Source organism: Pongo abelii, chromosome 1, assembly GCF_028885655.2.
Source record: "Pongo abelii isolate AG06213 chromosome 1, NHGRI_mPonAbe1-v2.0_pri, whole genome shotgun sequence".
NCBI classification, from domain to species: Eukaryota; Metazoa; Chordata; class Mammalia; order Primates; family Hominidae; genus Pongo; species Pongo abelii.
Window position 1 is genome coordinate 331,309 of NC_071985.2, and position 52,633 is coordinate 383,941.

Below are 52,633 nucleotides of genomic sequence, written 5' to 3' on the forward strand. Positions count from 1 at the left end.
AAAAAGTGTCAATGGATTTGGAAACAAAAAGGGTCAAACATAAATATTGTGGTTGAAAAATACATGTAAATGATTAGAATGACTCCCATGGAGTCTCGCTGATTGCTAGCACAGCAGTCTGAGATCAAACTGCAAGGTGGCAGCCAGGCTGGGGGAAGAGGGGTGCCCGCCACTGCCCAGGCTCGCTTAGGTAAACAAAGCAGCCGGGAAGCTCGAACTGGGTGTGAGCCCACCACAGCTCAAGGAGGCCTGCCTGCCTCTGTAGGCTCCACCTCTGGGGGCAGGGCACAGACAAAAAGACAGCAGTAACCTCTACAGACTTAAATGTCCCTGTCTGACAGCTTTGAAGAGAGCAGTGGTTCTCCCAGCATGCAGCTGGAGATCTGAGAATGGGCAGACTGCCTCCTCAAGTGGGTCCCTGACCCTGGAGCAGTGTAACTGGGAGGCACCTCCCAGTTGGGGCAGACTGACACCTCACACGGCCGGGTACTCCTCTGAGACAAAACTTCCAGAGAAACGATCAGACAGCAGCATTTGCGGTTCACGAAAATCTGCTGTTCTGCAGCCACCACTGCTGGTACCCAGGCAAACAGGGTCTGGAGTGGACCTCTAGCAAACTCCAACAGACCTGCAGCTGAGGGTTCTGTCTGTTAGAAGGAAAACTCACAAACAGAAAGGACATCTCCACCAAAAATCCATCTGTACATCACCATCATCAAAGACCAAAAGTAGATAAAACCACAAAGATGGGGAAAAAACAGAGCAGAAAAACTGGAAACTCTAAAAAGCAGAGTGCCTCTCCTCCTCCAAAGGAACACAGCTCCTCACAAGCAACGGAACCAAGCTGGATGGAGAATGACTTTGACGAGTTGAGAGAAGGCTTCAGACGTTCAAACTACTCCGAGCTACAGGAGGGAATTCAAACCAAAGGCAAAGAAATTGAAAACTTTGAAAAAAATTTAGAAGAATGTATAACTAGAATAACCAATACAGAGAAGTGCTTAAAGGAGCTGAAAGCCAAGTCTCGAGAACTACGTGAAGAATGCAGAAGCCTCAGGAGCCGATGCGATCAAATGGAAGAAAGGGTATCAGTGATGGAAGATGAAATGAATGAAATGAAGTGAGAAGGGAAGTTTAGAGAAAAAAGAATAAGAAACGAACAAAGCCTCCAAGAAATATGGGACTATGTGAAAAGACCAAATCTACGTGTGATTGGTGTACCTGAAAGTGACGGGGAGAATGGAACCAAGTTGGAAAACACTCTACAGGATATTATCCAGGAGAACGTCCCCAATCTAGCAAGGCGCAGGCCAACATTCAGATTCAGGAAATACAGAGAATGCCACAAAGATACTCCTCGAGAAGAGCAACTCCGAGACACATAATTGTGAGATTCACCAAAGTTGAAATGAAGGAAAAAATGTTAAGGGCAGCCAGAAAGGTCGGGTTACCCACAAAGGGAAGCCCATCAGACTAACAGCTCATCTCTCAGCAGAAACTCTACAAGCCAGAAGAGAGTGGGGGCCAATATTCAACATTCTTAAAGAAAAGAATTTTCAACCCAGAATTTCATATCCAGCCAAACTAAGCTTCATAAGTGAAGGAGAAATAAAATACTTTATAGACAAGCAAATGCTGAGAGATTTTTGTCACCACCAGGCCTGCCCTAAAATAGCTCCTGAAGGAAGCACTAAACATGGAAAGGAATAACTGGTACCAGCCGCTGCAAAATCATGCCAAAATGTAAAGACCATCGAGGCTAGGAAGAAACTGCATCAGCTAACGAGCAAAATAACCAGCTAACATCATAATGACAGGATCAAATTCACACATAACAATATTAACTTTAAATGTAAATGGACTAAATGCTCCAATTAAAAGACAGACTGGCAAATTGGATAAAGAGTCAAGACCCATCAGTGTGCTGTATTCAGGAAACCCATCTCATGTGCAGACACACATAGGCTCAAAAGGATGGAGGAAGATCTACCAAGAAAATGGAAAACAAAGGCAGGAGTTGCAATCCTAGTCTCTGATAAAACAGGCTTTAAACCAACAAAGATCAAAAGAGACAAAGAAGGCCAGTACATAATGGTAAAGGGATCAATTCAACAAGAAGAGCTAACTATCCTAAATATATATGCACCCAATACAGAAGCACCCAGATTCATGAAGCAAGTCCTGGGTGACCTACAAAGAGACTTAGACTCCCACACAATAATAATGGGAGACTTTAACACCCCCACTGTCAACATTAGACAGATCCACAAGACAAAGTTAATAAGTATACCCAGGAATTGAACTCAGGTCTGCTTGGTGCAGAGCTAATAGACATCTACAGAACTCTCCACCCCAAATCAACAGAATATACATTTTTTTCAGCACCACACCACACCTATTCCAAAACTGACCACATATAGTTGGAAAATGTACATGCAGACATGTTTTCAAAATGTGATATAGTATTTTCTATATCTAGATATGTCCCACAAAAATATGGTACTGTGTGTGTCTAAGTTAGAATTACTAGGAAATCTAGGCAAAAATATCACAATATATAGTGGTATTAGGCTGATCTTTGAATTTTATTTATATGAAATGATAAATAGAGCAATACTTAACAATATTTTAGTGGAATATCTTTTAAAGAGCAAAGCCATTCTTTAAGATTTAAGAGAAAGGAAAAGTAGAATAGCCATATATGTTACAAGAAAACAGGTTGAGGACAAACCTTAACCCACCAAGGGATGCCTGGAGAAACTATAATGAAAAGGTTCCTGATAATATGTAAAAGCATTTAATAAAAACACATGAGAAAATGACTCTATGAATAAATGAAGGTATGACTAACAGAAATGTAACAAACTGAGACAATATAGACTGTGATAACAACATAAATCTAGAAATTGGGGAGATGGATGTGGAAATGACTAATAAAGATGTCTCCTTTTACCAGTATTTACATGTCTTTAATTTTCTCTTATATCTTCACAAAATCCATACCTTCCTTGGTAGACCAACCGCTTTACAATTTATACTTGATGCATCAGTTAATACAGATATATGATTAAAGTATAGGGATATGCTAAAAGGTTTTAAGAGGAATAATGTAACTGAAAAACTAAATTTGAGTGCATGGTGCAGAGAGTGGCAAAAGTGTAAATGTACTTAAAATAGTAATTAGATATTGTGGAAAAACTTGAAATTGACATTTGAGCACATTATTTGAAATAGAACAGTAATCCAAAGATCTAAAAGAAAAATGTGCTCTTCTTAAGTAGGAAAAAAAGGATAAAATGAAAAAGTAAAAAATTTTAAATTTTAAAAACCAAGCTCTCAAACACAAACACATAATTAACTATACATGAGGAGAAATAAAAAGGAAGTTAAAGGAAGCATAGCAAAAATAAGGTGTCAAAAGAGACCAACCATTTCTAATTTGCATAAATCGAAATTGCGTAATTTGCATAAATTGAATGGACAGACCTATTGAAAGAAAGGGTTTTGAAGTAAAGGCAAAACCTAAATGTGTGTTGCAGAAGCCGAGGATACTGTAGTTGGCTTGCTTGTTTTCATCCCAACTTCTTCAAATGTGTCTTCTTTTGACTGGTAAAGCTGGAAAACTAAAATCCATGTATACAAACTCCCTGGTATCTGAGATTCACCTGTAATTTAGGTTCTATTGATGAGGTGCACGTGAGGAGATTTAGATGGTAGAAGTGTGGAGGCCGCCTTGTTCTTTGGCTTTTTTCTTTTAGCACGGAGACGCTTTACTTCTTGTACAGCGGCTCACAGAATTGGGAGGTATGAACAATAGAACCAGCATAACAAGAACAATAAATCAACAAAGCTTGATAAAGTTCATATGGGGTTTTTTTTTTCACTATTTTAAGTGACATCTACATGTGTACCATGTAGAGACTTCCATCCAGCTGTCTTTGTCCAATTTGAAGAGTGTGGTAATGTTTCACCACAGATATTGCACATGTTGTGAACCGTTAATTATAGGCCTTTATTTCTATGCTCGCTTTCTGGAGTAGGTTTCTTCTCACTCTGTTTTAGAATTGGTTTTTCCTGGCTTAGGGGAAACGTACTGATTAATTAGTAGCCTACTCACTGAAATCTTACTATGTTGCTTTTTATGGGTTGTGTAGTTCCTGCTATGATTTATGGGAGATTTTGCATCTAAATGTTTTAACAACACTGTGTGGTAGAAATGATTATTGTCCCTACCAAGCCCTCTAGGGTCTGCCTTAGCCCACCTCTCCAGAAATCTTTGGCATTCTCCATCTCACTCTCCAGGTGGAGCATATTGCACTTTCTCCCATTTTGGGACCACATCAAGATTATTATACTCTAGGGCTACAGTAACCAAACAGCGTGGCACTCGTCCAAAAAACAGACACACAGAGCAACAGAATAGAGAACTCGGAAACAAGGCCACAAACCAACAACCATCTGATCTTTGACAAAGCTTAAAACATAAGCAATGGGGAGAGGACTCCCTATTTAATAAATGGTACTGGGATAACTGGCTACTCACATGCAAAAGATTAGAACTGGACCCCTTCCTCCCACCATTTACAAAAATCAAGATGAATTAAAGACTTAAATGCAAAACCCAAACCTATAGAAACCCCGGAAGACAACCTAGGCAATACCTTTCAGCATATAAGAATGGGCAAAGATTTCATGATGAAGATGGCAAAAGCAATGGTAACAAAAGCAGGAACTGACAGATGGAATCTAACTAAAGAGCTTCTGCACAGCAAAATAAACTATCAACAGAATAAACAGACAACTTACAGAATGGGAGAAAATATTTACAAACTATATGTCTGACAAAGGTCTAATTTCCAGTATCTACAGGAAACTTTACAAGGAAAAAATTAAAAAGTAGGCAAAGGACATGAAAAGACACTTTTCAAAAGAAGACAGGCTTGTGGCCAACAAGCATACGAGAAAAATCTCAACATCTGTAATCATTAGAGAAATGAAAATCAAACCCACAATGAGAAGCCATCTTATACCAGTCAGCATGGCTATTATTAAAAAGTCAAAAAGTAACATGTTGATGAGACTGCAGAGAAAAGGGAACACATACACTGGTGATGGGAGTGTAAATTAGTTCAATCATTGTGAATAACACTATGGCAATTCCTCAAAGAGATAAAGACAGAACTACCATTCGACTCAGCAGTCTCATTACTTGGTATATACCCAAAGGAACATAAATTGTTCTATCATAAGGACACATACTTGCATGTGTTCGTAACAGCACTATTCATAATAGCAAAAACATAGAGTCAACCTAAATGCCCATCAATGGTAGACTGGATAAAGAAAATGTGATACATATATATCATGCAATACTATGCAGTCATAAAAAGAATGAGATCATGTCGTTTGCAGAAACATGGACGAAGCTGGAGGCTATCATTCTTGGCAAACTAACACAAGAACAGAAAACCAAATATTGCATGTTCTCACTTGTAAGTGGGAGCTAAATCATGAGGATACAAAGGGGGGGAACAACACACGCTGGAGCCCACCAGAGGATGGAGGGTGGGAGGAAAGAGAGAAGCAGAAAAAAACTACTATTGGCCAGGCATGGTGGCTCACACCTGTAATCCCAGCACTTTGGGAGGCCAAGGCGGGTGGATGGGTTGAGGTCAGGAATTCAAGAGCCTGGCCAACATAGTGAAACCTTGTTTCTACTAAAATACAAAAATTAGCTGGACGTGGTGGCACAGCCTGTAATCCTAGCTACTTCAGAGGCTGAGGCAGGATAATCGCTTAAACCCAGGAGGCAGAGGTTGCAGTGAGATCGTGCCACTGCACTCCATCCTGAGTGACAGAGCAAGACTGTCTCAAAGAAAAAGTAATAATAATAAAACAAAAATGTTGTGTTCATTTACCCAGTTTAGTATCTATACCATCCCTTTGGATTTGAGACAGGTGTCATTTCTCACCTCAGGAATTTATTCCTGTTTTGTCCTGTTAACCCTCCTTATTTTCTCCTCCTGGAAGTATTCTCTGTTCTAACAACTCTGCAGTGTTGTGCTGGGGCCAGGTTGCACTACCTGGTGAGATACGATTATCCATATCCTTTCCCAACTGTGTGGTCAGTGACATCCTGTTAGCAACCTGAATTTACCCACCGTGGGAGTATGAACACTAGAGAAAGTTGCAAACACCAAATCATACATATTAGTATTTTTAAATTTTGTTTAGTATCATTTTTGTTTAGAGATATGGTTTACCACCACACAAAGACTCTATAACTTTTTTTTTTTTAGTGTAAGTTCTGGGATACATGTGTAGAATGTGCAGGTTTGTTACATAGGTATAATATAGGTATAATGTGCTATAGTGAAATTAACCCATCATCCAGGTTTCAAGCCCCACATGCATTAGGTATTTGTCCTAATGCTATCCCTCCCCTTGCCCCCCCACCACCCAACAGGCCCCAGTGTGTGATGTTCCCCTCCCTGTGTCCATGTGTTCTCACTGTTCAACTCCCACTTATGGGTGAGAACATGTGGTGTTTAGTTTTCTGTTCCTGTGTTAGTTTGCTGAGAATGATGGCTTCCAGCTTCATCCGTGTCCCTGCAAAGGACATGAATTCATGGCTGCATAGTATTCCAGGGTGTGTATGTGCCACATTTTCTTTATCCAACCCATCATTGATGGGCATTTTGGTTGGTCCCAAGTCTTTGCTGTTGTAAACAGTGCTGCAATAAACATACGTGTGAATGTGTCTCTATAGTAGAATGATTTCTAATCCTTTGGGTATATACCTAGTAATTAGATTGCTGGGTCAAATGGCATTTCTGGTTCTAGATCCTTGAGGAATCGCCACACTATCTTCCACAATGACTGAACTAATTTACACTCCCACCAACAGTGTAAAAGCGTTTCTGTTTTTCCACAGCCTTGCCAGCATCTGCTGCTTCCTGACTTGTTAATGATCGCCATTCCAACTGGCGTGAGATGGTATCTCACTGTGGTTTTGATTTGGATTTCTCTAATGACCAGTGATGAGATTTTTTTCATGTTTGTTAGCCACATAAATGTCTTTTGAGAAGCGTCTGTTCATATCCTTCACCCACTTTTTGATGGGATTTTTTTTTTCTTGTAAATCTGTGTAACTTTCTTGTAGATTCTCGATATTAGACCTTTGTCAGATGGGTAGCTTGCAAAAATTTTCTCCCATTCTGTAGGTCTCTTGTTCACTCTGGTGATAGTTTCTTTTGCTGTGCAGAAGCTCTTTAGTTTAATTAAATCCCATTTGTTGATTTTGGCTTTGTTGCAATTGCTTTTGGTGTTTTAGTCATGAAGTCTTTGTCCATCCCTATGTCCTGAATGGTATTGCTAGGTTTTTTTCTAGGGTTTTTATGGTTTTGGGTTCTACATGTAAATCTTTAACTTATCTTGAGTTAATTTTTGTATAATGTGTAAAGAAGGGGCCCAGTTTGTTTTCTGCATATGGCTAGCCAGTTTTCCCAGCACCACTTACTAAATAGGGAATCCTTGTCCTATTGCTTGCTTGTATCAGGTTTATTGAAGAACAGATGGTAGTAGATATGTGGTATTATTGCTGAGGTCTCTGTTTTTTTCCATTGCTCTGTATACCTGTTTTGGTACAAGTACCATGCTGTTTTGGTTACTGTAGCCTTGTAGTATAGTTTGAATTTAGGTAGTGTGATGCCTCCAGCTTCTTTTTGCTTAGGATTGTCTTGGCTATACTAGCTCTTTTTTGGTTCTATATGAAATTTCAAATAGCTTTTCTAATTCTGTGAAAAAAGTCATTAGTAGCTTGATGGGAATAGCATTAGATCTATAAATTATTTTGGGTAGTATGACCATTTTCATGATATTGATTGTTCCTATCCGTGAGCATGGAATGTTTTTCCATTTGTTTGTGTTGTCTCTTATTTCCTTAAGGTAGTGGTTTGTAGTTCTCCTTGAAGAGGACCTTCACAGCCCTTGTAAATTGTATTGCTAGGTATTTTATTCTTTGTAGCAATTGTGAACGGGGTTCACTCATGATTTTGTTCTTGGCTGGTCTATTGTTGGTGTACAGGATTGCTTGTGATTTTTGCACATTGATTTTGTATCCTGAGACTTTGCTGAAGTTGCTTATCAGCTTAAGGAGTTCTGGAGCTGAGTCGATGGGGTTTTCTAAATACACAATCAGGTCCTCTGCAAACAGACAATTTGACTTTCTGTCTTCCTATTTGAAAACCTTTTATTTCTCTTGCCTGATTGCCCTGGCCAGAACATCCAATACTATGTTGAATAGGAGTGGTAAGAGGGGCTGGACCAAGCAGACTGAACAGATACCTACAGGACTCTCCACTCCAAATGAACAGAATATACATTCTCAGTGCCACATAGCCCGTATGCTAGAATCGACCACGTAACTGGATGTAAAACACTCCTCAGCGATTCCAAAAGAATGGAAACCATAACAGTCTCTCAAATCGCAGTACAATCAAATTAGAACTCAGGATTAAGAAACTCACTCAAAACCGCACAGCTACATGGAAACTGAACAACCTGCTCCTGAATGACTAATGAAATTAAGGCAGAAATAATTTATTTGAAACCAGTGAGTACAAAACATACCAGAATCTCTAGGACACGCAGCTCAAGCCATGGGTTAAGAGGGAAATTTATAGCACTAAAGGCCCACAACAGAAAGCTGGAAAGATCTAAAATTGACACCCTAACATCACAATTAATAGAACTAGAGGAGCAAGAGCAAACAAATTCAAAAGCTAGCAGAAGGCAAGAAATGACTAAGATGAGAGCAAGACTGAATGAAAAAGAAACACGAAAATCCCTTCAAAAAATCAATGAATCCAGGAGCTGGGTTTTTTTTTTTTTAAAAAGATTAACAAAATAGATGGATCACTAGCTAGACTAATAAAGAAGAGAGGAGAGTCAAATAGACACAATGAAAAGTGGTAAAGAGGATATCACCACTGAACCCACAGAAATACAAACTATCATTAGCACTTAGAAACGAAGATCTAGGCACTCCATGTGCTCATTCATTGCTACTTGGGATGTCACTGCTTTTAGAACATTCACTCCTTTATGTGAACAATTGAATATGACTGGTGCTGCACTAACTCTAGACTCAGCCTTGCACAGTTCATTAAAAGCGAAACCCTAAAGTTCATGACTATGAATAAATTTTCAAGTTCTGGAGAATCCAAACCTTCAAATTCAACCACTGACTCCTTCACAAAGCACACTTTAATTTCCATATTAATAACACTTTTGGAAAAATCACATGAAACAATAAAGACAACTTTATCTTCATAACAAAGACTTCCATTATATTAATAGTCTTCATGCCTCTTATAAGTTTTCCAGGTTCATGAATCAATATCACTCTCTTCCATCTGAGGCATTTATTCTTCAAAATATGAAGTATGAATTTTCCTTGGAGGTTTCAGTAAATTTTAGAATAAAAAATGGAAGAGTCAGCCAAGTTAGTGTTCCCACTGGTGGACATTAACACATTATTTCCAGCCATTCTTTGTACTCTTCTAAATTAGCACTCTCAAATAAAGCCCTGGGAGTTATTCTTCAAATGCCAACTCCTCACAGATACCAGCATTCCTTGCTGGTGGCAGCCAATTCCCATTTGCTTTAAAACTATACCAATTTATATGAGATGGTATCTGTGCAAATTGTGAAATGAACAGATGGAACAGAAAATAAAGCCTAGAAATGGATCAACACCTATATGTACATTGGATTTATGACAAGGGCAACCACTCAGAGTGGGAAATGCAGTATGCTTTTAATAGTTCTGACTCCACTGTACATCCATGTGGAAAAAATTAATATTGATCCCTACATTACAGGATAAGAAAATATATTTCAGATGGGCTGTAGATTGAAATATAAAAGGTAAAATAATCTCTTAGAAGAAAATATAGAATAACACATTATAGTGATGTAAGCAAGTATTTCTTAAACAGAAAACAAAAGTGCTAACCCTAAAGGAAAACATAGTAAGTTGGACTTCATTAAATTAAAATTTTATTTTAAAAAATATTGTAAAAAAGTAACCCATAGAAAACAAGGAAATATTTACTATAGATATATCTATGAAGGATTCATATAGAACATATAGAAGAAATTCCTACAAATCAATGAAGCAGAAAATCCACTTAAAAATGACAAAAGCCTAGCACAGGAATTTGTAAATATGATAGCCATGATTCCAATAAATGTACAAAATGTACATTCCAATAAATGTATGAAAAGGTGCTCAACTTGGCTACTTGTCAAAAAATGACACTTTAAAACCACAACGAAATAGCACATCTGTCAGCGTGGTTATGATGATGAAAATAACTGCTAATGAGAATATAAATTGATAAAACCTCTGGAAAACAGTTTGATAGTATCTGATAGAGCTGAATATGTGCCCATCTATGACCCAGATATCCCACTCCTGGTTATATATGCAACAGAAATGTCAACGTGTGTTTACCAAAATACATGTTTTAAAATGTAGGTGAAATATTTTACTGAATAAATGTTTTGTAGTGGTTAATATGTATTTTTAAAAGTATATAGTTTTATAAAATTTAAATGATTGCAATAAATTTCTCCAATTAATAAGAATCAAAGTAGTCAATTTAGCTGCTGTATTTTTTTTTGCATTATCCTTTTAGCTTGTACTATGCAATTTGTGTGTTATTAGTGGATGTAAAGGTGTGCTGATTATCTTATGAATTTCAACTTAAAAATGATCACATGGTAGTATTTATAATAGCCATAGATAGAAAACAAGTTGCCATGAACAACAAAATAAACAAATTGGTCTTTATTCTTATAATAGCATACAATACAGAGTAAGAATGAACAAACCACCAACATAACTATCTGTAAATCTGCTTGAATCTTACATAATGTTTAGTAAAAGAAGCTAGGCATGAAGGAGTGCATGCTTTGTGACTTTATTTACATAAATTTCAAATCCAGGCAAAATTACTTTATAGGAAGGCAGAGTCAGTTTCTTTGGGGAGGGTATTGGGATGCAGGCTGGGGTCTACCTGGGGGCTAACTCCACTTCTGATTGTGTATCTTTGGGAAGGCTGTGGTGAGTTCAGTTTGCAAAAACTACTTGAGCTGTACACTAATGACTTTTGCATTTTGCATCTGTTTATTTTCTAAAAAGTTTAGTAAACACAGACTACAACAATATAATCAGAGAAGATCCTTCAGCTGTTACCAGGAATTGCAATTAGGGAGTTCGTGCAGCATGGTGGTTTTAGGGGATGTTCTTGAGTCCAGCTGTCCTGTTATCTCCCTGTCTTGAGTCCAGCTGCCCTGTTATTCATCTGTCTGTCTTGAGTCTAGCTTCCCTGTTATTCATCTGTCTGACTTGGGGAAATTCCCCTATGCCCTTTGCATCTCCGTGTCTGCGTCCTCACTTGGGGTAGTGTTTATTAGCACCTACTCTGCATGACTACCGATTGGATCAATCACTGAACACATTCCGTGTGCTTGGAATGTATCTGCATGTGACATGCACACACTTTTTGGAGGTGGATTTATGTTAATAACACTGACATGGTAAGGTACGTTTGATATACTTTTCAGTATAAAACACTAGAATACTCAATGGCACATTCAGTTTCTGTAGATTATTCCTTGAAGTTTGCATTTGTAAATTTTTTATAACGAATGTGTTGTTTTGGGACCATAAATAACTATGAAAGTTTTTTTTTTTTTCCCCCAGACAGAGTCTTGCTCTGTCGCTCAGGCTGGAGTGCAGTGGCGCGATCTCGGCTCATTGCAAGCTTCGCTTCCCGGGTTGACACCATACTCCTGCCTCAGCCTCCCAAGTAGTTGGGACCACAGGCGCCCACCACCATGCCCGGCTAACTTTTAATTTTTTTGTATTTTTAGTAGAGACGGGGTTTCACCGTGTTAGCCAGGATGGTCTCGATCTCCTGACCTCGTGATCTGCCTGCCTCGGCCTCCCAAAGTGCTGGGATTACAGGCTTGAGCCACTGCGCCCGGCCATAACTATAAAACTTTTAATCAGTGGTTACATTTTGGAAAGTCATTTAGTGGAATGTTCTAAGAGGTGTAGATCCTGTGACCATCACACTTGGAATTTCAAATTTGTAACTCCACCAAAATAAACACATTGAACAGAAAACTGTTTATTGAAATATCACTCATTTTACAAAATGTGAAAAACTCTGAAGACTCAAGACACGGGGAGGTCATTTAATTTGTTTACTCAGCCAATGTTCTACATTAATTATTTCAAAGTCATATGCTACAGTGTAAAGACCATTCTATAACCTTCTGTTTGAAATGCAAAAACCAAATTTTTGGATAGGATATATCAGTTGTCTCCAAACACATCCAGGAGGGAAATGTTACATTATTCCTAAATTGGTGCCTCTAAGGGTTAAAAGTAAAAAATGTTGTTTTTGTATTATTTACATAATTCTATGCTTTTCAAATTTTCAGCGATAATCCTATCTTCTGATGAAAATTTCAGTTAAAAGTGTTTATACGTTTAACAAATAGTTTCTTATGTACAATTGTTTGGGATATAAATAAGGAAAATTAGAAATAACACAAATATCTAATAGTTACATTTAATGGACACACAAATACAAACACACTTTGGTTTAAAATGTCATAGTATTTTCAAAGACAAATGAAATTGGATACAAAATTCTATAAAGAAAATCATATTAATTATGAAAATGCCTAGAAGCAAGGAAAACTCAAACTAGTTTTCTTTGGCTTTCTAGAGTATGTATTGTTATTTCTCCTTTATAATAATACTTAGTTGTTAAATTTTATACAGTTATTACTAAGAAAACCAATAAACATATGGAAGAATATAGTCTATTAAATGTGTTATCAATTGTCTAATTCGGGTTTATTTCACTCTTTCCCTCATGGCAAGATGATGCAATGGTTTGACCTGTGAGCAAAGTGGTCTTCAAGGAAACAGTCTGGTGAAGTCTGTTTGCCATTAGTAGATGGTTATTTTCCTTTGGAGGGTTATAGGAGTTAGGCAATTAGAATCAGGCCCTACAATTCAACAAAGGCCAAAGAGAGACTCCTCTAGGACTGCTCCCATGGAGGCCACCACAGCCTGTGAGGGGTCCCTGCGGAGAGCATCATTCTTCGAGTTTGTCGTCACAGGACCACACATGTTAGACTTGGCAGCATCAGCTACTCTTCAGGGACAGACATCAAGTTCGTAAGTGTTTAATCATCTGAAACCCTTTCGCAGAAAAGCAGGCTGGTGTTTCACTGATCACAGAGCAGATTGATCACAACGAAAATGACAAGGCTGTCATTCATGGAGACGAGTATACTGGAAGTATCTTATTGGAAATAAAATTCCTCAGGGTATCACATTTCTTCCTTTACTCAAGTACGAAAGGAATAATTTATTAAATGGTTATTTTAACTTTTAATTCATAAATATATGCATTATAGAATTATTAATATCAATTGATATTAATCACCAATATAACATAGTTAATATAACAGCAAATATAATTGGTAAAATATACTACTATTGTGTTATATATTATAGATCACATAAAATAACTTGTATTAGTTATAAGCATATTTAACCTAATATTACACATAAAGCTATAATTTAGAAAATACTTGCTGTGCATATTATATCTGAAACTCTCTGCAATCCTATTAATTAGGCTGTAGAAATAAGTAGTGTGTATCCTCACAGGTATAAATGGAAAAAAGACACTCAAAAGTTCTAGGTGACTTGTAACATACCTCAGAAAAGAGCTAAACCCAAAAATAACTGATTTCAGATCTTGAGGCTTTTCCTCCTGGTGATATATTACTCCAGGCAAATCTGACTTAAATTATAAACATTTTTTCTCTGAAAATTGGAGCAATGTTGAATATTAGTTTTCTTTTCCTCTTTTCCTTCCTCCTTCCTTTCTTCCTTTTTTCCCTTTATTTTAAATAACTGATCTCCCAGACCCTAAAAGAGGAAGATGTGGATGAGTGAGAGATGGTTGATAGAGGTTTCAGCCTCATGGTGAGCAACATAATTCTACTTCTTGGGTGAAGCATGACACATCGCTTTGGAGTATAAATGCCCACTCAAGAAGGAGGGGTGCTCTCCTTCCTACAGTGCAGATGTTACTACTGTGAAGCCTGTCACAGTGGTTTGCTTGCTTTGTCATGAAGGTTTCATTTTGGAAATAGCAGTTCATCTTTAAAATATTTTATTGCTTTTGAATGAACCTAATTGCTGTTCTTTTGCCTTGCATGGCCAACTGTGCTGTGTCATTTGTTTCCTAGAAGTGGACAAATTGATATGGTTAAGGACAGTTTTGCTCTGCAGCCTTATGGACTGAGTCACCTTGTTTCAGTGTCTGGAAGAACAGTAGATTGAACTACATGGCCAAGAAATGCAATATCCATTTTCACTTTTGTTCTCCTGAATAAACCTGAGATAGGCTCACCCTGACTAGCTCATGTCCATCTCACTACTGATTTACATAATTATACTCATTGTAAACCACCTGTTCAATTTGGGAAAGGGCCTCCTTATGTAGACCTAGAGTTAATTAGCTCTGACAGGCACCAGTCTTATCCTGGACACTGTCCCTAAATGGACTCCATTTTTGGGAGCGGACATTAAATATACGTTACTTATTTCACTGAGAAGCTGGGCAACAAGTGAAAATGCTTATCTCCTATAAATTGTGGAAATTCCGTTGAGTCTACTTTTCCTTACCCCTTTTCCGTCTACTTCCTGATTTTTCTTTGAGACATTATGTGATACAGATGGATGATGATCATTTAATTTGGCACATGTGTGTTTTGTCTCAGGTTTTTGCCTTCAGTCCAGGTGTACCATGACTCTCACGTTTTGCGGTTGTTTTGTCTTATTTGATGGGACAGACATTGACTGATATTGGCTGGAACAGGGCTGATGGTGAATTTCTGAAATGGTTTACCTGATTCTCTGCTTTCTAAATTCTTGGATATCTGAGAGACAGGGCCTCTATGCTGTTTCACTGCTCGATATATGCTTCATTCTTGGACCATAATTTTTTTTTCAAATTTTTCTAGATAATGTTGCTTCATTTGTCTTTTTTGGAATCTACTAAATGATTCCACTGAAGTTTTGAAGTTTATTGGGAATTCTTTATTTTGCCTTTATACTTAAACTATTTTTTCCTGGAGCGGTAATTTTCCATTAGTCTAGTAATTTATTAATTGACTAAAATCTACCATTTGTTATGGCCAGTGATATGTTTATTTACTGAAAATACATTCGGTCCCCTTTGATTTTAAGTCTCTTAACATACAGCAATTTGTTAAAAACTGACATTACTTTATTCTTATGCTTTCTGTGTCCTTTGTGCTAAGCATCTCTAAAACAAAATGAAAAGCCCACGAGATTAGTCTTGGCCAGGGCAAGCTATTTGAAATAAAAAAGGAAATAATATGACCAATTGCAATAATTCTTATTTATAAATTTTAAGTTAATGATACAGAATGATACAACGTGTACGTTGCAATGTAAAAAAAGGTTACATAAGAGAAGTTGCAACATAATAAAGGATGAATATGTGTTTGATTTAAATATTTGACACATGTTATTAAGATACTGAACATTAATGCTATCTAAAACTGTTCATTTTGTAAAGGATACATATGCATTTTCTTTAAGAAGAGAATAATAATGAGCATCCATATGTAAATCACAGAATTCTGAACAAGAGAAAGATAGTGCTATCAGCGGGAAAGGGCTAACCAGCACCACCGATTCCCCAAAATAACCAGGTAGAAGAAGAGTTCTACAGTCTATTACAAGGTGATTAATTGACTAGATGCTCTGAGAAGAAATTGGAACTTGGATTATCTGAAGATACAGTGAGTTATCTCAATTGATTGATCACAGCCAGTTACAGGTAGAATTTCTTGTTCTACATTTTCCTCCCCTCTCACTAGTGCACTTGAGTAGTCTTAAAAAAAAAAAAAAAATGTAACGTCAGAGACCCCTATGCTTGAACCACTGGGAGAAGAAACCTTAGGATGACCTACCCGCACACAATAAATATGTTGGATGTCACGATAAGATAAGTATAAATTGAGGCAAACTTTCTCTCACCAAGATTTTACGGGCAAAATGGGAAGATTGGAAGAAAAGATGTGGGCTTGTAAAACCCAATTACATTTTAATGTTGTTAAAGAAGGTTCAGACCAAGAAATTCCAAGTGAGGTTCAGACCAATCACCTCAGAATAAACTGATTGGATAATGCTGATTCCTAAAGCATCATTGATCTGAGATAGCCATAATTTTTTTTGATATCTTGAAAGACTGGCAGAAACATAACGGATTTAGAACATCTTGATGGAAATCATGAAAATACGAATAAATAACTCACAAGATTAATGTCTTTGTAATAGGTTAAGTGGAAGTATAAAAATACATTTTATAAATCACATATGTGTAAAAGTACTTAAATCATTTTAGAGAAATTTACAAGTTGTACTAGTATCTTTAATACATTTAAAGAAATTTGACTAAATTTATAACTGTTATATAAAGGTTTGGAATTTTATGTTTTTAAAATGTTTACAATTACTGGTTGCTTAATAGATTGCTTTTAAGTATTGAAAAATTGTATGTTCGTAGATTTGTAACGAGATTTAATATTAAACACAAGTATTACTAATCCTTTTTTTGCAGAAATGACTCTTGAGGGTCAAATATATAGAAATACCTATATTGATTATTAGCTCTGTAAAATCCCATGGGAATGGGATTTGGGCAATACAGGAACATGCAACTTATACTAACACACACACACACACACACACCCCCCAAATGTGAACATATACAAGTAAAAATAATATTAGTGACTATATAATCTATAGGAAATATTTTAATTTCAGTTGTATGGACCTCTTCATTGAGAACATAAATATTTCATTCCCATTCTAGTTGGGGAATCAGATTCATAATCTAATGTGCTGTCTCTTTTTAGTGCAAATTCACAGTTGATGTTGGAAATAAACTGATTTTTACACCGATTTTTAAAAGTTAAAGTGAAGCAAACATACTTTTATGTGGTGCACACATGATTATAAATAAAGTTTACTTTTGTCCTCCAGGTAAAGCCACTTCAACCGATCATACAGCATGTGGCTGGCCAACCAGACCCTGGGTGGTGACTTTTTCCTGTTGGGAATCTTCAGCCAGATCTCACACCCTGGCCTCCTCTGCTTGCTTATCTTCAGTATATTTTTGATGGCTGTGTCTTGGAATATTATATTGATACTTCTGATCCACTTTGACTCCTCTCTGCATACTCCCATGTACTTCTTTATAAACCAGCTCTCACTCATAGACTTGACATATATTTCTGTCACTGTCCCCAAAATGCTGGTGAACCAGCTGGCCAAAGACAAGACCATCTCGGTCCTTGAGTGTGGGACCCAGATGTACTTCTACCTGCAGTTGGGAGGTGCAGAGTACTGCCTTCTAGCCGCCATGGCCTATGACCGCTACGTGGCCATCTGCCATCCTCTCTGTTACTCTGTGCTCATGAGCCATAGGGTGTGTCTCCTCCTCGCATCAGGTTGCTGGTTTGTGGGCTCAGTGGATGGCTTCATGCTCACTCCCATCACCATGAGCTTCCCCTTCTGCAGGTCCCATGAGATTCAGCACTTCTTCTGTGAGGTCCCTGCTGTTTTGAAGCTCTCTTGCTCAGACACTTCACTTTACAAGATTTTCATGTACTTGTGCTGTGTCATCATGCTGCTGATCCCTGTGATGGTCATTTCAGTGTCTTACTACTTTATCATCCTCACCATCCATAAGATGAACTCAGCTGAGGGTCGGAAAAAGGCCTTCACCACCTGCTCCTCCCACGTTACAGTGGTCAGCCTCTTCTATGGAGCTGCTATTTACAACTACATGCTCCCCAGCTCCTACCACACTCCTGAGAAAGATATGATGTCGTCCTTTTTCTACACTATCCTTACACCTGTCTTGAATCCTATCATTTACAGTTTCAGGAATAAGGATGTCACAAGGGCTTTGAAAAAAATGCTGAGAGTGTAGAAACCTCCATATTAAAGCGTGAAAGAACTTAAGTTGGTCCTCTCTTCTTAGAGTCTCTCTCTTCACTTTAGGTGTTCTTCCACCAAACAATCAGCATATTGTGGTGGTGTCTGACTCCCTGAGTTGCCATTCAGGGGGTTTCAGCCCAGTGTTCTTCCCTCCTATAATCACACTTGAGATGATGTTCACTTATCCCCCCCTTCCCTCATAGCATTGATCTCTAGTCCAGTCCTTTGGGGCCAATGGTCCTTTTATAGATTACAGTGAAGAAATATGAAAATAAATCTGTTTATGACTCTTGAGCACCTTCCACCACAGAGAAAATTTATGTTTTGCTATCATGGGCCCATTGATGAGTATGAAATAACACCATATTCAGAGTGTTCCTCAGCATCCACTCTGTGCTAAATGCTTTTCATTCACCACCTCCTTCGACCCTCACCCTCTGTGGTTGAGGCTAAGGTCATCCACATTTCACAAGTGACAAAACAGCCTTTGAGCCTTCCCCTGCCTTGCTCCAAGCAAGGATCCTCAGGGACAAGGGGGTTCATTCATCCCTAGGCATTTGGGGCTAAACACATTCAAGACCTCAGAGATGCTAAATGTACAGTTGAGATTTTTCTTCCATCAGAATTTCTAGAATGTGTTCTCAATCAAGTTCTTATTTTCTGTGAGCATATAAGAAGTCAAATCTCCCAAAATTAGACCAGAGACATGGGCTATCCAGAACACATTTGTTTGGAATAGAATTGGTTTATTCATAGAATAAACAAGGGAAATATGGAAGTTTTTCATATTTCTCCCTGTTCAAGCCAATGGTGACACATACTTAGAATACAATTTCAAATCAGTTTTATTTTATGATTGTGCATGGTTGTATTTGTATTTATTTAACAACAATAATTATAACATCTTATGTGATTATTATGATCTGGCACCATTTTTAGTGTGTGACATGTATGGAACACTTTTATTTTCACAGCCTATTATATTAGCCTTATTCTACAGTTGATTGAACTGAGACCCATGGGTTTGAGTAACCTGAACAAGGGTATGCAGCTTATAAAGTGCTCAACAGGGATTTAAGCCCAGGCAGGCAGGCTGGAGTCCCTGCCCCTGACCACTGCATGTGCTACCTCTTGTGGAGTCTGTGGCCTTTTCCACTCTGCATTGCCCCTCCATCTGGGAGGGCCATACTCCAATCCTGGAAACACTATAGTTGTTTAGTTGTTTCTATACCCAATGTTTTCACATGGCTTTTCCTCTCTTCGGAATGCTCTTTTTTCATCTGTAAGTACAAGGATACAAAGATAACTTTCCATGACTATATAATCTTCCTTTAGGCCCCAAGTCATTCATTCATTCAACAAATAACTACTGAGCCCCTGTAGTTTGCCAGGCTCTGTTCTACAAACTGAGGATATATCAATGAGCAAAACAAATAAAATCTTCATCTTTTTAGCACTTAAAGGGTGTATACAGAAAATAAATTTGGTAATTGAGGAGAAGACATGGGGTATTATCAGAAGAAAAGTGTTGGAAAATCTTGAGCAGGAGAGGGGTCTTGGAGTGTAGGGGTCACGTTTTATATAGGGATTTAGGCTAATCCTCACTGGTTATAGTTGAGCAAAGATGTGGAGTTTACAAGTTAATGAGCCACATTGATATTGGGAGAAATGCTTTCAAGACAGAGGATAGAGACATCTACCAGCCTCAATCAAGAGTCCAGTAGGACCATGTCTCAGTAATAGGGATGAACTAGATGTAGATTGAGTCTAACTAAAATTATAAAAAATGATAGTAAAATAAATTTTTCCAACAAACAAAAGTGGATAAAATTCTTCAGCCATAAAAAAATTATCTCAAAAGGAAACTCAGAAATATAAGCAAAAATGACAAACATCAACCCCAAAGAATAATATGTAAATGAGTCATAATCAATATTAGCAATAATTTTAATGTAATATACAGTTTAGATTTATACAAAACTATGAAAAATCGTGTTGAAGATAGTTATATCAATACTGATGAAGTAGAGAGGTAGTAATTTGTGTTAAACTTTAGTAAATCGAGTACATGCTGTCATGTTTATAGTAACCACCAAAACAAGTTTATAAAATGAAAAAAAAGATTATTTGATATTTCTAAAAGAAGCAACGAAAGAATGAAAAAGAGACGTGAAACAGATGGGCCAAATAGAATATGGTTAGAAGTTATAGCTCACATAGAACCCCAATTATATCAGTAATTATTACACATTGCATGCATGTATCAAAATATCGCATGTGCCCCCATAAATATGTACAAATATTATGTATCAATAAAATATGTAATATGCTAAATGTTCCAAGTAAAATACTGAGATTATCAGATTATTCGATATTATGATTACAGACACCTTAAGCGTAAGGATGCAGAGAGACTAAGGCTGTAAAAATGAAAGATGTGGCTCCTCCTGCCAATCACAGCTCCTGGGCCCAGGGTGGTTCCGTCCATCCTCCGGCTCACCATGGCTTCCTACAGCCATCTCCAGTTGTCGGGCACATTGTCCTTCCGGGGCCTGGGCGGGAGGCTCCGTGCGTTTTGGGGCGGGGTCGCCTTCAGCGCAACCAGCATGCACTGGGGCTCCGGCGGCCGCGGTGTGTAGGTGTCTTCTGACATTATTTCATACATTATGTACATACATTACGAAATCATGACCACCATCAAGCTAGTTAACATTTCCATCACCTCACATAGTTTTTTTTGGGGTGTGGTTGGAACACTTAAGATATCCTCTTAACAAATGTCAAGTATACAAGATTTATCCTCAACAGATGTCAAATAGACAAGACAATATTGCTAACTATAGTCACCATGCTGTACATTAGCCTCTAGAAATTATTCACTTTTACATGACTGAACTTTGTAGCATTTGACCAATCTTTATTCGTTTCCCTAAACTAATCACTGGGGACCAACATGCTACTGTTTTTATGAGCTGGTCTACTATTTTAGATAAGTGAGAATATATGGTATTTGTCTTTCTGTGTATTTCACTTAGCATAATATAGTTCAGGTTCATTCATGTTGTCCCAAATGGCAGGATTTACTTTGGGGCTAAAAAATAAAGAAGATTTCATTGTGCAAATATGTATATTTATATTTTCATTACATTTTCATTCATTCAGAGTTATTTTTCTATTTTTGCTATTGTGAATAATGCTGCAATAAAGACCGGTGTGCTGATACCTCTTTGAGATCCCGATTTCACTTCTTTGGGTGAACCATTACCTAGAAGCATGATTGCTAGATCATATGATAGTACTATTTTTAACTTTTTGAAGAAACTCTATACTGTTTGCTTATAATTGCTGTGCCAATTTTCATTATCACCAACAATGTTTAAAGGTTTCCTTTTCTCCACTTTCCCTCTTTTTTGTTTCATCTGTAATGATGGTGATTCTAACCGGTGGGAGGTGATACCTCGTTGTGGTTTTAGTTTGCATTTGCCTGATGCTTAGCGATGTTCAGCTCTTTATTTACCTGGTGGTCATTTTTATGTCATCTTCTGAGAAATGACTACCCAGGCCCTTTGCTAATTTTTAATCAAGGTAATTGATTTTTGCTATTGAGTTGTTTGAGCTCCTTATAAGTTCTGGATATTACCGCCTTTACAGACACATGGTTTGCAGATATTTTCTCCCATTCTGTAGGTTGTCTTTTCACTTTGTTGATCAGTTGGCCAAATATGCTCGGGTTGCTTTCTGTTCTCCCTATTGTGTTTCATTGGTCTATATGTCCATTTTTCTTTTTTATGACAGTTCCTTACTGTGATAATTCCCATACCTTTGTAATATATTTTGAAATAAATATGATGCCTCTAGTTTTATTCTTATTCAAGGTTGATTTGGCTATTTGAGATCTTTTATGGTTCTAGAGGTATTTACTTACTGTTTTTTTTATTTCTGTAAAGAAATATCACTGATATTTTATAGAAATTGCAATTTATAGATTGTTTTGCTTAATAAGGACATTTTTAACAATGTTAATTCTTCAAATCTACAAGTTTGAAGATTTGTTAATTCTTCAAATCTACAAGTTTGAAGATTTGTTAATTCTTCAAATCAATGAATACAGTGTCTTTCCATTTATTTGTGTCTCCTTCAATATCTTTGACTAATGTACTATGATTTTTAGTGTAGGAGTCTTCTGCCCCATTGGATAAGTATTCCTAAATATATTATTTTTTGCTATTTTAAATGGGATTGCTTTCTTATTTTCCTTCAAATAGCTCATTGTTTGTGTGCAGAAATGTCACTGATTTTTGTGTGCTATTTTATGTTCTGCAACTTTACTGAATTTGTTTATTCGAATAGTTTTTTGCTGTAATCTTAGGGTTTTTATATATAAGGCCATGTCATCTGCACATAGAGATGATTTTAATATTTTTCTAATTTTGATGCTTTTTTGTCTAATTGCTTTGGCTAGGAATTTCAGTACCATGTTAAATAGAAATGGTGACAATGGACATCCTCGCTTTGTACCAGATCACAGGAGAAACATTTTCATTTTTTATTATGTTAACTGTGGGCTTTTCATATATGATATGTTGTGTTGAAGTAAGTTCCTTCTATACCTGTTTTTCAGTTTTGACATGAATTGTCAAATGTTTTTGCTGCAAATTTTTTTATTCTCTTAATGTGTTATATCACACTGATTGATTTGCCTATGCTGAAGCATTCTTGCATCCCAGAGATACATTTCAGTTGGCCATGGTTTATTATCTTTTTAAGGGGCTGTTGAATTTGGTTTGTTAGTGTTTTGTTGAAGATTTTTACACCTATGTTTATCAGTGATATTGACCTGTAGTTTTATTTTCTTGTGATTATCTTTGTCTGGCTTTGATGTAAGTGTATGATGGCCTCATAAAATGAGTTTGGGGTGTTCTCTCTTCTGGTTTTTGAAAGAGTTTAAGAAGGATTGCTATTAGTTCTTCTTTGAATGTTTAGAATTCATCCACGAAGCCATTTGGTTCTGGTCTTTTCTCTGGGAAGCTTTTGTTTACTAATTTGTTCTTATTGGTCTGTTCAGGCTTCCTATTTCGTCTTGATTTAGTTTTGGTAGGTTGTATAAATCAAGAAGTTTGATTTCTTATAGATTATCTAATTTATAAGTGCATAATTTTCATAAGTCTTTTATAATCCTTTTCATTTTGAGGCATTTGTTCTAATGACTCCTATTTCTCATTTTAGTTGAGGATACTTTTTTTCTTAGTCTAGCTAAGGTTTATCGCCTTTTAATTTTTTTTTTGTATACCTCTTAAGTCTTAAAATTTCTTTTTTTTTTAAATTTTTTTAAAAAAACAATTTAGTTTTGCTGATTTTTCTAGTTTTTCTAGTCTCTTATTTCTACTTTAATATTTTCTTCTGTATGATAACTTTGGACTTAGGCTTTCTGTTTCTAGTTTCTTGAGGTAAAAATTTAGTTGGTTAATTTGAATTTTTTTTTTTCATGTAGCTATTCATTGCAATCAACTTTTCTCTTAGTACTGGATTTGGTGCATGTCATAAGTTTTAATATACTGTATTTTTTGTCTTGAGATTTTAATTATTTTGATTTTTCCTTTTGCCCAGTCATTGCTCAATTTAATGGTATATATGTTAACACACCAATATGTGATAGAGCACATAAACCTCCAAATTACTAAAGTTATAAAAGATTTATACAACATACTTAATGGCAACAAAACTTGTACATACGGAACAATGCTCACAACAATAAGAAAAGTTACGTTCTTTTCTAGTGCACATGGGATCCTCACCAAAATCAATCACAGGTGGGCCTTTGACAGAAAAATAATATAAACATGACATAAAATGTGTAGGATGCAGCTAAACCCAGTGGTTACAGAAAAATTTATCCCTGTAGCTCATTAAGAAGAAAGGAAGGCTAAATATTGAGTAATCTCCTATTTCAAGAAGATAGAATAAAAAAATTTCAAATTATATCTACAAAATGTAGAAAGAAAAAGTAAAGGATGACGTGTAGACACCATCTATATATAAATGTATGTAGAAATCATAGATTAACATTCATGTTTCTGATTTCAGTTCCACATCAAAATGTCTATAATCATTTTTCCACTTTCAAGTTCTTATTGCATTATTTTAAAAAATATTTTTTAATTGAAATATTAAAATACATATTTTATGGGGTACAATGTGATATTTTGATATATGTATATTATTTGTAATGATGAAATTAACCTAAAGAACATATCACCAATTTTCATGGTGAGACATTTAAAATGTACCCACTTAGCAATTTTGATATGTACAACACATATATAATTATAATTTTGTATTATATATACATTATACACATAAACATATGTATATATTATATATACAATTATAATATTTTGATACAACACAATATACAACTTTGACACAAATGAACAAGATTTTCTTCTATTTAAAGGCTGAATTACATTTCACTGTGGATATGTCTTGTTTTATATATCTATTCATCCATTGATGGATACTTAGGTTGATTCCATATCTTGGCTATTGTGAATAATGTTGCAATGAACATGGGAGTGCAGATATCTCTTTGACATACCCATTTAAATTGGATACATCCTTATTAATGGAATTCCTGAATCATAAGGGGTTCATACTATTAAGGCCTGCATCAAAAAGTCTGAAAGAGCACACATAGGCAATCTGAGGTCACACCTCAAGGAACTAGAGAAACAAGAACAAACCAAACCCAAACCCAGCAGAAGAAAAGAAATAACAAAGATCAGCACAGAACTAAATGAAATTGAAACAAAAAATACAAAAGCTACGTGAAACAATGTTGGTTCTTTGAAAAAATATGTAAAATTGATAGCAAGATTAATCAGGAGAATAGTCAAATAAGCTCAATTAGAAATGAAACAGGTGATATTACAACCAATATCACAGAAATACAAAAGCTTATTGATGGCTACTATGAACACCTTTATGCGTGTAAAGTAGAAAACCTACAGGAGATGAATTAATTTCTGGAAATACACAATGCTCCTAGGTTAAACCAGGAAGAAATATAAACTCTGAAGAGACCAGTAACAAGCAGCAAGATTGGAATGGTAATTAAAAAATGCCAACAAAAAAAGTCTGGGACCAGACGGATTCACAGCTGAACTAATTGGCATCAATCCTACTGACACTATTCCACAAGAAAGAGAGGGAAACCTTCCTAGATCATTCTGTGAAGTCAGTATTGCCCTAATACCAAACCCAGGAAAGAACATAACAAAACCGTAGACCAATATCCCTGATGAACATACATGCAAAAATTCTCAACAAAATACTATCTAACAGAATCCAACAGCATATCAAAAAGATAAATCATCATGATCAAGTGGGTTTCGTAACAGGGATGCAGGGATGGTTTAACATATATACGAGTCAATACATGTGATATATCACATAACCATGTGACTTTTGTTTTTAATTGTTTATCTCAATAGTTGCAGAAAAAGCATTTGACAAAATCCGTCCCTTTATGATTAAAACCCTCAGCAAAATCAGCATACAAGGGACATGCTGTAAGGTAATAAAAGCCACCTATGACAAACCCACAGCAAACAGTATTCTGAATGGGGAAAAGTTGAAGTCATTCCCTCTGAGAACTGGAACAAGACAAGGATGCCCATTTTTGTCACTTCTATTCAATATAGTTCTGGAAGTCCTAGCCAGAGCAATCAGACAAGAGAAAGAAATAAAGGGTATCCAAATCAGTAAAGAAGTTACACTGTCACTGTTTGCTGTCATTATGATCGTATACCTAGAAAACCCTAAAGACTCATCCAAAAAGCTCCTGGAACTGGTAAATGAAGTCAGCAAAATTTCAGAATACAAAATTAATGTACACAACTCAGTAGCTCTGTTAATACAGCAATAGCCACCGAGCTGAGATTGAAATCAAGAGCTCAACCCAATTTACAATAGCTGCAAAATATTTAGGAATACCTAACCAAGGAGGTGAAAGACTTCTATGAGGGAAAACTACAAAACACTGCTGAAAGAGATCATAGATGACACAAACAAATTGAAACACACCCCATGCTTATGGGTAGGTAGAATCAATAGCTGAAAATGACCATATTGCCAAAAGCAACGGACAAATTCAATGCAATTCCCATCAAAATACCACCATCATTCTTCACAGAACAACAACAATCTTAAACAATCCTAAAATTCATATGGAACTAAAAAAGAGCCCACATAGCCAAAGCAAGACTAGGAAAAGAGAACAAAACCAGAGACATCACATTACTCGACTTCAAACTATACTATAAGGCCATAGTCACCAAAATAGCTTGGTACTGGCATAAAAATCAATATATAGACCCAATGGAACAGTATAGAGAACCCAGAAATAAAACCAAATACTTACAGCCAACTGATCTTCAACAAAGCAAACAAAAACATAAAAGTGGGGAAAGGACACCCTATTCAACAAATGGTGCTGAGAAAATTGGCAAGCCACATGTAAAGAATGAAACTGGAACCTCATCTCTAACCTTATAGAAAAAGCAACTCAAGATAGATTAGACTTAAACCTAAGACCTGAAATTGTTAAAATTCTAGAAGATAACATCAGAAAATGTTATCTTGTAGACATTGGCTTAGGCAAACACTTCATGACCAAGAACCCAAAAGCAAATGCAATAAAAACAAAAATAAATGGGACTTAATTAAACTAAAAGGCTTGTGCACAGCAAAAGACATAATCATCAGGGTAAACAGACAACCCATGGAGTGGGAGAAAATCTTCAGTCTCTACATCCAACAAAGGACTAATATCCAGAATCTACAAGAAACTCAAATCAGCAAGAACAAAACAAACCCATTAAAAAGTGGGCTAAGGACACAAACAGACAATTCTCAAGAGAAAATATACAAATGGCCAACAAACATGAAAAAAATGCTCAACATCACTAATTATCAGGGAAATGAAATTCAAAACCACAACGCAATACCATCTCACTCCTGCAAGAATGGCCATAATCAAAAAATCTTTAAAAAATAGACATTGGTATGGATGTGCTGAAAAGGGAACACTTTTACACTGCTGGTGCAAATGTAAACTTGTACAACCACTATGGAAAAGTGTGGAGATTCCTTAAAGATCTAAAACTATATCTACCATTTGATCCAGCAATCCCACTACTGGGTATCTACCCAAAGGAAAATAAGTCATTACACGAAAAAGATACTTGCACACATGTTTACAGCACCACACTTCACAATTGCAAAAATATGGAAGCAGCCCAAATGATCATCAATCAATGAGTAGATAAAATCATATATATATTCATATATTCACACATATACTCATATATTCATATATACTCATATATACTCATATTCATATATACTCATATTCATATATACTCATAGTCATATATTCATATATGCACGTATATTCATATATGCACATATATTCATATATGCACATATATTCATATATGCACATATATTCATATATGCACATATATTCATATATGCACATATATTCATATATGCACATATATATACATATATTTATATGTATATATGAATGCTACTTAGCCATGAAAAGGAATGAAATAATGGCATTTGCAGCAAACTGGATGGAATTAGAGACCATTATTCTAAGTGAAGCAACTCAGGAATGAAAAACCAAACATTGTATGTTCTCACTCATACGTGGGAGCTAAGCTATGAGGATGCAAACGGATAATAATGATACAATAGACTTTGGGGACTTGGGGGAAAGGGTGGGAGCAGGTGAGGGATAAAAGACTACACATTGGGTACAGTGTACACTACTTGGGTGATGAGTGCACCAAATTCTCAAATTGCCACAAAAGAACTTATTAATGTAACCAAACACCACGTGTTCCCCAAAAACCTATTAATATAAAAAATATAAATAAATATCATAGATACGTCATCCAGGGGCTGTAGCTTATGCCTATAATCCCAACACTTTGGAAGGCTGAGGTGGGAGGATTGCATTAGCCTAGGTATTTGAGACCAGCCTGGGTAACATAGTGAGACCTCATCTCTTCAAAAATTAAATTTAAAAAATTAGGGAAGCATAGTGACACGTGTCTATAGTCCTAGCTACTCAGGAGGCTGAGGTGAGAGGATCGCTTGAGCCCGGGAGATTGAAGCTGCAGTGAGCCACAATTGCCACACTGCACTCCAGCCTGGGTGAAAGAGCAAGACCCTGACTCAAAAACAGAGCGGTATATATTTTACAGATACATCAAAGTCTTATCTGTGCTCTCTTGAATTCCCTCTCTCAGTGTCCTCAGATCAATTTTTTTAAACAGGTGTGTATCTTCCCTATCAATTTTTAATATTGCATATATGTGTCCAAATGTAATATTTTAGCAGGATATATTTGTTAAATGGTAGCACACTGATCACTCTGCAACATATTTTCCTTCAACTTTACTAATTGAAATGTTCACAATAAATTGGTATTAATATCGATCATGTGTGCATTTTCTTTATATGAATATTTAGGTTTACCACTTTTTTCATGCTTTATAATGTAACAGTGTCTATCCTTGTATAATCTCCTTGAAAGTCTTAGGTAGTGAAGAAAGAACATCTTCAATGTTATGAGATATTACTGAATTCATCTCTAAAGGAGTTGCACTAATCTCTCTAACCATCATTTTCCCTTCTTCATTTATTTAACAAATAATCCATTTTTACTATTATGTTGGTGCAAAAGTGATATATGCCAGGCATAGTGCTAATGTTAGAAAACAATAGAGAAGAAAATAAATATATTTTGGTCTCCTTGTACGATAACAAAACCCCAAACAGGGAATAGGTAAAACATATGATACGGTCATGCCAGATGATGATATATGTTATGAACATAAAATAAGGGAGCACTGTTGCAAATTTTAAATATAATTATGGATTAGTCAGAATGCACAAGGTAATGCCATAGTAACGTCTCAAGCTGCACAAAAACATTGTTTACGTGATGTTCACATTGTAAATCTGTCAGATGGTACTCTGGGTCCACTCATCAAAAGTCCCTCAAGGACCTAAGATGATGGATAAATTTGTTGACCATTTTGTCATTTTATGTTCTTGAATATGTTTATATTTGTGGCTATACATGAAGCTTGTACAATTATTGAAGTATATCCATAAAAAAAAGTGTGCAGCTCATTAAGGATTTCATAACAGTATCTAAAATGTATCTAGAATTTTGCAATTTTATGTATTAATAACCCTCCACCTGCCATTTTTAAACACTTATTTAGATTTCTAAATTTCATACCTATACACCATTTAGATAGCCCATTAATTTTTAATTATACATATTATTCATGTGGAATTTTCATTGAAACTTAGGAATAATTAAAATACAAGAGTGAGTTGAGGCCTGTGTGAAGAGTATAAAAGAAGGATTGTGATGTCTGAGGTGTGAGAGTTCTCACTGATTAAGAGTAGAGCAAGCCTTCATATAGAAATTGTCATATTATCTGAGCATTTATGACTGGTAGAGTTTATACAGAAATGCATTTGGTAAATTCACAGCAAGGAAGGCAGGGTACGAGAAGTTATGAAGGAATATGAAAGTGTGTGGTTTAAAGATACTCTGAGATATTGGAAGAAGCAATGTTGGAAGACAGGGTGGGTACCAGCCAAGGAGAGAATATGCTCATTCTGTTTTCTGGTGTCAGTATCTGCTTCTGCAGTTGGGCTTACGAGTTGGATTCTGCATCTGAGGATTCAACCAATCATGGACTTAACCAATCATGGATTGAAAATATAATTAGGCTTATCATGGTCACACTGGTACAGACTTTTCTAATTTTTTTTTAATTTTTTGTTGTGACATAGTAGGTGTGTACATTTATGGGGTACATAGGATGTTCTGATACAGGAATGCAATGCATAATAAATGCATGATGAAAAATGGAGTATCCTCTCAAGCATTTATCTTTTGTGTTACAATTTTATTATACCCTTTTAGTTATTTTTAAATGTACAATTAAATTGCTATTGATGTCAGTCTATTATGCTAGTACTTATTCATTCTAACAAATTGGTTGTATCCATTAACCATCCCCACTTACCCCTTCATCCCCCCCAGTGCCCTTCCCAGTATCTGCTAAGCATATTCCTAATTTATATCTCCATGAGTCCAATTGTTTTGATTTTAGGTGCCACAAATAACTGAGAACATGCAATGTTTGTCTTTCTGTGCTTGGCTTATTTGACCTAGCATAATGGCCTCCAATTCCATCTGTGTGGTAGCAAATGGCAGGATCTCATTGTTTTGTGGCTATATAGTACTTCGTCATGTATAAGTACCACATATTCTTTACCCATTCATCTGTTGATGGACACATAGGTTGCTTCCAAATTTTAGCTATTGTGAACAGAGCTGCAACAAACGTGGGAGTGTAGATATCTCTTCGGTATATTGATTTCTTTTCTTTTGGGTATATACCCAGCAGCGGGATTGCTGGATAATACGTTAGCTCTATTCTTAGTTTTTTGAGGAAGCTCCAAACTGTTCTCTGTTGCACCTTTAAATACAACTTTAAACACAACTTTAAACACAACTTCACATTCCCACAGAGTTTATGAGGGTTCCCTTTTCTCCATATCCTCACCAGCATTTGTTATAATTATTTTTTTTCTTTTATTATTATTATTATTATTATTATATTTTAGGCTCTATGGTACATGTGCGCAACGTGCAGGTAAGTTACATATGTATACATGTGCCATGCTGGTGCGCTGCACCCACCAACTCGTCATCTAGCATTAGGTATATCTCCCAGTGCTATCCCTCCCCCCTCCCCCCACCCCACAACAGTCCCCAGAGTGTGATGTTCCCCTTCCTGTGTCCATGTGTTCTCATTGTTCAATTCCCACCTATGAGTGAGAATATATGGTGTTTGGTTTTTTGTTCTTGTGATAGTTTACTGAGAATGATGATTTCCAATTTCATCCATGTCCCTACAAAGGACATGAACTCATTATTTTTTATGGCTGCATAGTATTCCATGGTGTATATGTGCCACATTTTCTTAATCCAGTCTATCATTGTTGGACATTTGGGTTGGTTCCAAGTCTTTGCTATTGTGAATAATGCTGCAATAAACATACGTGTGCATGTGTCTTTATAGCAGCATGATTTATAGTCCTTTGGGTATATACCCAGTAATGGGATGGCTGGGTCAAATGGTATTTCTAGTTCTAGATCCCTGAGGAATCACCACACTGACTTCCACAAGGGTTGAACTAGTTTACAGTCCCACCAACAGTGTAAAAGTGTTCCTATTTCTCCACATCCTCTCCAGCACCTGTTGTTTCCTAACTTTTTAATGATTGCCATTCTAACTGGTGTGAGATGGTATCTCATTATGGTTTTGATTTGCATTTCTCTGATGGCCAGTGATGGTGAGCATTTTTTCATGTGTTTTTTGGCTGCATAAATGTCTTCTTTTGAGAAGTGTCTGTTCATGTCCTTTGCCCACTTTTTGATGGGGTTGTTTGATTTTTTTCTTGTAAATTTGTTGGAGTTCATTGTAGATTCTGGATATTAGCCCTTTGTCAGATGAGTAGGTTGTGAAAATTTTCTCCCATTTTGTAGGTTGCCTGTTCATTCTGATGGTAGTTTCCTTTGCTGTGCAGAAGCTCTTGAGTTTAATTAGATCCCATTTGTCAATTTTGGCTTTTGTTGCCATTGCTTTTGGTGTTTTAGACATAAAGTCCTTGCCCATGCCTATGTCCTGAATGGTAATGCCTAGGTTTTCTTCTAGGGTTTTTATGGTTTTAGGTCTAACATTTAAGTCTTTAATCCATCTTGAATTGATTTTTGTATAAGGTGTAAGGAAGGGATCCAGTTTCAGCTTTCTACATATGGCTAGCCAGTTTTCCCAGCATCATTTATTAAATAGGGAATCCTTTCCCCATTTCTTGTTTTTCTCAGGTTTGTCAAAGATCAGATAGTTGTAGATATGTGGCGTTATTTCTGAGGGCTCTGTTCTGTTCCATTGATCTATATCTCTGTTTTGGTACCAGTACCATGCTGTTTTGGTTACTGTAGCCTTGTAGTATAGTTTGAAGTCAGGTAGTGTGATACCTCCAGCTTTGTTCTTTCAACAAGAAGAGCTAAGTATCCTAAATATATATGCACCCAATACAGGAGCACCCAGATTCATAAAGCAAGTCCTGAGTGACCTACAAAGAGACTTAGACTCCCACACATTAATAATGGGAGACTTTAACACCCCACTGTCAACATTAGACAGACCAACGAGACAGAAAGTCAACAAGGATACCCAGGAATTGAACTCAGCTCTGCACCAAGCGGACCTAATAGACATCTACAGAACTCTCCACCCCAAATCAACAGAATATACATTTTTTTCAGCACCACACCACACCTATTCCAAAATTGCCCATAGACTTGGAAGTAAAGCTCTCCTTAATAAATGTAAAAGAACAGAAATTATAACAATCTCTCAGATCACAGTGCAATCAAGCTAGAACTCAGGATTAAGAATCTCACTCAAAACCGCTCAACTACGTGGAAACTGAACAACCTGCTCCTGAATGACTACTGGGTACATAACGAAATGAAGGCAGAAATAAAGATGTTCTTTGAAACCAACGAGAACCAAGACACAACATACCAGAATCTCTGGGATGCATTCAAAGCAGTGTGTAGAGGGAAATTTACAGCATTTGTTATTGCATGTCTTTTGTATGAGAGTCATTTTAATTGGGATGAGATGATATCTCATTGTAGATTTGATCTGTATTTCTCTGATCAATGTTGAGCACCTTTTTATGTGCCTGTTTTTGATTTGTATGTCTTCTTTTGAGAAATGTCTATTCAATCTTTTATCGATACATAAATCAGATTATTAGATTTTTTCCTATAGATTTGTTTGAGCTCCCTATGTATTGTGGTTATTAATTCCTTGTCAGGTGGGTAGTTTGAAAACATTTTCCTTCCATTCTGTGGGATGTCTTTGTTGATTTATTTCCTTCACTGTGCAGAAACTTTTCAACATAATGTGCTCTCATTTGTCCACGTTTGCTTTGGTTGCCTGTGTTATGGAGTATTACTCAAGAAATATTTGCCCAGACAAATATCATGGAGATTTTCTCCAATGTTTTCTTGTAGTAGTTTCATAGTTTGAGGTCTTAAAGTCTTTAGTCCATTTTGACTATATCTTTGTATATGGTGAGAGACGGGACTAGTTTCATTTTTCTTCATATAGATATCCACTTTTCCCAGTACAGCTTATTGAAGAGACGATATTTTCCCCAGTGTATGTTCCTTGCAACTTTGTGGAAAATGAGTTCGCTGTAGGTGTGTCGATTTGTTTCTGAGTATTCTGTTTTACTGGTCTATGTATCTGTTTATGCCAGAACCATGCTGTTTTGGTTACGGTAGCTCTGTAGTATAATTTGAAGTCAGGCAATGGGATTCCTCCAGTTTTGGTGGGTTGGTTGGTGGTTTTGCTTAGAATAATCTTGGCTCTTCTGGGTGTTTTGTGCTTTCATACAAATGTTAGGATAGTGTCTTCTATATCTGTAAGAAATGTCATTGGTATTTTGATAACATTGAATCTATAGATTTCCTTGAGTACTATGGATATTTTAACAATACTGATTCTTTTGGTTCATGAACCTGGAATATCTTTTCATTTTTAGTGTCCTCTTCAATTATTAATGTTTTGTAGTTATCATTAGAGAACTCTTTCACTTCTTTGGTTAATTCCTATTTAATTTTATTTGTGGCTATCATAAATGCGATTACTTTTTATATTTCTGTTTTAATCTATTTGCTATTGACATATAGAAATCTGCCTTTTGCATCCTGCAAGTTTCCTGAATTTGTTTATTAGTTCTAATAGGTTTTTGGGGAGATTTTAGGTTTCTCCAAGTATAAGGTCCTATCATCTGTGAACAAAGATAATTTTACTCTTCTTTGAAGTTTGATGCCATATATATATCTATATATATCTATATCTATCTATAGTTATAGATATATTTACATATAGATAAATTTATTTATATTTATGTTTCTGTTGCCTGATTGCTCTAGCTAGAACTTCCAGTAATATGTTGAATAACAATGGTAACAATAGTTGCACTAAAGTGCAAGACTAAGTCTCCTTTAATTTTCTTTAATTTTTTTGTCCACTTTCCTCAAGCAGAAGGAGTCTTGCCCCATAGCCACCATAGCTGGTAATATGCTGAGTCTCACCTGGAGCCAGCATGTCTCAGAGTCTCACCCAAGGCCCTCATGACTCTGGCTGGTATCCAACCCTGATGTGGCTGAGCTGGTAACCAAGATGCAAGACAAAGTCCTCCTCACTCTTCCGTCTCCTCTCCTCAAGCAGAAGAAAGAGGCCTCTTTTGGAGCCACAAGCTGTGGAAGCTGAGGTTAGGGGATGAGGTTACTTGCCCTGGATGGTGTCTTAACAGGTCATGTGTCTCTCCAGTCCACTGGCTCTGGGCCCAGTTTAGCATTAGGACTTGCAGCTCTTGTGACCTAGACTGCCCTTCAGGTTTGTCTGTGGCTCCAGAGCACTTTAGCCCTTTGTGGTGATGCTTGGGTAACTCAAGTAAGTTCCAAACACTGGGATTGGCAATTTCCCTCCAGCAATGGCTGGTTTAAATGTGCCCTCCATGGTGGGTGTCAGCTGAATTTGGTCTGGGTTTTCTTTCTGCTATAAGAAGGGCATCACTGAGCTCAGTGTCTTAGAATTGCTGGCTCTCCCTCTCCCCAGTGCACAGAGAAGCTCTCCATACCACACCACCACTGCTGGGGGATGAAGGAGGGTGGTAGTGTCAGTGATGCGATACTGTTTTTCTGACTACTTCAGTGCCTCATTCAGAAATATGAATTTAACTCCATGTACTGTGAGTGCTCACCTGAGTTTTTGTTCTTGTGAAGGTGTTTTTTGTGTAGATAGTTTTTAAATTGGTGTTCTTGCAGGGGGATGATCAGTGGAACCTTCTATTCTGCCATCTTGCTCCATCCTCCAGACTTTTTTCCTTGTCATCATTTCCTAAAATATATAGTATAACAACTATTTACATAGCATTCATATTGCATTAGTTGTTATAAGTAATCTAGACATGATTTCAAGCATATGGGAAGATTTGTGTAGGTTATATAGAAATACTCTGCCGTTTCATATTAGGGTCTTTAGCATCATGGATTTTGGTATTTTCACGATGTCCCGGATACTGAGGACAGATAGTGAGGGATATCTGTACACAGGGATGAATACACTACTCAGTACTTGTACGATTGACATGCTAGAAGGACTCAGCAGTCTTGGAACCTTGCAGGCACTGAGAAAAGTGGCTCCCTTTTCCCATTCTCTTTCACTCCCAAATTATATAATCTAAATTCGATGAGACTAATATTTCAAGGGAAGTCTCTGAGCGTTTAAGGAGAGGGGCGATGTGGGAGAAGGTCACCCTGTCATGGAGAAATCTTAGACCACATTCGGTCATCAGATTCATAGATGTCTTAAGAGTCACAGAAGCATAGCAAGTACATAACACTCCTTCTTTTGATTCTGAGGAAGTGACACTCAGAGCTTTTAGTATCTTGACTAAGATTACACAATTAATTGGAAGCAAATATAATAAATGGTAAATGTTTCTTTTAGAACCTTAAAGGTTGTCAGACTCCAATATTTTCCCCTGAATCTGGGAAAGCCCCAGCTGTGTTAATGGAGAGTGTCTATAGATGCAAATTTTCCCCACGAAAGATGGCTTTGCAGGGCCATTTCAAAATATGTCAAAGACATACTTTGGGGTAGAATATTTTGTTTCCCTTCAGGGTCTGCTATATGTCATGTGATGCTATACCAGAGTCAGGTTGGAATTTGGTATCTTACTGCCACTCAGTCTGTTTTATCAGTCTTAGGAACTCTATTTCAATGTTATTGCTGGTCAGTTGTGCCTAAATTCCAAAAGACGGGTGTAATGAAGTGTGTCTCCCCTCTTATGTCCTGCAATTAAGCTTTTCAACTTTCCTGAGGTCCTCTTGGCCTAGAGGGGGTCTGTTCAGTTGATTAGGGTTCTTAGGATTTTATATTTAGTTTACAGACTTCTGACACTGGTTTTGCATGATCCTCCCTTTGTGAAATTCAGATTTGCTTTTACAAAGAGAGAGCTTATTTTAAATGTCCGATACGAAAATATAATTTTAAACTAGAAAAATGAAGTCGTTTAAAAAATGTGCAATGTCATGAGAAAGATGGATTTGCTTTTGGATAGATGCATCGCATAAATGAAAAACATGTTTAATTCCCACGTGGACCGTGAGTGGAAAGTTAGAATATAACTATCAAAAACAAATGGCAAAACAAAACAAAAATGCCAAAATAGTGGATTCTGAGAGGGTCTTAAAGAAAATAGAAGCTCCAGGGAAGAGACAATGCCAAGTACAGGGAAGATGAATAAGCAGGAAAAAAAAAAAAAAAAAGGGAAAACAGGGCAAAGAATTAAGCAATAAACACTCATCTCAATTCCCTAATGTGAAGAAACTGATGATGTAATTTTCTCATTTTCATTCCGAATTTAAACCCCTTTGCTTTGGCCTTAGAATGGTGAAAGCAGCTTCACTGAGCTGGCATGGCTTAGATTTATTCTCTGATGGAGCAGAAAAGGGTGGAGCAAAAGTTTTGTGCTCTATGTGCCGTGTTCGTCTCTTTGTTGAAAGGTGTCTTGATGACCTGTCTCTTCAGTGCTTTATAAAGGGGATAAGTAAGGAACAAGGATACCTGACTCTTCTTGTTGCTAGCTCTTCGTAATTCTGACTTTAGGTTTCCTGAAATCCCAGGTTTTTTTTTGTTTTGTCTCTTGTGTGTGTGGTTTTGTTTTTGTTTTGTTTTGTTTTGTTTTTGTTTTTGCCCTAGGAACAGTGCATTATATTTCTCTTTGCATTTCCACGTGCCTCAGTCACTGTTACTTTTTTCCTCAGCATTATTTCTCTAACCTGCAGTACAGCAACCCTGAGGATGACCAGTCCTCAGTCATGGAGCTCCTGACTCTTCATTAGTCTAGAAGTTGGTGGGCTTCTTAACTTTGAGACAATTGTATCAAGCATGATTGAAACAATTCAACTGGAAAATTAAAACTGAAATATTCAGACAAAGCAGTTACTGAGCAAAGCTATGAATTTATGGGAGGCAGTGGTGATTAGTTTATTATGCAAAGTAGATGCAGGACAAGAGGATCCCTAGGCTTGGTTGCAGGGCTGCGGTTTTATGAAAGATTCAACACAACTGCCTCGTGCTTTAACTTCATTTTTCAATCACTATGCGTGGAATTTTGGACATTTTAGGTGTGATTTTGGGGGATAAATGGTATCAGCAAAATGAAAATAAATATTTTTATATTTCAACTAAATACTTGGTATTTAGGGCATCTGCAGCATTTATTGCTCGATTTCTTGTAAAAATATTTCTCTGCATGACAGTTAATGAATTAAATGTCTTAGATTTCACTGGGGACTGGGAGAGGGCTCACTGTCCCTATTGCTGTTCTCCTGCTCATCACTAGTTCTGCATGCCAAGCTACTCTCCTCAGGCAGGCGGGACTCTCCCTCTGCTCCTCTGACCCAGTCAGCACTACTTATGGAACACAATCTTGTGAGGAAGAGCAGAATAAATTGAAAAGTTTTCGTGAGGAAAGTGGACTTAAATGGAGATATATAATGGTAGAAGAAATTTAAGGAGATTTCAAGTTTTCAGACTATTTCATGGTATTCGTTATGATATTTGTACCATTAACAATATTAATATTAATCTTATCAGCTGTGATTTCCATCACTGAGTCCTGGGTGAGCTACTGTATCCAAAAAGTAGTGAAAATCTCAACCCAACACTAACACTGTGTTACAGACCTAATGTGCATTCCCTACTTCAGTCTCCAACCATCCCACAAGGCCAGTATACTTGTGTTCTTAATTCTGGGGGGAAATAAGACATAAAGAGTGTACATGTCTTCACTCTTGACTTAGCTCAGGAATAGTCACCTCCCCAGATCTGTTTCGTATTTTACTTTAGCTTGTGGCCAACATGCGACTTGACCTCTCTAAGATTTGAACTTATGATTTTACATCAGTTTAACTCAATATTTAGAGAAATAACTCAAAGCACATGTCTTACCAGAAAAAGGTTAGTAAAGCCATGTACATAGGAAAGATTGAAAATTAATGACTTTTTTTTTTTCCCTCAGGCGGAAACTGTGAGCCAGTCATGTGCTCAGGGAATCAGACTTCTCAGAATCAAACAGCAAGCAGTGATTTCACCCTCACAGGACTCTTTGCTGAGAGCAAGCACGCTACCCTCCTCTACACCGTGACCTTCCTCCTTTTCTTGATAGCCCTCACTGGGAATGCCCTCCTCATCCTCCTCATCCACTCAGAGCCCCGCCTCCACACCCCCATGTACTTCTTCATCAGCCAGCTTGCGCTCATGGATCTCATGTACATATGCGTGACTGTGCCCAAGATGCTTGTGGGCCAGGTCACTGGAGATTATACCATTTCCCTGTCAGGCTGTGGGATCCAGATGTTCTTCTACCTGACCCTGGCTGGAGCTGAGGTTTTCCTCCTGGCTGCCATGGCCTATGACCGATATGCTGCCATTTGCAGACCTCTCCATTACCCACTGCTGATGAACCAGAGGGTGTGCCAGCTCCTGGTGTCAGCCTGCTGGGTTTTGGGAATGGTTGATGGTTTGTTGCTCACCCCCATTACCATGAGCTTCCCCTTTTGCCAGTCCAGGAAAATCCTGAGCTTCTTTTGTGAGACTCCTGCCCTGCTGAAGCTCTCCTGCTCTGATGTCTCCCTCTATAAGATGCTCATGTACCTGTGCTGCATCCTCATGCTTCTCGCCCCCATCATGATCATCTCCAGCTCATACACCCTCATCCTGCACCTCATCCACAGGATGAATTCTGCCGCTGGCCGCAGGAAGGCCTTGGCCACCTGCTCCTCCCACATGATCGTAGTGCTGCTCTTCTTTGGTGCTTCCTTCTACACCTACATGCTCCCGAGTTCCTACCACACAGCTGAGCAGGACATGATGGTGTCTGCCTTTTACACCATCTTCACTCCTGTGCTCAACCCCCTCGTTTACAGTCTCCGCAACAAAGATGTCACCAGGGCTCTGAGGAGCATGATGCAGTCAAGAATGAACCAAGAAAAGTAGTAAAGGGCAAGCACTGTCCCCTCCTCTTTCTATAATTCCGTTACTCCCTATCTCTCTTTTGCCCTCAGGTCCCCGGGTCCCCAGTACAAAGCCCACTCATATTTTCCCTCTTTCTTATACATGGCATTTTCCCTCCATACTGCTTATTGTTCCCGTTTATCTCATTGGATTGAATATCTTTAGAATGTTTTTTTAACTGCACTGCAATAGCTGACTATGAAAGACCATACAGAGTGCGTTTTATCTTATCTCTCATCCCAGGTTTATTGAGCATTTTAGTACGAGACTTGGTCTTAAACACTTTACCCCCGGAAGAGACTCACTGTAAGAGTTAGAATCCTAGGAGACTCCTAGAGGGAGTATTGGCTGCTCCCACACTTTACATTGTAAACCTCGGTTCACATTGGCAGCCACCGGGTTTCAATGCTTCTGCTATTGTATCTCAGTAAGTACAAAGAAACACGTATTTTCCAAAGGCTAAAGTGAGCTTCATGGTGTAAACGCCAATAGTTTTTAACATTGTTTGGCCATCGAAACCACCTAAACCAAAAATGAATCCATTTTAAAATTCAAAGAGATAATAGGTTCATCTATTTTATAGTATGAAATAAAAGTAGTTCCAGATTTAGTTTCTTTAGGATTTAGTCTATTCCAGACAATGGTCTACTATGTTTAGACTAAATATAACAGTCTCGTGGGAGAACGGAGATTTAGGAAAGCTTAACCCCTCGGCATGTTTCTTCTGAAACTGGGAAAACCAGCAAAATGGTTATAAACTTGTCACTAACCTTTAGTTTGCCAGATGTATATCATGCTACAAAGATAACTTCTGAAAATCTATGAGCATCAGATCACTATCATTTTCATTAAAAAATAATTCATGTGTCTAGTATTTCTGGAATGTGAGAAACTAGGAAAGAAATACATTTGTTTTAATTAATATGCAAGAAGCTGAATCTCGAGCTGAATCTTGAAGCTGTTAATTTACTTCTCCTTGGCACAGCCTTGACCTTGCCTTATTTACAATGAATGGAAGCCAGGTGTTCCCATGCCTGCTGCATCTTCCAGAGAACTGACAAGTACTTGCTTTACATGACACATCAACTGAACACTTTTGCTTCTCACAGAAAATTATCCCTGCCATGCATGAAAGGAGTTTGTCTGAGTTTGTGTACAGAGATCTGAATTTGGAAGTAAATTTCACCAAGTGGTGCAGAAATATCACTTGTAAAGTAAGAGGGGGTTGTTAGAGGTAGGTAAAAATTGGTTTCAGAAATTGCTGTAATTAAATAAATGGGCAAAACTGCTCAAATGGACACCAGAGACGACAGACTAATTTAACACTGTTAGTTGTTCTTATGTTGTCATTACATTATTTATATAATTATTGACCTCAGGAAAGTGTACAGAGTGGGATTGCGGAATTATAGAGTAGCTCTATTTTTTATCTTTATAGAACTATCATAGTTTTCAACACAGGCTGTTGCAATTTACATTTCTACCAGCAATGTACATGTAAAAGGGTTCCATTTTCTACACACACTTGACAGCACTTGTTGTGTATTTTCTGGTAATAGCCATCCTAGCAGGTGTGAGCTGATATCTCATTGCGGTTTTGATTTGTATGCCCCTGATGATTAGTGATGTTGAACATCTTTTCATTCACCTGTTGACTATTTGTATTCCCTCTTTGGAAAAATGTCTATTCACACTGTCTTTACCATTTTTAAGTTGGGTAATTTGATTTTTTGCTATTGATTTGTATCAGTTTCTTTTATATTTTGGATGATAACTCCTTATCCAAAATATGGTTTGCAAATATGTTCTCCCATTGCAGAGATTATCTTTTCATTTTTTCCTTTTCTGTGCAGAAGTTTTTGTAGGTTGATGCAGTCCTACTTGTTTATTTTGCTTTTGTTGCCTTAATTTTTGTGTCATATCCAAAATATCATAGCCAAGATCAAAGTCAAACAGCTATTTCTCCTATGTCATCATCTAGGACTTTTACAAGTCCAGGTCTTACATTTAAGTCCTTCATCCATTTAGATTTGGTTTTGGGGGAATAGTGTAGGATAAGAGTCCAATTTCGTTCCTCTGCATGTATATACCTGGTTTTTCCCAATGCCATTTATTGAACAGACTATCCTTTCTTCATGTTGCATTTTTGGCACCCTCATCAAAGACTAATTGACTATATAAGCATGGCTTTATTTCTATAATTTGTAATATAGTTTGAAATCAGAGTCTGAAGCCTCCAGCTTTGTTTTTTTAATCAATATTGCTTTGGCTGTTCGATATTTTTGTGCATTCACTATTTCTAGACTTGTTTTATTCTATCTGTATAAAAAATGCCTGTGGAATTTTAGTTCGGGTTATACTGAATCAGACATTTTCTTGAGTAATATGGACATTTAAAGAATATTAGTTATTCTAACCCATTAACGTGAGATATCTTTCCACTTGTTTATCTCCTCTTTAGTGAACAGAACTTTCACTCCCTCAGCTGTATTTATTCCTATGTATTTTATTCTATTTGATGGTATTGGGAGTGGTATTCTTTTCTTAATTACATATTTGGATGGTTCGTTTTTGGTGTATAGAAATACAACTCATTTATATATGTTTATTTTGTGTCCCACAACTCTCTTGAATTCTTTAATTCTGACGGGATTTTGGTGGAGTCTTTAGAGTTTTTTATATGTAAAATCTTGTCATCTGCAAACAGATGGCAAGATAATTTAACTTCTGATCTGAAAGCCTTTTCTTTCTTTTTATTTGCCTAATTGCTCTGGCTAGTTTCCAGTATTATGTTGAATAGAAGCAGTGAGAGTGAGCACTCTTGTCTTTTTCCTGATCTTAGCCGAAAATCTTTGTTTTTCACCATTGAGTATGATTTAGCTGTGAGATTTATTATGTAAAGGCACATTCCTTCTATAACAAATCTGCTGAGTTTTTATCATGAAAAGATGTTGAATTTTATCCAATGCTTTTTCTGTCTATTGAGATGAACAATTGTTTTTGTCATTTATTATGTTAATGTGGCATATTTATTGATTGGTGTATGCTGAACCATCTTTGCATCTGTGGAAAAAAAAACTTGGGACTCAATTTACTACGCCAAAAGGAAAAAAGATATTAAGCTGAAAGCTAATTTATGCCAGAAACTGCATTTCCTTTGGTTTTTGTTTTCTTTTTGTTCCTAATCAGTTAACTACGATAAAAGGTTAGAGTAACAGGCAGTAACTCCACATTCTCCTTACCTTATGTAACGCGATGATCCTTCTACTGTGTGTGAAAGGAATACATAAATGACTATTCACCCACCTGCTTCTTTGCTTCTTTTCTTCTTGCAACCTGTGGATTATCATACTCTCCCTCTTTCCCCTCTAGCCTGCTTTCCCCTTTAAATATTAAAGTCCTCAAAATTATCTTTAAAGAAAAGCATAGACCACAAACTGTTTCTGTAATTCTGTGTTTTTTTCCAAGCATGTCCTTTACCTTGGTGAAATAAACTTTCAATCTGATTGAGACCTGTCTCACTTACTTTTGGTTTATACATCCTAGGAATAATCGCACTTGATTATGGTGAAGTATCCTTTGAATGCACTGCTTAATTTGGTTTGTTAGTATTTTGTTAATTTTTATAAAAAATTATGAAAGCTGTTTATCAGGAATATTGACCTATAATATTATGAAAGCTGTTTATCAGGAATATTGACCTATAATACTTTGGGAGTTAGTGTTCTTATCTGGCTTCGGTTTAAAGGTGATGTTGTCTTCAGCAAATGAATTTGGAAGTGTTTCTCCTCTTCACTTTTTTGAAAAAATTAGAGGAGGATATGTGTTAGTTCTTTAAGTGCTTGGATGAATTCACCATGAAGTCTTCTAGTCCTAGGCTTTTCTTGGGAGATTTATTTATTTATTTTTTTTGAGACAAAGTCTCACTCTGTCGCCCATACTTGGAGTGCAGTGGCATGACCTCGCTCACTGCAACCTCCACCTCCTGGGTCCAAGTGATCATTTCATGTGCTGAGTACTCTTATACTTATTTTCTTAGCAATTTTCAAGTATATAATGGTTGAAACTGTAGTCACTATGATGTACAATAAACCACCTGAACTTATTTCTCCTGCTTAAATAAAATCTTGTATCCTTTGACCCACATCTCTTTACTTCCTCACTCCAAACTCTGGTAACCACCATTTTACTCTTTGATTCTATGTGTTTGACTATTGAATGCTTCACATATAAATGAAATTGTGCAATATTTGTCCTATGCCAGGCTTATTTTATTTAAAATATTGTCCTCTGGGCTTATCCATATTTTTCCAAATTATAGAATTGTCTTTGATTTGACAAACTGATCATACTATGTTTCAGGTATAATATTTTGGCTTGTTCTTTCTTGGGTTCCTTTGAACTTTATGAATCTCTATGTCCCTATCCCTCACAAATTTAGGAAATGTCATTTGAGCTTTGTTTTCCTCTCTTCTCCTTCTGTGAATGTCATAATTCACATATATATTTGCTTGATGTTGTCTTATAGTTCCCAGATGCTTCTGCATTTTATTTTTTTTGTTCCTCTAACTGTATGATCTAAATTCAAGTCCATTGCTTCCTTTCTCCGTATGATGAAATATGTTATTAAAGTACTCTGTTGAACTTTTCACTTCTGTAATTGTATTCCAGAATATTTTACAAGTTTTACACTAAAGTTAATGAGATTTACACACCTCCATTATAGGACTAGAGTGTTCCAAATTTGACTACAAATCATCTCAGCACAAGAATTCTTTCCTTTTATGATTTCAATGTCTTTATTATATTTCTCATTTTGTTTATGCATTTTTTCATTAGCTTTAGATCTCTGTTATTTTGAAGCTCTTCGATCCTAATCCTATTTAATATGATTTTAAAATTCTTTGTCAGGCAATTAATAGATTTCCATTTCTTTGGGGTTGGTTAATGGAGCTTTATTACTTTGGTGGTATTTATTACTTTGGTGGTGTCACATTTGCCTGACTTTTTGTGATTCAGGTAGCTATGCATTGATGTGTGCACATCTGAAGGAGCAAACAGCTCTTCTGCTCTGTATAGACTGCTTTCAGTAGGTAAAGACATTCTTCTGTTGTTTCTCTAGGCTAATAGGAATTACCTCCAGGATTGTAGTTGAGCAGGGTTAGAGCCATGTCATGTGGCTACTGCTGGGTCTCCAGCAGAATTTTCAGTTGGCAAGCTTATAACCAGAGGTTGTTGAGTTGAGTATAAATCCTGTCTGGTCCCTTGGTAGAGAGGACTGCCTCTAGTACCTTGGTCAATAGGGCTATCACTAGGACACTCTGCTTCAGGGTTCACATTTGGTTCTGTAGATGGCATGCCTGTTACCAGGTACAGAGATGGGTGTGGATTCTATTGAGTCCCTTGAAGGACTCCCATTACATTGGTGGGAAAGTCTCTGGGCAAGAAGGATTCTCCCCAGACCACAGTTGAGAGGACCTGGAACTGAGTCTCAGGGCTGTGTCATGGACCACAGCTGAGTCTGAGGTCTTCTGTCCTGCATGGATGGGTGTACCTCCTGCATAGTCCCTGTAAATGTAAGATATCCCCAAGCTGTGGCTGAATGGAAACTGGAGCTGGATAAGAGGGCTGATTCAGGATCTCCAGCTGGACTGATGTCAGCAGTCTTGTTTATGGGGGCATCGATTAATATGTCACCCAGGAGGTCACTGGGTGGGTAGGACTGCTCTTGAACAATGGAAAAGGGTGCCAAGTAACAGAGCTGCTTCAAGATTGGCAGTTGCACCTAGTTTTGTGGGCCTGCCTCTAGGCACATGAACAGGGTTGTTTCCTGGCAGGTCTCTGTGCAGGAAGGTCTATTCCCAGACCATGGCTGAGGGGGACTGGAGCTGGGTCATGGACTGCTTTCAGGGTCCAGAGCTAAAACTAAGGTTAGCAGGCCTGTTACTTGAGGTACTGGTCAGTGTGACTGCCCCTGGGCCCCTTGGCAGATGGTTCAGGTGGCAGGACCAATGCCAAACAGGGCAGTAGCTGAGTCCAGAGGGATGTTATTTCTGTGTCTAGCCAGGACCACAGTCAGTGAGCCTGCTACCTGGGTGTGGTCCTGCCTTCTCAAAATAGCTCTCTTCAGTGTTGGGATTCACCCACAGTTTTGACACTTCCTGTCAAGATCCAGAAGTTCCCACCAAGGGACTTTTGTGCCACACAGGCTGCTATATTATTGCTGCTTTGAGCAGATACGATTATAGGAGCTCCTCTTCCACCATCTTGCTAATGTTTTTAATCTCTTTGTATTAAGAATATTTCTCTAGCACATTATTCAACTTAGATTTTACTCAATAAGTTAATTTAAAACCTGTGAAACCAGACAGCAAGTTATCTGGTGTCAAAATGCAACAGTGACACTCACATATAGGATAGACATTCCTATTCCGAAAAAGAGAAATTGGAAGTTAAATAGAAGTCTTAGAGCCAACGCAAGCCTGAAGCCTGGCAGGGCAAGTTTCATTAGATTTCAGGACTCGAGGTCCTCTTCGGCTTGATACCCTGACCTCCAGTGCATAAAGGTGGTGGCCCCTCTTCCTTTGTTCTGGGCATGTATCTTGCATTTCTTTATATCTCTGATGGTGCCTTCAGGATTATTTACAAAATTTTTGACATGTTTTATATCCTTGTATTTGTTTAATTCTTAAAATTTTATTATATTTTCTCAGTTATATATATATAACTGATATCAGAGAAAATGTTTATAAAAGCAACAAACAAAATTTTAAGACAAAAACATAGTATAAACTATAGATATTACTGAGATCAGTTATAATATAACTTACATATATAAAGATAATGATTTTGCCTAATTTCATTTTTATACTTATCTATTTTTAGGAAAAGCATATGAAATCAACACCCAGTATATTTCTTGATGGTGAAGCACTAGTTAATTAAATGAAAGGGATTTTTTTTTAATTTTCAGAAGTAAATCTCATAGTTTTTAGAAAATAATATACTGCATTAATGCATAAAACAGAGCTACATATCTAATAAAACATTCAAATGCAATAGATGTTACTACAATGTTGTAATTAGTAGCAGATTTTAAAAATGTAGAAAAAGGTAGAACTTAGCCCTAAGCAAGGTTTCCAAAGTAAATATTACTGTCAAAAAAAAATATATATCAATAGCTTTTCTGTCAGTTAATACTTATTAAGTATTTTTAAATGAAAAAATATTCTCTTCAAAAAAGTCTAATAAAAATATCTCAGAATAATCTCAATAATTATTGTGGAAGAATTTTATTAAAATTATTTTAAAATCCAGACTTGACCTCTAACCATTTGAATACCTGTGAGACCTATCATGCTTCTCTATAAAAATCTGCAACATTTTAACAATATTGATTCTTCCCAAATATATTTCATTGTATTCTAATCAATACAATTAGTTAGATCTTTTGAACCTAGCCAAAATAGATCAATTGAAAGGAAAAACAAACTTAAAAACTTGACTATTTTGAACATGAACATACAGGAAGACAAGAATTGTTTCACTAGATGTTTAAAATTATCATGAGGGAACACCCAATAAAACAAGATATTTTAAAGGAATTCAGTGAAAGACCAATGGAAAAGAAGAGATAATGTGGAAACTTAGCCTCCCCTGCACTGGCTTCTGGTATAAGATGTTGACCCTCGTTCCTTGTGCAATCCCATTGTTTCCTCCATACACACTGGTTCTCAAACCCATGATTTCAGGACTGCCTTCTCTTATGAACTCTGGATTCGTGTATGCGCTAAACTTGCATAATCTTCATGTAGATGTGTGCTGGGCAACTGGAGTCCCAAACTTCAGTTTCAGCGTTCCATGCCAACCTGCCCAGCCCCAAAATTCCTGTGTGTATAAATAGCAATCCAACTTCTCCTCCTCCACCAAATCCCTTGCCCAGACATCATATCTCTCATCAGGACTAGCTCAAACCGTTTCCTGCATTCTCGCTCAAGCCTTCTCAGTGATACTCATATACCTGTTCCATATGTCTTTCCTCTCTATCCATCCTCCAGTGATGTCTCAGAGTGGGATTTACCGAGAAGCAAGGAGAGTCAAAGCTTTGGGGCCCTTCACTCTCTGGAGATTCTCCGAGTGCTGTCAGTTGCTGGGAGTTGTATGGTGGTGTGGGGAGGGGAAGCCAGGCAGCAGTCAGAAGAGACTATGTGAGCATGCCTGGTGAACTTCCTGAAGACTTCTTAGAAGACAGGGGCCAAACATTGGTTGAGACTTCCTTTCTTTTTCTAAATGCACATTCACTCTCTTGAGTGTCATGTATACTTTTGTCTTCCCTTTCTTAAATACACCTCTGCCTGTCCCTGGTCTTTCCAAGGACCATCATGATATTATAGGACCTGTTCTTGGCTCCATTTCTAACCCCATTTTCTAAGTTTTGCCAACTTTCTCACCTCAATCTGGGACCACAGATTTTCTTGCTGCTGTTCAAACGTTACAAGTTACTTTCAGTCTCACAGCCTTTAACTTTCTCTGTTTCCTCTGCTTAAAGCATCTCTGCCGTGTTGTTTACGACGGACTCCATTGTTTCATTTGTGGATCTGATGAAATTTCCCCTTCTAAATAAAGGGCTCCTAACTAGCCTGTGTTAAATAGATTCACTAATCACTCCTATCTCATCTCTGTGCCTTTATTTTTTATTTACTGTGATTATTAATACTTTTCATTACATATTTATTAGTTTATTGCCTGTATTTACCACTAGTATATAAATGCTGTGTGGGAAGAATCTTTGTTTTAAACATCATAAACCTAGATAGTGCCTGGAACAAACAGTAATTATTTTTGAAATTAATGAATAAAAGAAAATATCATTCAACATTGGAATTTAATCTTTACTTAAAAGCAATAATGTTAGCAATTCACTGCATATCACACCCAAATAAATTATTTTTGTATTATAACTCAAAGGTACCAAAAAACCTCTGAAACTCATTAAAAATGTAAAGGTAGATGCTTTACATAATCCCCAAATGTGTAAAGACTTTGTAAGCCCAAAATAGTTAACGAAATTATTAAAGTTAATAATTAAACAAAATACTTTAAAAAATTCTGATGAAACAAAATATCAGAATGAAAACTGAAATAAAAATATTTTAGTTGATACTATTCACAAAGAGTTACTATTTTTCTTCATTTTTCTTTTCTTCTTTTTGAGACAGAGTTTCGCTCTTTTTGTCCAGGCTGGAGTGCAATAGCGTGATCTCGGCTCACTGCAACTTCTGCCTCCTGGGTTCAACTGATTCTCCTGTCTCAGCCTCCCAAGTAGCTTGGATTACAGGCACGTGCTACCATGCCAGCTAGTTTTGTAGTTTTAGTAGAGATGGGGTTTCACCATACTGGCCAGGCTGGTCTCGAACCCCTGACCCCAGGTGATCCACCCACCTCGGCCTCTCAAAGTGCTGAGATTACAGGTGTGAGCCACCGCACCTGGCCAGTTACTATTTTCATACCAAAAACACATTTATATTTATAAAGAAAACATTTCAATGAAAAAAATGTGAAAAGGAAACACGATTCACAAAAGCAGTAGTTACGTGGATAAACATGAAAAGTTATATAAACATATTAATCAAAAAAGACAAGTTAAATAATGATACACCTATGAAATTGACCAAGAAGGAAGAGAGACACAATTCGGAGCTGGTGCAAGTGAAGTTTACTTCTGCAGCAAAATTTGAAGAGGCTATTGGAAATGTAATTCAATGTTGTGTATTAAGTTTGAAACACTGTATATCAAATGGTAGATTGTCTTAGGGAAAAACTTATATTCAGAGTGTTTTTTGTATAATTAGTTTTATTTCCGCATAATTTATAATGTTGAAATGTTTAATACAATGTCACTATTCACTATTAGGAGAAGATTGCAATTGTGATATAATTACTTTGACAGACAGTAACTCCAGTAGATACTGTCCAGTCATATACAAACACTACATATTGCAAACTGAAGAGATGTAACACAAGATTGGTTAGAGGTGGCAAAGGGCTATAGGGAAGGCTGGAGAAGTGGGCAGGGGAGTGTTGTCATCCAAGGACCAAGACTCCTCACCACTGGAGCCCCATGTGCCCCTCGCTGCTGAGCTGGTGGGGACTCTGCACTCCAGGGCTGCTGAGAGAACCCTGCCCTGGTGATGTACAGCAACCCAGATGCCTACATCTTGCCAATACGACTGAAACTGCCTCTCAGGTGCTGAAGCCTGAGGCCCCCCATGGTCCCTGTTGCTTATAGCTGCTGACCAGCACCCTCATCAGAAACAGGGAAAAAAGTAGAGTTTCCTTCTTCCCCTCACCCCGCAGTGTCCACCCACAAGGGCCTGCACTCTCAGAGCCTCACGAAAAGTGAAGTAGCAAAGGAGTCAGGACAACCATGTGCAGGCTGCAGCACTGCGGGTCAGAGGAGACTCCAGCCCTCAAATGTGCACCTAAAAACAGGACACCGTCTAGACAAAGGTGGTCACGAAAAGACCTCCATGACGTAGGAAAATGGTCAACCTGTTTCCAGAGTGCACCTATAGACAAAAGTTCAGAGGAACTTGGCTGCAAGATCCAAGATGGTGGTGCGGTTTCTTCTGTCTTCTTCCCTGTTTTATTCCAACAGCCTAATACATGGTATACACTCAATAAATATTTGTAGTTTAAAGGGAAGATACAACATTTAAAGTATCATTTTTGTCTGGTTTATTACATTAGAGTCAATTTTAAAATTTTAATTCAACCAGTTTTTCAGATTTTTCTATAACTTTAATGTCAGTATTTAAAACAAAAACAAAGATAAAAATCAAATGCAACACTAAAGCAATATAGATTGCAAGTGAGTGAGAGGGAAACAGACTACAATCAGTCCTAATGAAGAGGGAGAAAGATGAAGATGTGAAGATGTCTTCAATTTTAGTTTTGATCAAGGTACTGATTTGTGGAGGTATCTTTGACACATCAGTTGACCTCTGAGTTTCAGATTCTATACCTGTGAAATGTTAGAATAAAAATAACAAAATCTTATAAAATTTACTTGAAGATTAAATGAAGATCACACACATATATGGAATATATTTTGTAACGCGGTAAAGGCTAAGGCTGTATATGAACTAACTCCTATATTTCATAGATAAGATTTTGATGATGAGATTTGAGATTACTATTATTAATGTTGCTTAAGAGTTTGTATTTAATAACAGAGGTAAAAATTTCAAAGCCATTAGAAGAAAACCAGAATTGTTCAGGAGAGATACCTACTGACTTCTTTAGCTCTTTTAATTGCATTCTTCTTCAACTCCCAGAGGTGATGTATCAACAGAAAGCTTTCAACTCCTCCCCTAGTGGACATGGTAAAACCAGGCACGTCACTTTCTTACTCCTCGTGGTGCTCTTAACCTGGCCACACACCACCAGCCCGTCTAGGTGAGGTTCAAGACATCATCTGATGGTGAGTTCGGCCAGACAGTCAGGAGGTACTAGTAGGAACAAAAGGGTCATCACTGCTCTCGAATTGTTCTGCTTCTGAAATGTTCTATTCTTCACAGCATTTCCTCATTTTTTTCTTTATTATGTTTTTAATGGAGAAAAGCAAACGTTATTCTTTCTTATAACTTCTATATAACAGTTATTTACTGTGACATAATGGTAAATGGATTTTTAATTTCCAATTATTTATGGACATACTATATATTCTATATTTTTGGATTTTCATACAATGATGCATTTATTTTTCTGTGACTGAAGTTTTGTAGAGGAAAAGTGACTGATTTTCTTTTGAGTGGGGATGATTTCTGAGGGTTACAAAACACTAGAAACAATGTGTCAATCATTTTATGTTTCCTTGATGAAACCCACAGAGGGTGGCCTAAACCCAAAGTGTAGACTGCAGAGGGAGGATGGTGTCCCTGGGAGGAATCAGGCAGAGTTACATGCTCTGGCTCCCACTCTTGGACTCTCGGGCTGAGACATGAGTTCTATCTCAGGTTAGGTGTGTGATATTAGGCAGGTACCTTGAGAACTTGCATTTTTTAATATGTAAAAAGAGAAAATAATATGAGGAAGTAACTCATAGGCTCTTGGGAAAGAAGAAATGTAAAGTATTAATTTTAGTATTAGTATTAGAACAACTACTGGGATGATATATGCTTCAAATAAAGATTTGATATGACTCCATTTATACTTATAATAAATCCCCAAGTTAAACATGCATTAAGCAATTTACATGAAAGTCAAACAAGTGGATACAGAAGGAGAAGAATGAACAGGGGGCCGGTCACTGTGTGTGGATAGTGTTCCCTTATCTGTCCCGTGTCCTGGTTGAGCTGTTGATAGTGGCTTAATGATAGTGATGGCCATTTACTGAAGAGCAGCCGAGATTTGCTTAGCAAACCCCACATCTCCCTGCCCTCCTGCTCCCCCTCAATTTACTGAAGGCAGCAGAGATTTCTTAGCAAACCCCGCATCTCCCTGCCCTCCTGCTCCTCCTCAATTGACTGAAGGCAGCAGAGATTTCTTAGCAAACCCCGCATCTCCCTGCCCTCCTGCTCCCCCTGCTCCGCCTGCTCCCCCTCAATTTACTGAAGAGCAGCAGAGATTTGCTTAGCAAACCCTGCATCTCCCTGACCACCTGCTCCCCCTCAACTTACTGAGCAAACACCTTTTAGGTCTTCATATGTGCTGGTCGCTCCTCTGGTCCTTGCTTCACTTTGGCCACAAATTTGGATGAGAACAGCAGGTGTGTTTTGCAGTTTATTGGAATGTTTTTAAATTGTACACACATCTCAGCCACCATTTGCCAGTGGGGGTAGTGTTTGATACATGTTTATCTATCTATCTATCTATCCATATATATACATATGTACATAAAATGTGTCTCAGATTTGCTGGATATTTATATTAAAGCACCGAAGCATCCCAGAATATTGGAACTTTTGGTGAGTTGAATGTCTTAAATACTTTTTGTAATTATAAGAATACAAAATATATTTGAAACTTGTAAATTCATTCTAAAATGTCCCTGCACCATAATCACAGCTAAAGTCTTCCCAGAAAGAGGAGTTATTATGTCCTTATTCTTGGCAAGGGTTATCAAAATTTAACATTTAATATGTCAGAAGTTGAAAAGTTGGAAAGTTTTAATTTCTTTCAGAGAAAGTGTGGAAACAGCTATTATGGATTATTT

General features: G+C 37.1%; 2 protein-coding genes across 2 annotated transcripts; both read left to right on the forward strand.

Moving 5' to 3' along the window:
• The first annotated feature begins 17,210 nt into the window (after positions 1 to 17,210).
• On the forward strand, positions 17,211 to 18,134 carry LOC100435643 (olfactory receptor 2T10). The gene has a single exon (XM_002832375.4). It carries the CDS (start codon positions 17,211 to 17,213, stop codon positions 18,132 to 18,134), a length of 924 nt encoding a protein of 307 aa, XP_002832421.3.
• Positions 18,135 to 38,430: 20,296 nt separating this feature from the next.
• LOC100446754 (olfactory receptor 2T3) lies at positions 38,431 to 39,399 on the forward strand. Its single transcript, XM_002809185.4, has one exon. It carries the CDS (start codon positions 38,443 to 38,445, stop codon positions 39,397 to 39,399), a length of 957 nt encoding a protein of 318 aa, XP_002809231.2. The 5' UTR covers positions 38,431 to 38,442.
• The last annotated feature ends 13,234 nt before the right edge of the window (positions 39,400 to 52,633 follow it).

What these genes read in the sequence shown, in the direction of transcription:
- LOC100435643 (XM_002832375.4), top strand. Translation starts at nt 17,211, where the DNA reads ATGTGGCTGGCCAACCAGACCCTGGGTGGTGACTTTTTCCTGTTGGGA.
- LOC100446754 (XM_002809185.4), top strand. Translation starts at nt 38,443, where the DNA reads ATGTGCTCAGGGAATCAGACTTCTCAGAATCAAACAGCAAGCAGTGAT.